Source organism: Lupinus angustifolius, chromosome LG18, assembly GCF_001865875.1.
Source record: "Lupinus angustifolius cultivar Tanjil chromosome LG18, LupAngTanjil_v1.0, whole genome shotgun sequence".
NCBI lineage: Eukaryota > Viridiplantae > Streptophyta > Magnoliopsida > Fabales > Fabaceae > Lupinus > Lupinus angustifolius.
The window spans coordinates 6,867,754-6,931,883 of record NC_032026.1 but is presented as its reverse complement, the minus strand read 5'-3'; the positions used below and the strand labels follow the sequence as shown (position 1 = coordinate 6,931,883).

At 33.2% G+C, this 64,130-nt stretch overlaps 4 protein-coding genes across 4 annotated transcripts; 2 read left to right on the top strand and 2 right to left on the bottom strand.

Annotated features, from left to right (window-relative positions):
* LOC109333491 (protein HGH1 homolog) lies at nt 3,384-8,299 on the top strand. The gene is made up of 9 exons (XM_019568995.1): nt 3,384-3,521; nt 3,618-3,740; nt 4,289-4,486; nt 4,923-5,001; nt 5,394-5,539; nt 6,055-6,168; nt 6,718-6,849; nt 7,799-7,912; nt 8,025-8,299. The coding sequence occupies exons 1-9, from the start codon at nt 3,468-3,470 to the stop codon at nt 8,073-8,075; spliced, it is 1,011 nt and encodes a 336-aa protein (XP_019424540.1). The 5' UTR covers nt 3,384-3,467; the 3' UTR covers nt 8,076-8,299.
* On the top strand, nt 13,413-15,617 carry LOC109332669 (putative NAC domain-containing protein 94). The gene is made up of 3 exons (XM_019567684.1): nt 13,413-13,850; nt 13,972-14,276; nt 14,632-15,617. The coding sequence occupies exons 1-3, from the start codon at nt 13,670-13,672 to the stop codon at nt 15,397-15,399; spliced, it is 1,254 nt and encodes a 417-aa protein (XP_019423229.1). The 5' UTR covers nt 13,413-13,669; the 3' UTR covers nt 15,400-15,617.
* LOC109332207 (60S ribosomal protein L34-like) lies at nt 17,770-19,918 on the bottom strand. Its single transcript, XM_019567101.1, has 4 exons — nt 19,771-19,918; nt 19,589-19,668; nt 18,180-18,289; nt 17,770-18,081 (listed from the first exon to the last, which is right to left on the bottom strand). Exons 1-4 carry the CDS (start codon nt 19,847-19,849, stop codon nt 17,988-17,990), a joined length of 363 nt encoding a protein of 120 aa, XP_019422646.1. The 5' UTR covers nt 19,850-19,918; the 3' UTR covers nt 17,770-17,987.
* Nucleotides 24,796-26,152, bottom strand: LOC109332357 (zinc-finger homeodomain protein 11-like). Its single transcript, XM_019567311.1, has one exon. It carries the CDS (start codon nt 25,921-25,923, stop codon nt 24,901-24,903), a length of 1,023 nt encoding a protein of 340 aa, XP_019422856.1. The 5' UTR covers nt 25,924-26,152; the 3' UTR covers nt 24,796-24,900.

Here is a 64,130-nt window from a genome sequence, read left to right as displayed (position 1 = left end):
TTTCTTAAGATCCATTTATACATGACTTTAAAATAAAGTTTACAAAAACTACTTACATACCCATTGCCTCACATTTTCACAGTCTAATTACATCTGGTCCCACCTCATTTTCTGCACATCTACATTCATTCTGCCGCATACCCCATATGTGAAGTTCTGTGTTTCTTAGAGATTCATAGCTGCATTTTTTAAATCAATACATGCAAATACCAAGTTGAAACTCGGCCATCTATTCATCTATCTTGCCCCTCTAAGCTACTGGAACGAAAGGGAAAACACTCAACCGAAAATGATACTACCTCACAGGAAAGTGATGCCATGTACTTTTAATACATAATAAACTCTCATTTACACTGCACTAGTAATCAGGTTATTCATTAAGTTCTCAAAATCAAAGGTGAGACATCATTAAAATCATACAAAGAACCATACCCCAAAAAAGCAACACAGAATGAAATACATCAAACTACATTTACTCATTCCCATAAAAGAAAAACAAAGAAACTTCAAGCTCTAAATGAGAAATGAAAAAGTGGGTATGCCTAAAACTTATAGGGATTAATCAAAAAGCCAATGCAAGACGTTGAAAACCTTAAAAAAATGAAATCTTTTTGCAAGGAACAAAAGCAATCACTGACATGATCAATAAAAATGAATCCTATGATCAATTGGGTAACAGAATCCACAAACACGATTCTGTTGTAGAGCACCTCGCACGAGAAGGAAGATAAATGATTCTACCATTGGTGGAGTTGAATATCACGATCCGCACTTTGATTATTGCAAAGTTTCCTTTTTCCTGTTTTAGTTCGGTTTTCTCAGTTAGTTATTTTTGGTGAGTTTTTGTTTTCTGACACAGAATCGAGAAAGAAACGCAGTGTAAAGCAATGTTTTTTATGGACGGGTAAGTGAGTGTTGTCGATGATTGATTATTCAATCTCTGTATGATATGTGGGGATTATGCGATGTTGCCTTTTCAATTATCAGCTTTCAGTTTTGTTCGAGATGTACCTGTCACATTCTATTAACAACAACAATTGTTTTTCTTACACCTATATGGGAGGTAAGAAGGAGTTATATATAAATGTGATATATATATAAACTATTCACATTTAATCATTTAAAATTTAAGTATAAAATATATGTTGATGGTGCATAAGTTTTCTTATTATATTATTTATTATTTATATTTTAATTATCATTTATTTTTCAATAATAAAATAATATAAATAAATAGTAAATAATATAGTGATTGCGTATAAATTTTTATAAAACAATACATAGATATTATAATCTTAAATTAACATCATTCATTTATACTTGATTATTAAATATAAATGTATGATGTTGTACTCACACCATAAAAATCTCCATGCAAAACTTCTATTCCAAGAGATGGATGAAAAATTTATGTTGTACTCACACCATAAATTACATATTAACTCTCACATGCGATCTTCAGACACATGAATACATCGAATGTGCCACCATTTAATCATAAATATATTTACGATATTTTATTCCCCTGAAGTAAGCCTCTCGCGATTGAACCCACAACCTCATCAATAAATTGTATCTGTTGAGTTGCACGAGACTTGTTTAGATGCAATAGAATATTACATAAGTATTTAAGTTTGTGGGTGACACAGTATATTTGTCAGCTCGAAGGGTTGCATGTCCGGACTGATGTGTTACATTTGTCCCTCATTGATGTTATCAAATTGTGGAAATTAGTATCTACCGCATATGTTATATTAAATTTTCATTGTTAATGCATTGAATTTTCTGTCATGCTTTACATGATTTGTTGTATGCTCACATAATGCACTTCGTGCCTATTGATCCCCATTTTTATTTTTTTGATATGTATTATTTTTGTGTTACATTCTTTAAAAAAATTAATATAAAGAATGTTACATAGAAACTTAATAGAAACCAAATATGTAAGAAAATTAATCAAATATAAAATTGAATAATAAAAGATAAAAATAAAAAATATATATGGAAGAATAATAATGTATTGTGAAAAAGAATAAAATTAAGAGTAAATTACACTGATACCCCCGAGTTTTAGCAAAATTACACAAACCACCTCTCACTTTTCTACACCTACACAAACCCCTAATTTTTATACTTTCATTACACTGACAACCCTTGCATGAGAAATAAGTGTGATTTTTGAACAAAAAATGTTATAAATGCAATTAAATTAAACAAAACATCGTATATTGTGGAGACAAGTCCAAATAATATATGAGTCGATACCTCTTTATTATTTTTGGTTCATTACGATACAGTATAAAAGCAATTTAAACAATATATCTTTAGAATTGTTGATGTATTTTGTAACAAAAAATAATAAAGATACATTGATTTGTATATTTTTGGATGTTTCCTTACAATATACCATGTTTTGTTTAACTTAATTGCATTTATCACTCACATTTTCTGTTTAAAAGATTACACTTATTTCTCATGCAAGGATAGCCAGTGTAATGAAAGTATAAAAATTAGGGGAGGTTTGTGTACGTGTAAAAAAGTGAGGGGTTGTTTATATAACTTTAACTAAAATTCTGGGAGTGTCAGTATAATTAACTCTAAAATTAATGCTTAGAAGTTTAGGATAGTTATTATTGAAGGAGTTACAAAAGAGTAATTTTAGAAAGTGCAAAATTATATCAGACAGTTATTTATAGTTTTGAATATAGTATAAATATGATAATATCTTCTTTCAAATTCATGATATGAACACTCAAATTATATGCAGAGCAATAAGGTTATCTTTCAAATATACATCTCTCAATGAACATGTTCACCATGTTGTTTATAAAAGCAAGATTTGATGATGAATGTGAAGAAAAAAAACATATATGCCAACTTTATATTTTCCTAAAACACTCTTTTATTCTTTCAATCATTTGAAAAAATATTTACTGTTGAACTTTCAAAAAACTTAAGAACTAAACTTTCCTATCTTTAACCTAGTGAATTGTTGTCTTAAAAATATTTATTGTAAAAATCTTCGGGCGTTCACTATTGTACTTGTCATTTCAGTTTTTCTATTTTAAAATGTTTAAATTTAAGAAATTTAATATTAAGAGAAATATAACCTGAAGAAAGTAGTATGTGTACAAATAATAATTATATTTTAAAGACTAAAAATATTCAAGTTTGAAAATGTTTGGTGAGAAAAAATAGTGAAAAATAATATAGGTTGTTAACAATAATTATGAGTGAAGTACCTCCACAGTCGACACAGCCCAAATATAACTTTTTAGGGACTAGTTTGAAATTATCAAAAATTACATGGACAAGAAAAGTAATTTAGCCTAGGCAAAAATAAAACGGGAACGACGTCGTATTATTGCCGAGGTCTACACAAACTAAGAACGTGTTTCCGCGAAGCGCCGAAATCAGGTGGTGATAAAACAACAGGAGAAAGAGAAATTAAGAAGTGAAGAAGAATAATGGCTACGGAGCTTGAAGAACTCGTGGGATTTTTATCTTCTCCGTCTCCACAAGTAACCTTAATTTCTTTGTTACTCACCATACAAAATATATTTCATTATCCTAAAGTTTCAATTTGAATAATTGATCTATGTTTTTGATTTTTACAGATCACAAAAGCAGCGGTTGATATAGTTCGTGGATTAACTGGCTCTGATGATGGTTTGCACGCTTTGGCCAATTATGCAAACACTGTCTTGCCTTCACTCTCCAGACTTTTAACCGCTCCCAAGGTCATATAAATAACCAATTTTATCATATGAAGCACGAATACTTACGGCCCAATTGCGAGTTGAGTTTTCGAACGGAATGAACTAAGAGAGGATGTTTTAGAGACATGAAATACACTCTAAAGCAATTCCTTTTCCTTCAGTAATAAACTCGCAAAGCAGTAATAAGGAAAGGGAAGAGAAGGCTTGAGAGCCATCTTACAAGTGTATTTCATGGTTTCCGAGACTTTTTCTTGCTCCATTATATTAAAAAATTCAGCTTGAAAATGGATCCTATGTAAATAGGGAGACTTTATACATTTCTCAATGCTCCTTGAGTCCTTTTTGTATTCTATAATTTTATATGTTATATAATAGTCGTGTTGTCGTCCCTATATTTGTGAAATTTTGTTGTATTCCTATGTTTGTGATGTATCTTATTGTAATCTTGTGTCATGCAGTGCTTCCAAGTTTGTACATATGTTTCTGCTATGTTTGTATTATTTTCTTATTTTGCGTAGTTATGGAATTTAAAATAGAGGGGTTTATGTGAGTGTGGTGTGCCATTTCAGGAGGTTTCAGAGCCTGCTGCCGAAGCGCTTGTAAATCTTTCACAAAATTCAGATCTTGCGGAGCAGATGGTCCAGATGGGACTGGTTAAATCGGCAATGGATGTTTTGTACAAGCCAGAGAGTGGCATTACTCGTTTGCTTGTCATGCTCTTGGTGAATCTCACTCAACTTGATGCTGGTACTGCGTCCTTGCTTCAGGTGTGTTGCATTATGTTTGTGTTGGGTTTTTTATTTTATATGCAAAAATAATTTGGACCATTTATCAATGCATCCAATTAAATTGGAAAATATTATTTTTCAATGAAATATGTAATAATAAGCATTTATGTTATAATAGAAGTAAAGACCTCTGTATTTGAAGGTCATAGGATCAAATCTTGCTTTCACTGTCCTGTTTCCTCCGAGTGTAAAAATAAAGTACCGGTTGGAGTATAATTTTCCCCAGATAAACTATATATGGCATAAAAGGCATATATGTTATAATGCCTTTGAAAAGGTATAATACACTATGGGTATAAAGTATCTAGAATCAAGATGTGATGATGCTATTAATTGTGTTCGAAAAAAGCATGTTGATTTTTCCTCTTGCTTGTTATATGGACTAGTCAATTGACAATTCTACCCTGGTTGCCAGACTGAAGATGACAAGGTTCATGGATTGTTTGTTATGAAACTTGTGAGATCATTTTGCAGAAATTCCAGTGAAAGTCATGGTGCGTCCTTCTGAACTCAGCATGGATTATTATTTTGCTCATATTATATTGGAGTTTTATGCAATGGTTAATAACTTTCTATGGTTCCTAAGCTGGTCATTCAGATGTTTTCATGACAAAAATTGTTTCTATGTTATTACTTAATCCAAAGACAGTCCACAATCACGCTAGAAGTATTTTTTTAACCCCGTAGACTACTTATTTCAGCCAATTGTAAATGTTGCCATGTAATTGACTTTTGAACATCGAAATAATGTGCTCTATGGTGGAGGCACCTACTGTATTGGAGAGTTTGGGTTGAATGTTATGGTTCAGTTTGGTAGTTAAGCTGTTTGAGAATGTTTGTCCAATAATTATCATGCTGATTCATTAATTTTCCCAACATTTTCCAGATGATCCTTTTGATCATGTTGGTTCAATACTTGTCAACATATCACAGCAGCAGGCAGGCAGGCAGCTTCTACTTGACCCAAAACGGGGTCTCTTAAAGCAGATAATCAGGCAATTTGATTCAAATAGTTCATTGAGAAAGAAAGGGGTATGTGCACTAATTGCACCCGAAATTCTTCCAGTTTCCCAGCATTAGGCAATGTTAAAACTGTTTATTTTTAATTCTAGAGTGGGTAATATAATAATTATGTTATATTTAATTTATCGAATTTTGAAATTACTTTTGAAGTATGTGGTCAAGAAGTTCCGTTTCAGATGTCTTTACTGATGGTCTGATGCTTAGTTAAGCACACATTACAGGCACATGGACTGATGCTGTGTGAACTTGGTATAAGTAAATAAACATTTTCACCCTAGAAATGTATTCTTGAGTATATGATGTGTAACTGATGCTTATTCTTGTTTGGTTCTAGTTGAATTTCCATTTAATGAATTTATGTTAATTATTCTTTGTTTGCTCATACTAGTAATTTTTTGTGTGTGATTATTTTCATCTACTAAAGGCTTAGTCATTAGCCAACACAGGAATTTTCGTTCTCGTCAATTTCTATACTCTGTAACTTTGCTCAGCTAAAAGTTGGTGTGGTATATGATTGCTTGCAGGTCGCTGGAACTATTCGCAACTGTTGTTTTGAAGCTGAGAATCAGCTACAAAATTTGCTTTTGGTATCAGAGTTTCTCTGGCCAGCATTACTTCTTCCAGTAGCTGGCAACAAGGTTACATGCTCTACTTGTTCTGACCTTTAAGCTTTGATCCTCTGTTTATTGAGGAGATAGTTCCTTTCGCCCCATGCAATAGATTTTAACTACTCAAGAAAATTAAGCTAAGAAAAAATCTTCCGGCGTTCTTCTCTGTTACACATCACTATATAGCTGGTCCCAAGTCTGGACAAATGAGGAGGGTTGTTTTAGGCAGTCCATAACCAACATCAAATTTTGTTGAATTTTTATGACATGGACAGGAGAATGAAAGCCAAAACCATTTCCTTCTTCAAAATAGTAATAATTGGAGTTTACTTGATGTCTATCTGTATAAATCATGATTAAATTCTTTATAACTGCTTATTCCCATTTGAACATGTCCTTGTTTATGACGTTAAAATCCTCGTTGTGAAAAGCATACATGACAAAAAATTTAATATAAAATGTTTATTTTTGGTCTTGGAACTTACAGTAATCAGATGATGGACATCTTTTTCAGAATGCAATTTGTATTACTAAAGTTAGTTTCATGTCTCTTGTATTCATATAGTTATTTTTATGCAGATCTACAATGAGCAAGACAGATCGAAAATGCCACTTGAACTTGGGTCTGCACTCTCAATTGAACGTGAACCAGTCAATGATCCGGAGATTCGTATTCAAACATTGGAAGCCATATACTTGATCTCATTGCAGGTAAGTTTGAAGATTTTTCTCCCTTTTCTTAGAATTTGTTTCCTTCTTTTTCTTCGTTACATATTACATCTGGAAACCAAATGTATATTCAAGATATTCAAGCACGTTATCGGCATTGAAACACGATAAACTTCAGTCTGAGTCTTTAGGAAAGTTGGCAGAAAAATTACAGTTTTTGTCTTTTGATATATTCAATTGAGCATCTGTTATGTGCTTAGTGTTCTGTCAAACCTCTTCATATCTTATACATGTCTATTAAAAGAACTTTTATCACTCCTCTATCTTGGGTTGGGATAGATAGTTAGGTGGTCACTTTTTCTTAGCTAGAGAATTCTAAACTGCGGTCTAGCTTGATTACATGGATTTGCCGAGTTTTTATGTAATGATTTAATTAAGCCCAAGGGTTTTGATATGATTGGCTGGAACCTACATCATTATTGATTTGGGTTTGGTTTAGGAATGCAAAACTTAGGATGTGTTTCCTCCTTGGAATGAAGTATTATTGATCTTAATTTGGTGCGCGGTAGGGTTGTTGTCTTGTGATTTAGAGGTCACGGGTGCTTGCAGGGGTAGGTAGGACTGTGAACATCCACCCTCTCCGGATCTCGCCATCTGGATCACCCTTAGTTCTATCAATTCTTTATTTACATGTGGTAAATTTTTGGCTTTTAAGTAAACATGGCTCTGGGTGTACGCGTGTTTAGGTCAGATTGGAAATAATCTGATTATCAGATAATCTTGATGTCCAAATTCCAGCTTAAAATATTCTTTTTTTCACCAAAACAACCATAGAAAATTGCTTATGATGTTTCCAAACACCTTCCTCTTCTGAATATTATCACTTTGGAGCAGCAACAACTATTTTTTCTCAACGATAATCTGAACTAAACACCCTCTTAATGATGACTGCTTCTCACTGCATCATATTTATTGTATCATTGTTTTGCAGGACGCAGGTCGAAGAGCCTTTTGGTCTGTAAATGGACCAAAAATAGTGCAAGTCGGCTATGAAGACGAGGAAGATCCTAAAGTGATGGGAGCATATGAACAACTGGGATCCCTGGTAAACCTCATATGTTCTATGTGTCGTCTTCTTGAATCTCTTCACCATCTGTCTTTCTTTATTATCTACACATGACTGACTCTAACTTTGGCTGTCTCTATTTGTTAATCAGTTGGTTAACAGCAGCGGTACAGAGGAACCATCTAACGAGACCATAAACTAGTTACTTTTCATGCGTCCAACTACCCCACAATATTTTCGGTTGAGGTTAGGACTACCAGTTTTGTGAATGTGTAAACTCTGTGGCTTAGATATGGTCAAAGTTGTTATGCATGCTGTAGAATCAGAGTAGGAGGCATTTGATGAAGCATGGGCACTGAACTTCAGTTTGTACCTCCAATTATTGACATCATTAAAATGGATAAGTTTATCAGTTTTGAACTTTTGGCTAATGCTAAAGCTCATTTAATACTTGTATATCGAATAACTCATTTGGTAATTTTTGTGATAATCAAGCTCTTTCAATGGCTTGCTTATTCAAAGTGTGTTTGGCTTCAAGCTGATAACACAATGGTCATTTATGATGTCTTGTCAGGGCACTTGCCTAAAGATTTCTGCATCAGTCTCATGCTTTAACAACACTAGTGTTTGTTAAGCATGAGTATCATCCTCATGTTCACACTCATGTTTACTTCTGTTTCAATTTTCCTGTTGTACCCTCCCCTCAATTTTAGAATGCTTCCTCACACTCATGTTTTTTAAGCATGAGCATCTTTTTAGTTTCTAAATAGCTTTTATTTTCATTTTCTAAATATTATTCCACCTAAAATGTGACAAAATCCATCTAAGTGGTGGTATTCTTCCCGACCACGTGTACAATAATTTTTAAGATAATGTCCACACCAACAGTTAATGTGGCACCTAAGAGGCTGTTAACTTATTTTCAACCAAAAATCCAAATGAAGGAATGATATAATTTCCTTTCAATCTTTCATTGTTTTATGTGTTGACTTTTTTAGAGGATGAAATAGGTGAGAATAACCATGAAAGTCCTTTCGCACGTATATCTCTAAGCAAATAGATTATTTGGGATTACTGTATCCAGTAACTGGAATCCAACATATGTTTTATACAGAGTTTTTTTTTTGGATTAACTAGCTTTATTAATGCCTATAAAGGGTGGGTTGTCCCAAATATGCTGCTGCTGGTTATTGATTCGTTTCTGAAAATGTATTTGTAGTTCATATTTGTTTTTTTTTTCGAGTTTTAACTTTTTCATCTTATTTCAAATTTTTTGATATTTTAATAACTCAATTTTTTTGGTACATATATTTTAAAAAACTCAATACACATTTATGTTTTATTTTTCAATTATACTCTTATTTATTATTTCATTTTTTCATATCATTTTTTTCAATTCAGTTTTTAATGTACATTAAACGAGGTTAGCTAGTCAAATCATATTTAAATTTTATATCATTTACTAACTTCTTAAGGTGTGTGCATAAGCTTAAAATAATAATAAAATTGGAAAGAAAAAAAATTTGTTTTATAGTCACCTTCTTGAACATGAAGTCCTTCCCCTTTTATCGTTTCGTGTATAAAGGTTGTTATTTGCATCACAAACAAGTACACTGCCACAACTGGTCTTCTCCGATTTCACCACCACATCCTCCTTCATAGACCACCATCACTTTGATGCAGTCACAACCATGTTGATGTGAAGTTGGTGTCGGATTGTAGGAAATATTTTCCTAAATTTGAAATTTGAAAATAAATCTTCTTAAATATCGGACTCCATGCACTAAAATGAAATGTGATTTTTCTGAATTATTGTTGTGTAAAATCAACAAGTAAATTTTATTTGATAACTATATTTATTGTTTCTTAAATTATTACTGAGTTAAATTTCATCACGTTTTAAATTAAATAAGAGTGAATATATTCTTTTATATATATTCAAACTCACTTTACAAAGAGTTTCTATCAATTGAAAAAAGAATTAAGTCATCCTGCCTATTAAGATCCACATTCGGTCTGACTTATTTTAGGTAACAGTTAACATTAAAAAATGTATCACTTTATATATAACTTTTATAATTGGTTTAAAATTACATTTGTATTAGAAATGTAATAATTAAATATTTTTTAATAAATTACATAATATAATACATGACTGATATATTTTGTATGACAGAAGATGCATATGAAAGGCCATATTAGACTTTGTCTAAAGCATGTGTGTGTTATTAGATGGATATATAAAATTATTAATATGAATAATATATCATATAGATAGAGAGTATATATATGATAATTTAAAGAGGCCATATTCAACTTGTCCGCTTTGCTAGGAGTATTTAAAGGGTTATATTAATGAGTGTAATGAGAGTATTGTTTGAAAATATAAAATAAAGAAACTAACATTGCAAAATTAAGTTCAACACATCTCAATATATTAAAATATTATTTTTTAAGATAAAATTTTCGTTTTTTATTAAACAATATTATTAAGATATTTGTTACATTCCCCTCCTTTTTTGGGTACATACACCCCCTCCTTGAAAATGCATAAAACACAAAGAAAGCCCATTTATTGCTTTAATTAATTTCATTTTTTGCATCTTAAGTGAAGCTACAAGTACAACAAAGTTTGTTTAGTCATATAAGTTATCATTAGATCCTTAAATAGATCAAAATGTCAAATGTTTAATTTATGTGAACAACATTTATTATAAGTGACAACCATACATTCCGGAGGAGATTATTTCCTTCACTAAAAAAGGGTGAGGGAATATGAATGATTATACCCACACAAAAAAGTGAAGCTCACTACCATGGGACAAGTCCCTTGTTAGCATTAATTTGTGGTTGTTATTGATAAGATTTAAAATAGAAGACCTAGTAAGGTTATTGATAGGGTTGGTGTGGTTCCCTTAGAAAGAGGTATTGATAGTTTTAAACTTTGGTTACACGTTTGGGTAACAAGCCCTAGGTCAAGGAACAGACAAAAGTGGTTGCAACCGAGGGCTAGATTTTTGGGAGCTTAGCTGAATTTGGAGTCCCAAGTTTTCCATTTGACTCAGTGAACTTGCAATTAATTACTCGTACCACATTTGCCATCCAAGCATTAGACATATTTTACAAAGAAGTGTCAAAAAATGTGAGAAAATCAATGTAGTATTAGAGTGAGTGAGGGACATTGAAGGAAATTTAGAACGTGTCCTAATTCCATTGTTGAAACCTATTTGACTTTACTAAAAGCAAGGAATTTTGAAATCCCATACTTAAGTTGTATTTCCAATGCCCACAAAAATAGAGGATTTTGCCTTTCTCATGTTCTACAGCAAAAAAAGGGTCTTGCAAACAAGAACAAAAAAAAGCGCTAAGTATAACAAATTTCAATGTGCTAAATACACATTTTTCCGTAGGAGACAATTGATTTCAAAATACATACTTTATTTTTTATAGACAAAATGATTTTTTCTCTCCATATTTTATAATTCTTCCGACTAAACTCACTTTCTAATTTCACGTACATCTACATCATTGTTAGTGCATTATAGTTGATAAAAATACAATTAATTACATGCGAAAGAATATTTGGTTCATGTAGTTGTCGATCATGACCTAGTGTCTATGACAATAACAACACATGGCCTAATCAGCATCTACAGAACTGTAGACATCTGTTACAGGACTGTCACACAGATTGAATACTGCATTCACTGCTATAAAGTTGAACACATTTCTCAATATTGTGAGCTACCCTTAATGTATGGCGAGAGCATGCCTAGTATACGACTAAAACATCTAGGGAGAGCAACAAAATGACTCGTCCTAAACAAAACGTGTCAGCCAAATCATAGACACGACATGACTGTCTAACATGAATAAAATAATCTACATCAACATGGGACAAACTTAATATGATGATTTTTCATGATTAAAACATCTTATTGTGGAATATACTACACTCATCATATTCAGTTATTTATACTATTGCATCCTAATATCCTCACTATATATCTTCACTCATATTATTTGAGTGTTAAATTACCTTTTCAAGTACGGATATTCAACATACAGATCAATGTGCTAGACCTACCTCCTCCATACAAAAGAACACTCACAAAATAGAAAGGAAAGCTTACAGAAAGGTCAACATTTAACATCTCTTTAAAAGAAATATTTTTTTTATAAGTAAATTGTATTAAAGAAGTACAAGGAGTGCTAATCCAATACAAATAAAATTAATTTGCGATCTTTTTGGAAAGAAATGTTATAGTTATAAGTTGTAGCTAATTTCATGGTGACAGTAAAGAAATGGTATATTTTGTTTATAGAATATAATAATAACATGTTCCTGTAAGAGTAGAAAGGGGTCCCCTTAACCAAATTAGATTCTGATTACAAGTCCGCTTGTTGGTATCTGAAATTTGACATAATGGTAATAATTATTAAATTGTTCTAACCTGACAAAACCAGTGGAATAGAAGCTCTGGGGAATGGAATAGAAACGGGATTTTCGGATTCTGAGAAGCCTTAAAACCAATAATATAATCCTAAATTGGTCTTATTGGAATTCTTTGTTGAATTATATATTTGAGTTCAGTTTTGGAATCTGGCTCAGTCTCTTGTTTCCATATGATATTTCAAAGTTTCAAACACTATAGTACATAAATACACCATTTAATTTTTCTTGGAACTTTGCTTTGTCTTGGATTTTAGCAGATAAGTCTAAACTTCCACGAGAGTAATATTATTTTAATCTAAAGTTTAAATTATAAACATCAACTAGGGAAAGTTTCTTTACTGAGTCATTCATTTAACTAAATCTAGTAAGATTTGGTTGGGTACCTCTCATACTCCTTTTAATAAAAGTTTCTTTCTTTTTTTATATAAAATAAAACTAATAATAAAAATCTAAGAATAAAAACCAAATTATATATAGTGAATGAGGAAAAGCTCTATGAGATGTGTCACTCTCTTTTGATTTCATGAGATTAATATGTTAGACTGTTAGTGTTGTATTAACAAGTGCATTAGTACAAATAGAGTAAGTCATCAATCTTAAAAATCTAAGTCCAACACTTCTTGAAATATGGAAATTTTCACTTTCCAATACAAAACTACTTCTTTACCTTCTTAAAAAGATAATTAAATATATGATGATAAGTCACACCAAATAAATGTTATTTAAAGATGGTACTTTGCTATGATAAAAATCATAAAATCTATTATCTTCAATTAATCACTTTGATTTCTTCTTTGGCTTTTATTCTCTTTTTAAGAGTACCTACCTTTGCTTCTTGATAGAGATCACTTGTTTTCAATCCTGTCCCGATCCAATGAATAAGTGTTATTTAATTAAAAAGAAATTTGTGGTGAAAACACAAATTAATATTTTTATATTACTTAGACAATGCTGAGTAACTAAGGGACATGAATACACAGTGAGTGATTTTGGGATAGAGTATCTTGTTGGTTTGCTTCCTCTCTGTATGAACCAAACCATCCTCGCAAAACACATATAGTCCACTTTAAAAATTCACTTAGTCACCAGAAAAGGTGGCTGAAGCTTCGGAAGCAGATCCCTTCTTGGGAACCATATAATGCCTTCAAATTAAGTCTAACTTCACTCTCATTTTTCTCTTCTTTGTCTTTCAAATCTTTTAGGGTTCTTTTTGAAAGCAACTTCCACTTTCTTGTTCCTAGGTTTTAGTTTTTACTAATTTTGTTTAACATCTTGACGAGACACAACAAGGGTCTCTACCTCTTTCTTATACTGAAGAAAATAGCTAGGTAGGTTAAGATATGGAAGAGAGAAATGATAATGAGAAATATGATGAAGTTATGCTACCAGGGTTTAGGTTTCATCCAACTGATGAGGAGCTTGTTGGGTTTTACCTCAAGAGAAAGATTCAGCAATGGCCTATGTCTATTGAGCTAATCAAGCAGCTTGATATCTATAAATATGACCCATGGGATCTTCCAAGTAAGATACACAACTCTCTTGGTTAATGTATAAGCTCTCTATATAGTTGCATAACATTTAAGTACCTTTTTTGGGTTGTATCTAACAAGTTATTTACATATGCTTCCCATAATGTATGTAGAGTTGGCCTCAAATGGAGAGAAAGAGTGGTATTTCTACTGTCCCAGAGATAGGAAATACAGGAACAGTGCAAGACCTAATAGGGTAACAGGAGCTGGATTTTGGAAAGCTACAGGGACAGACAGACCTATATACTCTTCAGAGGGTTCTAAGTGTATTGGCCTCAAAAAATCTCTTGTGTTCTATAAAGGTAGAGCTGCCAAAGGGGTCAAAACTGATTGGATGATGCATGAGTTCAGGCTACCTTCTCTCACAGACTCATCATATCCCCCAAAGAAGTATATAGACAAGACCATTGCTGCAAATGTTAGTAATATTGTTACCATTTTAGGGTTTTTGATGTTGTTGTTATATATCATTTAAGTGTTTAAGGCTGTAATAATAACTTACAAACAATAACTTTTTAGTAAATCTCATAGTTTATGAGGAAAAAAATCAGAAATATTTTTTATTCAACAGGATGATTTAGGTTTGTGTTTAAAATCCAATATAAAAAAGACAGTTCGGTGCACGAGGTTCCCAATGTTATAAAATATGTAATTGTAGAAAAGTTTTTGATTGATATACTTATGTCTAATGACACTTTTCAAAGAGTATAAGTTTCTATATTAGTTGTTGAAATAATGCAGCTAAATTTATTAACTTGCTTTTGAACTTGCAGGAATCCTGGGCAATCTGCAGGATATTCAAGAAAACCAATGCTACAGCTCAAAGAGCTCTCTCTCACTCTTGGGTCTCTCCCTTACGTGAAACAATGAACTCTGATATGCTAACCAATGATCCAAACAGCACCCATTTTTGCTCAATAACCATGCCATTGACAAAGCAAACTAGCTTTTCCAGCCACTTTTCTAACATTAATCACAGTGACACACATCACTTAACCACTTCTAGTAGCACTTTCAGTCCTTTAGATTTTGCATCTTATAACAAATCCATTATTAGTCCATTGCTTCAAAGACCCTTCGATCAATTACCCATTTCAAATGGAGACCTTAGCAATGGCTTAATGTTCTCAACTCCTCTTGAAACATCTACAACAAGTTCTAAATCTACAATGGATGTTTCTTCCTTGCTGTTTAATATGTCATCTTCTGTGCCAGGAGATTTTAGCTTAACTTCTGAGGGAATAACTACAAACTTTGGTTTGTTGCAAGAGAATAATAATGGCTACCCAATATCATTACTACGTGAGATGCAAGGGACCATTGACAACCAAAACAACAACGTATTAGTGAAAATTCCTAATATAAATGTGCCTCATGTTGATGAGCAAGAGTTGGAGAAAGTAAGATCCATTGGATTTCCACACAGTATGCCTAATTTCAATGTTGGTGATGCATGGAAGTCAAATCTGCTTTGGGATTCTTCTTCTTGTCCTTGTGATCATGTATCATCTAGTTATTCCACTACTAAGTGTTATACTTAGTCCAATTGTTTATGCAGATTAGAAGCCATTTTGTTTAAAGCTTCTAATGGGTAGGGGCTAGATGGAATCTGACTATTTTTTACGTAGATTTCTGTTCAGTTTACATTAGCATGTAGAATCTTTGTTAGGAGTTAGGACTTTGAACTCTTCATGATTCAATATAACATGTGAACTAAAATGTTTGTGGAATATAGTTTTGGAAGCAACCTTAAGTTTCAAAACAAGTTTTTTTAACCCCCAACTGAAAAGCAAGTATTTTAATAGACTAATAGTGGTCGGTCACAGTACAAGTAATAACATATTGTGATCAGAAATTTTCCAACATTATAAGAAAATAAAAGTAAGTTTCATACAATAATATTTTATTTATTAATGATTGACTTATGAGTAATATATATTATTTTTTATCAATTTCTTGTGGATATAGGAGAATATATTATATTACTATTCTTGTTTGAAGTGGAAGATGTAATGTAATTTGTGTACAGATTACAGGATGTCATTTTTTGCCCAAAAGTCTAAAACGATAATTTGTAAATTCAAAGAGTTCAATCTATCCGCATCATTAGATGGGCCAAACTGGAGACTACATTAGTCCGCTTAATGTTATGTGTGTGCGGTGTGGTGGGTTTTCCCCCACTTTATTTATAGCCAAAAAATATTATATTTTTTCTTTTAAGGGGAAGGAGAGCATAGTTGTGGGGGTTTGAATTGAAGAGTTCATACTTAATGACTTGCAAATAGGGGTGTAAGGGGTTATAGTGGGGGTGTGATTACAGTTTAAACCAAAAAATTGATTGAGTGGAACCAAACAAATTCAATTTTGTTTGGTTTCTTAGTTTGGTTTAGTTATTTTTTTAAGGAACTATTTATATTTGATTTAATTCATGATTTTAGAAATTTAGAAATTGTTAAGACCGAACCAAAGCATATATTAAAAAATATTAGAGAATTTTTCAAGATTATGATGATTTGCAACATATTTTTTAACTTTTATAGTATTAGATTTGAAACTAATATACCATATATTATATATGTTAATAATTGTGAATTGTAATTTATATATTTTACTAATTAATATATGCTATATGTAACCAAATTGTTATATATGTTAGTAATAATAGTATATATGTTATTAATAGTAGTGTATTTTCTTTTATAGATAAATATTTATTGTAATATATTTTAAACTTTGCAAATTTAAAAAAAAAAACATTTATGATGGCTGAGTTAGATTCTTGTAGTAAAATTTATGGTTAATTAAGGTATATTGAAACATATCTTTATGTTCGGTTCAGTTATTGAATTGCATCAAAAAATCAGTGTTATTAATACCGTACCGATCATAAATCGGGTTAGAACACTAGTATATTGGTATAGCGGTTTAACTGGTGGTTCATTAATTAAACTACACACTGGTGAAATTTGATATACAAATGAATATAAATAAAAAACCAATAATTTTTTTATTTTCATTAAAAATTTAATGTTAAATAAAAATCAGCCGGTGTGACTGGTGCGGTTCAATTGAAAACTAGTTCGTATGACCAATTTTGACAGGTTTTTACCTGTATGATTGCATGATCGATACAATTTTTGTACCATACTTTTGTTGAACCGATTCACCGGTTCACCGTTTGTACCGGCCAACACGAACCGGTTTTTATAACACTGCCAAAATCCAAACTTTTACGCCCTAGCTGTTGAGAGGACCACGTTGCATTTTTTATGCATACTAATGGCGTACATTGCCCTTTATTGATAGATTATCTTATCCATTGATCACATTATACATTTTTTAAAACAAATTTAAAATATTGAGTATATAATTGATGTAATATTGCCACTGCAAATATACTCACATTTTATCCTAGACAATCTTTTTTCTATTCATATTCAGGATGTTGAACACAGTTATAGGGATGCAAATCTATAATCTACATAAAACAGGATCTGTTATCATTGGAATATACATAAATTGTTTTTAAGTGGAATATTCATATTTTTTATACATCGGTTTGAAAAAACGTCAAGGCTACCACCTGCCAATAATTAAAAAAAAAATAGATTTAATGTGAAAGCAAAAAAAAATTCCACAACAAGATGAGTACATTGCCGACAATAATAATAGCTTTAAAAATCGAAAGAATATCTTATGAACCTTGTTACTTTTGTACTAGTTGGAATGTGGCCTAGTACGTTTTATTTGTTTAGAATTTGGGTCGTTTCACTATATTGTTCAGCCCAAAAACTCTGGAAATCGCATAAACTTGGCTTAGAACAGAACCGTTCTGGGTCTATTAAACCAAAGTGTAGATCGTAGATAACGTTGAAGATTGCAAAAAACATGACTAAGAAAATAAACTGAGAAAACATAAACCAATAATCCATGAAGGAAAGAAATGCATCAAAACTGTATCATAATGGAATTGTCGACAAAGTTAAGAATCATACTGGAAAGAGTTTCAAACTCACCAAATAGCACAAAATTAACATCTGAACAGCTCTAATAATAAGCTTCATGATTTACTAGAATCAAACAAACCTAAAATCCCTCCAAAAAGATCTTTTATCTCTTTTCCCCAACCTTAGGCTTTTGAAGCTTGCTTTTCTTTAGCCTTTTGGATCTTCAAGACCTTTTTGACAATCTTCTGCTCTTCAACAAGGAAGGCCCGAATAATCCTACAGAACAAGACAAAATTAAGCTTGTTACAACAATTCACAGAATGAAAATTGTAGAAATAAAACACCAGATAAAAAAGAAGTTGGGTGGAACAAACCTTTCTCTGACAGCACCTCCAGACAAAACTCCCCCATATGCACGATTCACAGTCCTCCGGTTTCTTGACAGCCTAGATCTCTTGTATTCTGCAGGCCTTAAATGTGGAATCTGAAAATGTGAAGCATTAATCAACAATGTAGCCTTGTAACTTGAGACATTAAAATTTGTCAACGGTCATAAATTAAGACTAAGCAAAGCAAAAGTAACAACTGGAACAAAGCATCTCATGCAGTTTATAAATATATAAACAGAACAATCACTGAGACAAGTAATTCAGGATATGAAGATATCTGCATAAAGCCATAACTGAAACAGAAATCCACTCAATGCAGACAAATTATGCAGAGATAAAAAATTGAAAACCTAATTATAAAAATAATAAGCACAAATTTGACAAGCAAGCAGACTCTTATAAGCATGTTTACTGTCCATATATTCTTAATTCACTCAAATGAGAATAAGATAGCTTGCAGAAGGTGGAATAAGATTCCACAAAACATATTTAATCAAGCCTCAGGAAGTTTGCAGCCGAAGGTCAAAGTTTAATCAAGATAGCTTGTACCAACTTGATTTTTATGGGTTCCAAAGTTTCCCGGGACATATTTCTACAAAGCAACTAAATCATTAAGAATTATCAGAATTTCATTCTACCCTCAATCCACCCAACATTACAGTAATTGTTTCCCCCTTTCAACAAGAACATACAATACTAGTTTATTAACCCAAGTATTAGTAACTAAAAGAAGGTTCGCAAAGCCCATATAATATATCCTAATAGGAGTTTGTCAAATTACACTCATACATATAGATAATGATAACTGATTTGCACAATTTTAATAGCATCTCATTCCAAAAAAAATGTGAGGATCAGTTATCGTTACATGCTCAATAGCCTAAAAGCATCTAACAAGCTTTGGACAGAAACAAAATCTCTAGTCGTTTAATCAACAACTTATTTGCATCTTTCATTTATCATCCCATTTAACAAATTGAGAAACATAAACAATGCCTTTCATAATGTAAGAGTGCAACTTGAAGAACTCAATACAACTCCTAACAATAGCACTACTTTATAACCATCATCCCAGTTTAATCACAGCACTACTTGAAAAATAATAATAGAAGTTATCAAATAGATATTCAGGAACCACTGAATTCCTAAAATCTCTATTGGAAAAATTAATATTATTATTTTAATCAACATAAGAGTTTTGTAAGAATCAAGTATGGATCTGGTATATAATCTAAACAAATAAAAAAAAGGCACCAACAAGTAGCTAAAAAATTGCACCAATATAAAAAATACAGAATCATGAACAACAAAATATGTAAAATTAATTCCCAAAAAACAAGTATTTTGCTCTTTATATTAGTTTAAAAAATGCGAAATGAGAAGAAAAGACATACACCCTGGATTCTCTTTCCAGTAACAGGGCATTTGGGACCACTAGCCCTCTTCTTAGTGGTTTGGTAAACGAGTTTCCCACCTGCATTTTCGATTCGATTCGATTAAAACCTTTACCGTACAAAACGACGTGTCGGGATGAGTAATAAACGACGATGTGTTAAGTGTGAAGAGTGATTATTACCTGGGGTTTTCACAATCCTGTGCTGGTTGGATTTCGTGGCGTAGCTGTGACGCTTCCGGTAGGTAAGACGCTGCACCATTTTCAAATCTCAATCCCTCTCTCTCTCTCTCTCTCTCTCTCTCTCTGGCTGAGAACGGCGATGTATAAAAGAAGAGGGTTTCTGAAACCTAGATCTAAGGGCTGTAATGACATCATCGTGGATGATGTTTAGGTTAATCGGACGGATCAAACTACGACACGTGAGAGTCAGAAAATAATTTTATTTTACGACTAATACATTGCTATTTAAATTTAAGTAATTATATTTAACAAAGAAAATTAAATAATTATAGAACTAAAATTTGGTGTTTTTTTTCCTATAGTTGACCTTAGGCATTGTGAGGGATCAATACACTCATTCTAGACTAAGAAAGAAAATTGGGAAAACAATGTTGACTACTTATAAATGAAAAAAATTGAAACCTGTAAATGTAACAAATGGATAAATTTGAATTGAGTCTTATTGAACGTCATATCTTTTATCCCAAAATGTACTACTCTATGTGTCATTTATTTGCAATTGATTGAAAAAAATATTTTTAAATTAAAAAATTAATAATTAAATATATTTTTTAACAATAATGAATAGTAACATATAAAGTAATACAAGTTTTGAAATAGAAGATGTTTTATGATTATTGAATTACTTGATAAAATATATCCATGCCATGACAACCCTATTAAAATCAACTCGAGAAAATGTAAGTAGATTATATAAGGGTATTTGGTGTACTATAATTTGTGCTACTTCATGTGTTATGTATTTCTAATTAGTCAGAAAAAAAATATTTAAATTACAATTTAATTATTAAATATTTTTCTGATCAACCACACGTTATAACACATAAAATAGTATAAATTATGGGATAACAGATGTGCTCCCATATAAAGGTTACCGAACTTACTAGGAGTAATAAGTTGAAATTAGCTAGTCATCAAAGTGTGGATGAAATGTGTGCTCCAAGTGTGGATGAAATGTGTACTCCAATTGTTTCTCTTCCAATGAACTAACCTAAATAGAAGGGAATATTTTTTATACATGAATGGCAAATGGGATAAGTAGTGGAATATTGATTACACCACTTGAGAGTATGAAAGGAAGAAAATTATACTATATCCATAATGATTTTGAGTTGACAATAAGTTTTACAGTCAAAATATAGAGAGAAAAAATTATGTACAATTTTTGTGTGTATTGATCTTTAAATTAATGTTGTAAAATTCGAGCATAACGTTAAACTAATAGTTTTTATATTAAGTTTAATTGGTTTGTACATTTAAATTGTTCGATCACATCGAATGGTTTTTTATATAATTAATAATTTTTATCTATAAATATATAATTATATCGGAACAATATTTCTTTATCTTTTTTAGATCAGAGTAAAACAAAAGATTAACGTAATGTTTTATTTATAAAAAAATTAAGTCAACCGTCCGGTTTACTTCCCACGTTATTCCGATTTAACTGAGTTTAACACGATCTGACCAAAAAATTTCCAGTTTAAAGATGTCTAACTCTTATTGGTTAAGACTGTAAATCAGAGTCGTTTCCAAGTCCAGTTCTCACAAAACTTCTTTAAACTATAGATCTAGATCCGATAGAGTATGAAGGTATTAGTGTTACATTTGCTCCTACTAAAGTGATCCTCGCTAGTTTTATAGATTAATTATACCTAAAAGTTATTTTATATATTATGTATTTATTTATAAATGAGAAACTCACATGATATCTTCTTCTTCTTACATATCCTATGAACACTAGGAAATTGAGAATTTTAGAAAAATATTTGTTAGTAGGACATATTTTATTTATTTTTTAGAATAAGAGTGGTGTACATGATAACCATTCAAATAATGAGATCTAAAAAATCGAGTAATCATAATTATTCCGACATAATTAATGTGGTTATTATTTTTAATTTTTTTATATTTTTTAAATTTAATTGAGAAATGTTTAAATTTACTTTATTTTTGTTGACCATTAGAGAAATATTTTTTATTATTATTGCATTTCTTAAAAAGATTTATATGTGTTTCGTTTTTATAAGTGATGTATCTTGAGTGTTGGGTTTATTCCAGGTTCACTGTACCAATGGAAATTTTTTGGGTTTATTTAAGTGTGAAGTCCCATATTGGATATGTGGGGAGGAGTGAAAAAGTTCATAAGAAGGAAAGACCCATGAAATTAATGTCTTAAGATTTTGGTTCAAGACGTGTTGTTTCATTTGTGACTCTTCAGTCTTAAGGCTCCCCGATTACAGTCTGGTCCAACATCGAGGAAAAAGACAATTGGAGGAGAAAATTGTCATCCTCCAACTCGTCATTTAGTATGCTAAAGAAGTTATTTTATTATAACAAAATAATTCCATTTGGTGTGTAATTGACTATACTTACCAATAAAAAGTTAATTTAGTAGTGTAAAATAATTTTTTCCAATGTATTAACTTTGAGAAATACAAAAGTTAGATTGTCTAATATATCTCAAAATGGATTTGATTTAGAGAAAAAAGTATACATTTTTAAGGTATCATTTATCATTGATCATTAATAATTATTAATTTTTTATAAAAAGTAATTAAAATGAATGATAATAATATAATAATTGTGTATAAATCTTTACATTAACAATAATAAATATTACACTCATTAACTTATGGTTAAAAGTACCAAAATAGTAAACACCTTAATAGAGTGAGATCCTAGAACGATCAAAAGGTTAAGAGTTCGATTCCTGAGAATGACACTTGTTGAGTGTGTTAATCATGCACTGCACTCTGAAAGTGATTAGTTTCCTATCAAAAGATAAAAGAATACTCTTGTTAGTACAAAAAAAACACCTTAATGAAAAAAGGAAGGGGGATAATTTAATACATAAGATTTTATCTTCAAAATCATAATTATCTAAAACATGTGAAAATTATGTCAATCTTATTTTATTATTAGTTTTTTTTGTTAAACCATGTTGCTAGTCAAATAATCAATTTTTAATCTGAATCTATGAATTTGAATATTAAGTTACAATTTCTTATATACGAAAATGACAATTTTGTCCTTATTTTTTTTAAATGTTATATGCGTACACCGCTTATATCATTTCCATGGGTAAATTTCTTTGTTGTAAAATTGTGGATCAAGTAGTCTTATTTGGGCCGAGGCTGGTGCCGTTTCTTCATTGAGGTGGGCAGCAGAATTTTCATATAATCCGAAGAACAAAGCAGATCAAAGATCTGGTCCCAAAAACAAGAATAACAATGAATAAGATGGAAACTGAAAAAAGAAAAAGTAAAGTATAGACTAGGACCACTAATATAGCAACAAAGTCATAAAGAGGGCATTAATTCCTCCATGGTCCATTATTTGTGAAGGTTATACTATTTTAGTTCAATCCTAAAGAAAAACTAATGGAGCCTGCTACTACCCTTTTGAAAAAAGGGAACAAAACTTGGAAACAGAGAAAACCATGTTGCAGCTTGAAAGGCATGAGTACAATTTTTTTCTTTAAAAAAGCAAATCAAACTTACAATTGAACTCATCAGTTATTTAATTAAGCACTATGTGATTTGGTTGATTATGTATGATTGTGGTTTTCACTTCGAAAATTAATAAAAATAAATAAAAGAACAAAAACTAGCCGCAGCATTCGACCAACCCAATATGGAAAGGTTCCATATTTAGAATGCACCACAACCTGCATTAGTTTTCATTAATTTATAGGAGTTCTTTATATGAAAATGCTGCTTGCTTCCCTTCTAAATATAGAGAGACAAAAGACTATGGTAATTGAATAATGATATTGAATAATAACAGATAAACACCACATAGAGATAAGTCACATTTCTAAGGTTATCTTCTATTTCCAGAATAGTATCTTGCTTGTTCATTTGTAATTACTAAAAGTATACTGGCAAGGTTTTCAAGCAATAAACTCTAATAGGAAGAAGATAAGAGCGACCAAATAGGCAAATAACATTAGCCATGGATCAATGTCCATTAATGTTGTTTATGGAAAACTTATCTAGTATCACACATCACTATAAGCAATTCATACCCAAATATGATAATTCGTAAAATAAATTAATAGGAAAATTAAATTTAGAGGTATACTCATGCAATGTATGACCAAACAGACAATAAAAACCGAACCGATGAGTATCCACCCAAACCGAACCCAAATTTAACGGGGAAAACCCGATGTGATTGGGTTCGGGTTTTACCCCGGGTTTAAATTTCGGGTTCGTGTTTGGTATAGCAAAGACCCTAACCCGAAGTAAGGTAATTCAATTTAAAATTGAAATTTGTATCATTTGCCAATTGCTTTTAATTTCTAATTTTACTTTACATACTATTGGATCTTCAAACATAACAGAAATGAAATAATACAAGAGAAAATAGAAATGTTAGAGAAAAATTACACGAAAATAATATCATATTTTTCTTAATACTTTATCATTTTCGAGTTTTTTTCCGAATTCGGGGATGATATTTTTATTTTCAACCCCATTGAGTTCGGGTTCAAATTTTGAATTTCAGGTTTGGGTATGTGCAAACCCGACCTCGACCCACGCGTTGCCATTCCTAAACGCATCAGTAGTATTATCTCCAAGATTAAAAAAACTTAAAGAAGTGGTAGATACACATAAATGAATAAGGACAAATGCAGATTGAGAGATTGCACCTCAGAATTGATAAAGCTCATTGTGTTGAACAAACAAGCATGGACATTTTAGGAAGTACATGTTTCAAAATCAGATGAATAATTAATATTAACATAACAGGTTGAAACAAATATATACAAAAATCACTCAATTTGTCTAAGTGATGCTAATTCGAGAGAGGTAGCTAGATTATCAGAAAGATCAAAAATTTAAAAGTTTGATTTTTTATAACGACATTGATTAGAAGTGGTAGCTAATGAAAAAAATACTTTTGGTATTATAAAAAATAATTCAAAATAAATATCAACTTGATTTTCCTATAGCAATAAAAGACTACATAAAAAAAGATGGCAATGAATAAAAACGATCACCGACAATGGCCAAAATACTACTATCACCATCTATTTAAGTTTCATGAAATTAAAGATGAAAATTACGATGATGATGCATTAAAAGAAACATGAACATCAACACAGTTATCTTCATTTCTCTGAATATCATTGTTGCTGCTGCTATTAATGTTGAACGAGTTGTTAATGCCATCACCATCGCCATCTTCACTGCCACCATTATTGTTTCCAATTTGACGAATACCATTTTCTGATTTCTTCCTTGAAGTGTTCTTATTGTTGTGCATCCAAACTTTGAAGACCCCTCTAGGGACACCAATCTCATTACAAAACTCTTGAACAGATCCACTATCACCTTTCTGCATTCTCCAACCCAATTTCTCAGAGAAGCCATACATCTTCTCTTTCTGCTCCTGGTTGAACTTGGTCCTGTACCTCTTCTTACAGCCCAGGTTAATTGTCTCAGTCTTAAGCACCAATGAAGAAGAATGAAAGTTTCTGTTTTGATGGTCAATAGAATAAGCATTATTGTTGTTGTTGTTGCCAAATGCTAAGAGCATGTGGGGTGCTGGGTATGAAGGTGGCAAGTGAGAGAGTGGTGGTGGTGATGATGGTGTTGATGAAATGGGGCTATAACTGTGGCTTGGGCTAGAACTGAGGCTTGGGCTAGTGCTTGGGGTCATGGCACGGTGGGGGATAAGTTGTGGTAGTGGTTGCTGTAGTGGTGGAACGGTGGGTGTGACGGAAGAAGGGGTGGTGGAGTAGAAGCAAGTGAGGAAAGTGGGAGTGTTGGGTGGTGGTTCTCGAGGGTCATGGCGGTGGAAGTTACGGTGGCAGCCACATGCAGCGCATTTAAGAGAGCGGGGGTCAGTGGGGTTGGTGGAGGATGAAGGCATGAATTCGCCGCAGCCGTCTAGTGCATGGCCGCCTATGCTGGCAGCATGGTTTTTAAGACATGCTTTGTAGGAAACCACCGTGGATGACGGCGGAGGGACGATGGTGGTGGTGGTGGAGTGGGGTTTGAGTGCGGCGTTGATAAAAGATAAGGACTTGGGTTTGGTGGGTGGGGTTTGAGTATCTGTGCCTATGGTTTGGGACAAGTCCATTTTTTTCTTCTCAAGTGGGATTAGGGTTTTTGGAACAAGGTTAAAGAAATATTTAGAAGATGAGGTTGTAGTTAAAAATGGGGAAGGAATCAAAATTAAACAAAGAAAAAAAAAGAGGTAGATAGAAAATGGTTTGGAATAAGAAAGAGAGTGATGATAATTATGCAACTAGAGGAGGTGATGATGATAATGATGACAAGTGATGACAAAATCTGAGGTTTAAATGGGTTTTGTGAGGAGAAAAGAGATACAGAGAGTTCCCAAAATCTCAACCATTAACCACAAATCCATAATAAATAAGATAAAACAAATAGAGAATTACAAAAATATTCTTTATGGGGAAAATATAATAAAGTTGCAAACCAGTTTAAATGTCAATGATTTCTCGATTATAAGAGATTAGGAAAATGATAGTGTATGCTATTTTTTTAAAACCTTTTTGTCACATGTATGTAATAAAGAGAGTGATAATGTGTTTTAGGAAGTATGATTTTCATAGTTTATCTTATTTGTTGTAACTTTTAGCATTAATATTCAAGTGATATTCTCTTATATATATAATATTATTTTATTTCAGAATATGAAATATTTCGAATTCAATATCAATTAACACTCGTATCAATATTCCATCTCAATTGAATGTAGTAATGGAATAAATAAAGGAAAATCAGTATAATTTTTTTATAAAATAATTAAAAATACCAATATACAGATTACATCCCTATTATAGTTACATATTTTTATTTGTTTTATAAACAGTTGCAGATATATTTATTCATATATTTTTATTTTATTAAATAATACTCTAAATTCACTATATTTTCAAATAATTTAGATTAGATATTTTCTTTAACAATAACATGTGTTAGTTGGTGACAATAAATTAGTCTGAAAATATTGGGCAAGAATATATTGGATGAGGTCACTGATTCACACAAGATGCAGTGTCTCCTGCAGATGAGTCTTAAAGGACAATGCCCAGGTGGTGCTAACTTATTGCATGTACCCTAAGGACATTTCAGTCCCAGCTGGGTCCAGCTCACTCCACTGCAAAATGCAAACACACCAATTCTGGGTTTCTCAATCTCTCCTATCATAAATATACTAGTAGGAGACCCGTGCGTTCGCACGGGTAATAATATATATTGCACGAATTTAATTAAAAATTGATTACATAATTTGTTAAATAAAACGTTATTGAGAATTACCTAGTAAGACATTTGTAGTAATCCATTTTTAATGTTAAGATAGTGAGAGAATGAAATGATTTTGAACTTGTAATGTTAAAAAAAGGAAATGTGTTAGGAAAAGTTGAATGAATTTAGATGGAAAATAAGATAATATTTGTTAACTTGAGAATGTGACTAAATATCTTATTGTTGATGTAAAGTTGTTGTTCAGTGAGATGAAATCGAATCTATTATTAAAAAAAATGTAATAATTCGAAAAAATATTTCAAACATAATGTAAAATAATTAATATAATACATGTTACAAATTTTGGAAAACTTCTTTATAAACGACATGAGCATCAGACATATCAACTTCATCTGAACTCAAGTATTTTTTTCATCCCCGTAAGTATACATTAGAATAGTTATTAGGGGAGGGATCCACTTACTCAAAGAGTAATTTTTTTAAACTTACTCCTCATCCTATCTATCACTTCTAGGTATATCTAATGGTTTGACTTTGAATTAGTGAGTATATTTAAACCATTATATGTCCATATTATTAATGGATACTTTTGGAGTAAGTGGATCTCCACCTCTTTGTAGAATACCTAATACATATTTTGCAAAACTTATTTATAGACCATATTTGTTGTTGTATTTAGTGGTTTACCATCATGTCAGGTACAAATATATTCAATTTTTTGTTGCTTTGAACTCTTGAAACAACCACATGACCATAACTCAAAATTGGTTTAAGTAAATACAACTTCACACTTTCTAATGATTGACCTTGAGATTCATTGATTGTCATAGTGTATAACACAATTATAAGGAATCGTCTTCTGAATAGTATAAAACGTCATAGAAATTAGGATGTTGACATTGATAACTGATGAATATAAATGATATTTCAATGTTTTTTATAGATATGATTTGTGCCTCAAGTACATGGTTCGTCATCTTAGTAACCACCAATCTTTTAAAATTGATTACCATGATATAAATTTTAACTCATTCATCTATAAATTGATAATATAGTTATTATGACAGAGGAAGTTAAATATATTGTAAAACAAATAAGAAGGTCATACTAATCATTATGTTATTGTTTCGTACTTATTCAACTTCAAAGAACATTTAACGTATTGAAATGTATGTTATGATATGTATGTTATGATGTTTGTTATGAAATTTATTAGAAAAGTGATATGATAGAATATTAGAGTTGATTATTTAGATTTATTAAATACTGATATTATAAGAACAATTCTCATTGTGAGATGATGATCCTTATGTAGTCATCATCATTTTAGGATTTATTTATTTTCTTTAAATAGTGTTTATCAATAAATGAAATATGAATATTTTCTTCTAGTATTATTTCTTTCTTTAAAAGTAGAATAATTGGAGTCCAATTCAAGAATTTGTTCCCTATCAAACACATTGTAGGTTATAGCATAAGGATAATGAATATACACTGAATTTAATAGCAAGTTCAGGAACAACATTTCAAATCCTAAAAGTTGAACCGTTTATATTCCGAATTAGAATACTGTTGCATTTGATATGTGAGTGTAGTCTTTCAAAAAGGCAAATGTTTTCAACATTAAAGTTTAGTTAGCTATTTACAAAATTTGACTTATTGAACATACAATAGATAATATACAATACACACATTGTATATATACTTATTGTGGTTGATTAATATTAAGATCAACCATATCAATTCAAAATCTAAACACCATAATTGTAAGACCATACTGCAAATGTTTATAAAAAGTATATATAATGAGTTATTCACATATACAATTGTATAATATATATACAATAGGTCATACACAATACATAAATTGCATATACAATTGTTTATTGAATTTTATGAGATAAAATCAACATCAACAACGCAATTATTTAAAATATAAGTGTAACACCATAATAGAAAAATGTATCTGACTAACATTTCATCTACCAAAATATATAACAGACAACAAATACTAAAACTTTTTATAATTTTTATCGCAACATTATAACTTAGTATTTCACTAATAAAAAGGAATTTAAAATTTCAGAGATACGCATCTTGGGAAAATATTATATAGTCGGAAACATTACCGGAATCTCAAAATACCAAACGACTTTGGTTGTCTTTTGATAGCTTGTACTGGTTTTATGCTTCCTAAATGCAAATATAGAACTTAAATATGGAGTTCAAGAGAAGAGAGTTCATTTAAACATTTATTATTACCTTACAGTCCATCAATATTATTTACAGATGTTCTGGTTTAGGTGTTAATTGCACATACCAAATTTTATTAACTCTAACAGCAAGCTTCAAGAGGTATTTTGAATCACAAAATGTATACTCATGCAGGATAATTCTATTAACATTATGTATGTTAATTCTTTTAAGATTAATATATACTCACAAAATTGAAGAAAAAACATTAAGTTAACAAAATAATGGTATTACAGTAAAATTAAGCTACCATGTGGAAAAAAATTAATATGAGTAATATATGCTAATAAAATTGAAGTCAAACTACCAAATAATATGACTAATATCCGCTTATATTAAGCCCATTTTTTCAGAGGTGAGCTAATAATTAAACTGACCACATAATATAAACACCTTTTTATTTATTTTTGATGATATGACTTTTTGGATAAAACTCAAACATATCAAGTAAATGTGGGGGACATGCAACTAAAATGAATAGGAAAATATAATTATAACTCATATTTCAAACGTTATTAATAATGTAGAGATGGTTTCCAGCTTGCAGAATCTCATATTAAAAAATGGAAAACCAAACGGTGATACACCTCCAATGACAAACTTAAACCAAATAAAAGCAAAAGTACCACATTTTAAGAAGACCCATTTTAGTATTAACATGTAATAGTCAAGATATGCTGACAAAAGTATTATTAGTTACAACACAATGACAGAATTGTACAAATAATATTGAATATAATAGTAAAGAGTTATACACATTGGGTTAATACTATTTTCATCCCACTAATATTGAAGGCAATATTAAATAGTCAACTTCATAAATCTTAGGCTCCACGAAAATTCCACATCCCCTCACTGAAACTCACAACTCAGTAAAAAAAGGTAGGCAAAATGATTTTATAATCGACGAAGAAATAAAAATGCAATATCATATATATCAAATATATATCACAAAGAAAACTTGCAGATGCAACAAATAATGTTGTATATCAGTAGTGAAGTCAACAGTGTCATAAGAATATTAAAGGCTTCATTTTAGAGTTAACAATGTCATAAAAATCTTTACTTTACCAAAAAAATACATAAATGTAAATTGCAAACCCTCAAAAAATATAAAAGGCTGTATTTTTTATGAAAACAATTAAAAAATGTAAACTTAAACCCCAAAGAAAGTAGTAAAGATCCTATTTTAGATGAGTAGAAAACTGAAAGTCGTTTCTGAAATGGTTGTTAAGAAAATAATAATAATAAATGCCTCATTTTAAACAAAAATAATAGCAAAAAATGTAAAGTGAAACACAAAGAAGGAGAAATGCAGTATTTTTTCCAGAAAATATATAAATGTAAACTCCAAACTCCTAAACCGTAGAAAAAACAATTTTTTTATGAAAAAATTACAAAAAATGTAAACTTGAAACCCAGGGAAAGCGGAAACAAACATTAGCAATAGTAAAGTAAAAAAATCAACTCATACACATGATATAAAAACTGGATAATGTATAGTAAAGTGTATTAAGAGACTTACAAAATGATATTTGGGGTCCAAGAATGGCTACCACCACCAAGTGATCCATATAAAGATGAGGTCAAAGAAAAGTTCCTAAGATGAGGAGGTTCATCTTGTTGGAGGTGATGGATATTATTAGATTCCATAATGATAAATTTATTATAAGGTTTTAAAAGGGAAAGGAAAAGGGATTTGAAAATCTCCTCATCCTCTTGACCTCTTCTTAATCACTTTTCCTTTAAATCAACAACATCCTTGTACTTCAACTTGATTAGCCTTCACTCTTTTCTCCATTTCCATTTATTTAATCACTTTTAAAGACTTGCTAGGTTTGCCAAACCAAGTCATGTAAGGGATCTTTTCAGGAAAACCAAAAAACAAACAAAAAAGTTTTCTCTCTTTCCTTTCTTAAAACTCCCATGGCTTCCTCTTCTTGGAAAAACAAAATAGAGTGAGTAAGACCAAGAAGTTTGAAGTAAGGTGTAATGAGTAAAAAAAATGTTACCTTGTTAGTAAGAAATATCAAGTCTTTGGATGAAAAAAAAAATTGAGGAAGAAGAAGGAATGATGAAGAAAGAAGTAGGAAAAAATAGAGGAGAAGATAGAGAGAAATGAAGTGATTAAATATGGGTGTACCGTAAGAAAATGGGAATTTTGAAATGGTTGGAGTGAAGTAGAGATTCTACATTGAGATAAAAGAGAGAGAGAAAAACAAAAGATTATAAAATTTGAAAAAAAACAAAAGTTTCTTTGCAAGCATTATTTCCCGTCCATCAAACATTAAAAAATATTATACATAAAAAACAAAAGATTCTTTGCACCAACCATTAATTCACCTCCAGGAAGCATTAAAAAATAATATACATTTAGTAATAAAGAATTGGCAAAGCAAAACTGAAGTGAATTGGCAAAGTAAATGTAAAGACAGAAATGCCCATTTATAATCCAAGTGTCAGTAATGTAAGATGTCTATAATGGTAATAACGCCAGCCCCTTGTATTCTTATATAGATAGTCGATAAATATAAATGCTATAAAATCTAAGTAGTTCATTAAACCTGAAGATGTCATATACAGGTTATAACTGGTTAGATTGGACAATATTATAATATCATATATAATTATATATATACTCATATATTATATAATTAATTAAAATATGTGAATAAGATATTTATCAATATCATGTTTTACATAATATATATACATAAATTAAAATAAAAGTGCATCAACTAACTTTAAGTCTTACATAATTATAATTATAAATCAAAATACAATTATCTCATATAGAGATTAAACATTCTAATTTATCCAAGTATCATTTTCTTCATTAGATCCTAAATTGACATTGTTGGTTAGAGATGTATTTTGAGTGTAACCATCTACATCTTGAGGAAAAGAGTCCAAATTAAGCTCTCCATCAATAGTAATATTTCGTCTTTCAACCATACCTACAAATTAGAATATACATTAGATTATTTTGCATAATAATTAGAAAATTGTTGCACATTATAATATGTTCAAAATAAACCTTTATCATCATTTGTTAAATCAAGTATTGGATTTGATAAATCATAATAGAACATTTTTTCTATTTCATCATAATCAATCAATGAAGCTTCTTCTAAAACTCAATATTCTCCATACTCTCATAGTAAATGGGATCAAGTGTTATTCTTTTATTAATCGCCTTATAATTAGAACAAATATGATATATCAATACAAAATAAAGTTAAGTAACAAACATTAAAAATTAAGTTAAAAACAAACCTATCTTTTAAGCCCAAGTTATAGTGTACATAGACTAAATCATTCAATCTTTTATGCTCTAATTTATTCCTATTCTTTGTGTATATTCTTTCAAATACACTCCAATTTCTTTCACAAGCAGAAGAAAATGTCGTTTGACTCAAAATATTAATAGCTAATTGGAATACCATAGGAGCACTAAATCCAAATTGAGACTACCATTGATCTAAAAAGCATCACAAAATTAGTACTTTAGTAGGCCATTAAAGTGTTACAATCTTACACAATATTTCAATAAATTGACAAATTAAAATCTTACTTGATTGCAAATGTTTAACTGTTTCAATTGCCATTGTGTTGCAAAAACTCCCAACTTTATAATGACAAATGCAAATTTGTTTGAAAAACTCAATCTTGCTTGTGGTAACCATGCTAACAAAAACCATTATTATACACAAACTTTGTTATATCAGAGGCAATCATAGCTAAGGTACTCACATGCTCCATTTTACCAATGTCTCCTAGAATCAAATTTAAATAATGTGCAGTACAAGGAGACCAAAATATAAATGGAAACTTCTCACTTAACATAGCCCTTGCGGCTTTATAATTTGCAGCATTGTTGGTAACCAAGTGTACAACATTGGTTACTCCAACAAACTCAACGAACTCAATAAACAAATTACAAAGTGTTCCAGCATCTTTAACAACATTAGATGCATCAACATATCTCACAAAACTTATTCCTTTTTGAGAATAGACAAGAAAATTGATAAGCTACCTATTTCTTTGGTCCTGTCAACCATCAACCATGATGGTATAACCAATTACTTTCTAAAAATTCCTAAAATTCTCAACTAATAACTCAACCTCTTTCTTCAGTTCATGCAAAAAATTAGATCTAATGGCACAATAACTAGGACCAATTGCGGCAATTGCATCTATCATGGGTTGATAATAAACTAAATTTGAACAGTTGAATGGGATACAACATTCATAAAAGAATCGAGGAACTGTCAAATCAGTCTTATGAATATCATCCTTACCTGAAAAGCCCATTCTGATTGAGGGTTGAGCTCTTGGCTTACTTCTTGGAGCAAAGCCTAAAGTGTTTGTCTTACCCTTGGCTTTAGTTGGTATTAGTGGATTCAAATTTCCTTCATGTTGTATAACATTTTCCTCATCTAAATCTTTTTCCCTTCGAATTTGATTAGTTCATCGTTTTCTACTGCCACTAACTTGATTGAAGTGTTCCTTTAATCAATGTTTAACTTCAAAAAGGACTGAAAGACAAGGTAGAACATCTTCCTTTTCTCTAGCAAGATGTTGTTTAATTCGATGTATTTCTCCATCCTTGTAACACTTCGAACAATACAAACATTTTATACTTTTCTTTCCATCAACATCTTGCACTAATTGGCAATGGTCCCATGTTGAGTGATATTTTGCTCTAACAGATTGAGTAGTAGGAGTTACTACTTGAGTTGTATTTGGAGAGCTTGTAGATGATGTCATATATGAAATAATAAACATTTACCAAATTAACGTAAACAATATTAGTACGAAGAGATGAATAAAATATTAATACAATGTAAAAAGTGATTACTTTATTAAACAATACATAGAAGTTAGAATAACAGTTACTACTACAAAAGATTAGTGCAAATTAAATTGACAACTCCTTTCAACCTCGTGCATAAAAATTCAATTGAACTTGACTAAATGAACAATGAAATAAAACAAACATTAGATAGATTGAAAATTATTGATGGGTGGGTGCTTTTGATATGATTCTTACATGATTTTTATTGAACATAGCTCACAAGAAGCACTTGACCGAAAGAAAACCACACATGACCGGGGAAATCATACCTTGACCGAGGGAAATGCAAACATGACCGAAGCAGGCAACGCACAAGACCGATGCACAAGAAGCATATATGACCGAGACACGCACAAGGCTCTCATGCATCATATGCATCACATTGGCGCCTATGGCGCATACGGGTTAAACATTGACCGAGACAAATGTGACACATACAAGCCAATCCTAACCATGAAGCACAAGGACAAGGCCATGGGCTATGACACACCAAAACTGATCATGGTGTAGAAAATCAAAGCTATGGGCCATGGTGCACCAAACCTGACCGTGGTGCAGAAAAACAAGGCCATGGGCCATAACGCATCAGAATCATCTCTGGTGCATATCAACAGGACCATGAGTCATAAAATTCCAAAATTCTAATTCCTTTTGTTTCTCCTCTTTTGTTAGTTAAAGTAGTTAAGTTAGTTAGGAATCATTCTTCTTATTGGTTGATACTTACTCTTTAAGCAACCAATCAAGAAAATAGAAATGCATTACACTAAATTCCGCAATATGGTATCAGAGCATTCATTCTGAATGCTCTGCCTCTTCTCAATAGACCAAGAATTCTGGTCATTCCTCTCCTCCAATGCCTTCATATCAGAAGCCTCTTTCTTCTCTAACAACAACAACGCAATGGCAGAAGGCCGAAGTCAAGACACTGAAATACAAGCTATTAGCAACACCAATCATATGCAAAGAAATCCTTACTATCTGCACCCTAGAGAGAGCCCAGGGGAAGTCTTGGTTACACCTCCAATGGATGGGAGCAACTACCACACTTGGAGCATATCAATGAAGAGGGCATTTTGCTCCAAGAACAAATACAAGTTTATTGATGGAACCATATCATCATAGGGTCCAAAAGATCCTAATTTTGACATGTGGGAACGATGCAATACTATGGTGATCTCTTGGATCACAAGATGTCTATCACCTCAGATATCACAAAGCACCATTTATATAGACAATGCACAAGAATTGTGGGAGGACCTGAAACAAAGATACTCAAAGGGCGATTATTTTAGAATGTCAGATGTATTACAAGAGCTTCATTCAATTAAGCAAGGTGATAGAGGAATATCAGGCTACCATACTCACTTAGACCTATTGCATCGTGTATGTGTGAGATCAAATGTAGATGTGGTTTGCTTGGCTCAATAAATGATCAACGTGAGACAAAATATGTGATTTGTTTTTTGAAGGGCTTAAATGATGATTTTAGCACCGCAAGAGTACAAATTCTAATGATGGAGCCACTCCCTTCGATGAATAAAGCATTCTCGCTAGTCCTTCAACAAGAAAGGCAACTTCTTGGCTCAACTTATTTGAATCTTAAGATTCTATTCAATGTAGTTAGCAACAAACCACAAGTGACTCAGGAGAATCAGGCACAATCATGGAGGCCAAGAAACACCTTTGGAAGATCAAACCCTGCATCAAACAGAGGCAGGGGCAATGCAAGGTCATATGGAGGCACTAAAGCAAACATAGTCAAAATGTGCTCATTCTATGGTAGAGAGAGGCACACAGTTGAAACATGCTACTTCAAGCATGGTTTTCCACCAAACATGCAACAAAATAGGACCAAGCCACCCACAACATCAATCAACACTACCACAAAGGATGAAGGGAATGAGCAGGAAAAAGGCACCATGAGCTTCAACTTCGGGCCCAAGCAATATGCACAATTAGCTTCTCTATTCAAAAGCATAGAAGCTAGAAACTCTTAGCACAATGTGAATCAATTGAGCATAAACTCAATGCCAGCTAGTGACTCAAACTCAGAACCTGTGAATCAGAAACGGGAAATCACAGGTAAATTTTCAACTTGGATTCTTGACACATGGACCATTGATCATGTTTTCCCCAACCTGATGGAATTTGATGTTTTTCAATCCATCAAGCCTATTGTGATCAATCTGCCAAATGGTGCAACCACCTTGGTAAAATTTTCTGGGACCATTTGTCTGTCAAATTCTCTTATATTGCATAATGTGCTGTACATACTAGATTTCAAGTTCAATCTCATTTCAGTGTACAAACTAACCAACTCTATGCATTATACACTAACCTTTGATGACTCGAAATGTTCTATTCAGGATATGACTACCTCGATGATGATTGGACATGCTGGGTTAAAAATAATATATATGTTCTTAGAAAAGATTTTGAGAAATGCATAGCTAATAAGCACAATGTCAATATCATATGAAAGCTGACAATTTTGACTTGTGGCACTATAGATTAGGCCATCCTTCGCATGATGTATTGAATTTTGTTTGTAAGATTTATGACTATGTTAAATTTGATTCATCAAAGATTTGTGATTTTGCCATCTAGGAAAACAAGATAAGTTACCTTTTCCTAATAACATGAATAAGAGCATGCATACTTTTGACATTGTTCATATTGATATATGGGGCCCTTTGGCCATTTCTTGCATACATAGGCACACATATTTTCTAAGTATTGTTGATGATTATTCTAGGCATACCTGGTTATTTTTGATGAAATCTAAGGCTAAGTTTAGAGGGCTAGTACAGGACTTTGTTAAAATGGTCAGAACTTAATTCCTTAAGCAAATAAAGATTGTTAGGATCGATAATAGAGTTGAATTCAAAATGCCTGCCTTCTTTAAGAAACATGGCATGATCCACCAAACCACGTGTGTCGAAACTCCCCAACAGACTGTTGTTGAGAGGAAGCATAAACATATAATGAATGTAACAAGAACCATCCTTTTCCAATCTAGGCTCCCTAAGAGCTTCTGGTGCTATGTTGTCCTACATGCTAGCTACTTAATATATAGGTTGCCTAGTCATGTCTTAGATAACAAAACTCCATATGAGCTTCTCTATGACAAGCAGCCAAACCTACTTGAGACCAAGGTGTTTGGGTGTCTGTGCTATGCCTCCGCCCTAGTCCAACAAAGGACTAAACTTGACTCTAGGGCCAATAAGTGTATCTTTCTTAGCCACAGGCCTAGAATAAAGGGATATGTCCTATTTGATCTACAAACTAGAGAGACCTTTACCTCTAGACATGTTATATTCTATGAGTACTTGTTTCCATATAAAAGCACAGAAATCAATGCCAATCCTGACCCTAGCAACACTAGCAATGATTTCTGCTTCCTAGATGATTAACATGTTATACCTAGACCCACATCCACTGATCAAAATGAGACTAGTGCTAGCCACTCAGAGGCCATACCTGAGCAAACTCCCTTACACCACACTGCACCTAAGATTGGCACCACTAACCTAGATCAAAATGCCTCAACCATACAAAGCCCAAGAAGGTCAAATCGCCCCAAGAATCCACCTACTTATCTTAAGGATTTCCATTGTCACATATTCAACACAAATAACTCTGTTGTCAGATGTTCTATCATATCATTCCATACCCCCTACACACTTAGGCAACATTTTGTCCATCAGTGTTCACAATGAGCCAAAACACTATAATCAAGCAATCACCTCACATCATTGGATAGAAGCAATGCAGAAGGAGCTAAATGCTCTTGAGGTGAGCAAAACTTGGAGCCTAGTTTACCTACCCCTTAATAAGAAAGCCAATGGCTGCAAATGGGTATACAAAATCAAATATAAGTTAGATGGGTCCATAGAGAGGTATAAGGCTAGGTTAGTAGCAAATTGATTCAACCAAACATAGGGCATATACTACTTCGACACATTTTCCCGAGTTGTAAAACTCACCACAGTGAGGCTTCTTCTTGCCATAGCCTCATCACATGATTGGATTATTCACCAACTGGATGTGAATAATACATTCCTTCATGGTGACCTTAATGAGGATGTTTATATGGCTATACCTCAAGGAGTTGTTACCAGCCAACCCAACAAAGTTTGCAAGTTACATAAGTCCCTACATGGACTAAAACAAGCAGGGAGACAATGGTTTACCAAGCTGTCTCAGTTCTTATTATCCCTGGGATATATCCAATCACGTCATGACCATTCTCTATTCACTAAGAAGTCTGGATCCTTTTTACTGCTCTCCTAATCTATGTAGATGATCTAATACTATCTGTCAACAATAAGAGTAAGATTGAGAAGATCAAACATTATCTTGATATACAATTCAAAATTAAAGAACTAGGCACCTTGAAATACTTTCTTGGCTTAGAAGTTGTTAGGATAAAGAATGGTATAACCCTGTGCCAAAGGAAGTATGCTTGAGATATCTTATGTGACACTGGGTTCCTTGCATCAAAACTTGTTCCTACACTTGTAGTTAAAACCACCAAGCTTTGTCAAAATGACTCACCTCCTTATTCTGACCCTGCCTGTTATAGGAGATTACTGGGCAGGTTATTATATCTAACTAACACAAGGCCTGATATAAGTTTTGAAGTTCAACAACTAAGCCAATTTATGGGTAACCACACTATTAATTATCAGAAGGCCTTAACTAGAGTTCTCATATATATAAAGGGAAATCCTGGCCAAGGATTGTTCTATCCTATTTCTTCTCCTTTGCAGATCAAAGCATTTAATGATTCAAACTAGGAGCTTTTGTGGATTCAAGAAAATCAATCAGTGGCTGCTGTGCCTTCCTTGGTGACTCAGAGATATCTTGGAAGTCCAAAAAGCAAACAACAGTGGAAAAATCTTCATCAGAGGTAGAGTACAGTGCATTAGGTGCTTCTTCCTGTGAGATAACGTGGCTCACCTACCTCCTCATAAACTTCCAGGTGACCTTCACTCAACCAGCATTGCTCTACTGCGATAATGACTCAGCCATACACATTGCAGCAAATTTTGTCTTTCATGACCGAGGGAAATCATACCTTGATTGAGGGAAATTAACACAAGTCACAACAATTAACACAACCTACAGATCTTGATTCAACAAACTCTTACCAATCAAATTAAGATGATTTCAAAAACATAAAAGTAGACAAAAACTAGTTCACATCACAAGGATACATTGTTCAATGACCCTTGAATCATATGTTTAAGAAGAAATACTAACAACATCCTTTCATATAAATACTTTCAACACACACTTTTATAATGATTCACGTATGACATTGTCAAGTATGATTTCAAGATAGGATCATCCGAGTATTAGATGTGAATATAAAAATTAAAAAGTATTAAAAATGCGTAAAATAATGTATTATATTGAACTTTTCTCTGTCTTTCAGTACTACTCCCATGAATAGACTATCAATTTTTCATAACATAAAAGATGGAACAATTAAGTAGCATCAAGTTGAAAAACATGAATATGAAATAAAAGAGTTCTCTTCAATCCGTCTTTTATGTGAATATGAAATAAAAGACACTATAGTAAAAAAAACCTGCTGGAAATTAAGAGATAGACGACGACCGTGAAGGAAGATGATGGTGACGATGACGGCAAGGCTAACAGAGGTTCTCTTCAATCCAGATGGGTGGCGGCTAAGTTTGCTTTTTACTGCTGCAATAAGAATTGCAAAGTGAGTTAACTGTGCGGTCATGTTTTTTACTATAATGCCCTTTTTAATTTCTTTTAGCCGACCGATTTAACTAATTGGGTTATTCCAGTTTTACCCGGTCTAACCCGGTTGGACCGGTTTTTCCACGGCTTGGAAAGGCTTCCTAGTTTTCTGGGTGTACGAGACCGTCTATGCAAGCGGGTGACGGTTGGACAGGTCAGATCATCCAATCCAATCTGCTCCCAATAACCTTGATTAATACCCCACTTTGATGCTCCTTCCTAACACAACGCTGTATTAGATCCGCAATTAACAATGATCATTCAACCGTGCTTTCTAGAATAATGATGTTGAAAATGAGAGGAAAGATAATCAACAATGCACATTAAAGCAAGCGTTGTTACATTAAATAGGCAGATATAACATCAATAACGTAGGCGTGAACGAGTATTGTTGAATTAGCGTTGCCTTGAATGAGTGTTGACAACACTCCTTTAAATAAGCACTGTTAATTTAATCAATTCAACAACACAAGATTGAGAGAGTGCTGTTGAATATGACATAGTAACAATACTTTATTAAATAAGCGATGTTGGTAGGATACAATGTTTAAGCATCAAAAGTAGCTTAAAGGAACGATGTTGAAGATGTCATATCAACAATGTTTTCTTGAATATAACATCTTCAACATCGTTTTCTTAATGTGCGTTGTTGATTGGATACAATGTTCTCTCATTTATGTGTCTCTTTGTTTCTATACATATTCTTTGTTTGGTTGCTTCGTGATGTGGGTTGCACATCTTTCAAGGACGGAGGTATTCATTCTCTTTCCATTTGAATTTATATATGTTGTGGTTCACACTAATGTTTCCAAGTCGTGTAAGATATTTATTGTTTTCTTCTTAACCAAACATGGTAATAGGCTTAATTGTTTCTTTGTATCTTTTATATTCAGTGATTTGTATTTATTTAATTAGTCATTATCTCATTTTATAATTAGTCATGACACACAAAGAGAAGAATATAGGAGGAAGAAAAACAAAAAACTGAAAAGAGAGCAATACAAGACACAAAGAAAAAAGAAAGTTTTGTTGAAGTTAAAAAAAGTAGAAAAAGGTCACTATTCACTACCTGTCCCCGCACAAAGGTTAGCTTTTGCATTTTTATGGTTTAGCTATTTAATTATGCACTCTTAGAATGCTTTTCCATTTTCCGAATTAATAGTTACAAGTCGTTTTCCATTTACAGTTTGGACACCACCAAATGTGTTAGCTCTCAGATTTAGTTGTCTCCTTCATTTTTGCAGCATTTCTTAGAAGACCGAACTTTGTAGAATATCTTAATTCTATTATGTACTTATGATTTCTTTGGCTCATGGACACTTTGAAAAATGAACAATTATTTATGTTAATTTCTTTTTTTTTGTCTTTTGGATAGTTGTGCAAACTCCATGAACATTGTTAATTTTCATTTTTATTTTGAGCCTTGAATATTGTATTTTGACCACATATGTATCTTTTTAATTGTGGTAATTTTGTAATTTTTACTTTTGGCCGCATATAACTGTTGTTTAGAATATATGTATTGTTGATAATTGTATAGGCAGGTAATCAACATCACATGCTCTATAACAAGTGTTGTTATATTAATCATATACAACAATGTCCATCTAGACAACACTGTTATATATGATTAATACAATAAAGCTAATGTATAACAATGCTCAGTAGAGGAAGTGATGTTGTATATGTATGATATATAACAGTGTTTGTATAAGCGTTGTTAAAGCATGTAGTATTCTATTGCGCTCAAATACATAGCGCTTGAAAGCACTGTTATATATCTAAAATGTACGCAATTGAAAGTACAACTCCAAGCGTAGTGCAAGTACACAAGTTTGGCCGAATATATATTTTTGTACTATCAAGGTATATCCTTTCATTCTATTTGTCAGAAACTAATCTCTTTTGGAGTGTGTGACTGACAATTTCAACAAGTATCGTTCATATGAATTAAACACTTATTTTGGTCATAATCCAATGAAATTTTACACGACTAGACAAATATCCTGTTAGTAGTTTGCCTCAATATTAATGCTCAATAAAAATTCTTCTACAGTTGTTTCCGTCTTCAGGTGAATTTCCAAACCGAATATTTTTTGGTTACTTAAGTATAATTTTCTGAAACATCAATTATTCAATTATGTTATTCATGTTAGACAGGATGAAATTAGGGTAGTATATTTTTTAGTTTTAATTACTATATTTACTAGTCTTATTTTCTTGTCATGTAATGGGGAGAGGCGGAAATCCTTGGACTCGATTTAATTATTTGACATTTTTATAATTTAAAAAATAACACTAACTTTCTTTAAAATTAAATTTGTGTCATCATTACGTTCATCCTTTTAAGGTTACTTTTTTTTTGTTTTTATACAAAAATAAAATGAAAAAAATGCATATATTAAGTGTATATGAGTTGAGTTTTATAGACTGTCACTGCATTATTCACTATTCATATTTAGTTATCATTATTTGTTAATAAAAAATTATCTAAATGAATAATGAATGATGTAATAATTATTATAAATTTTTATACTCTAAATGTTATAAAAAAAATCCGATTATTCGTACATTTATATCTGCAAAAACATAATACTCCAAAATCGTCCCAAATGTTTTTGTCAATACCTTTGATATTTATATAATCACCACACTTGTGTAACATTTTTATCAATCTTTTTGCGGCAGCAATAGACGACCAAACTATATATTTTGCAATTGTCAGCTTTTGTCATAGCTCTTTTGGTTTAAAAAACTTTTAAATAAAATATTATGTCTTCCATTTGGTTTGTTTTCAAAGTCATGCTAATTAATAACCAAAATAATCAAAAAAGAATATCATGCTTCAAATATTTAGTTGGATTGGATGTAGAGCTTAAAGTTGTTCGTTGTGGTTTGCTGAAGATGCATATTGCTTAATTAACAATTATTGTGGACCTTGCCGTTCCATATGGTTTTGCTACACAATTGGAGCAACTTCAATAATATACTATATATATATAGAGACCTGTTACGTAAATAATTGGTCTGAAACAGAAATATTAATTTGATGAAGCATATATGTTGCTGAAAACTTAAAATATTATATGTCAAGAGAGAGAGCAATTGCACCAATGAGATGGAAGGATTCTTGGCAATCATAGAGGTGGGTATGGGCTGGCCCAGCCAGGCTATGTATTAAAAATTATTTTAAAAACTGGAAATCTTAAAAATAAAAATAAAAATAAATTAAAATTCTGAAAATAAATAGACAATATCTTTTACCAAGTAGTATGCTGATATATCTAATACGTCGTATTTAGAGACAAATACATTTATAATTTTTAATATTATCATCTAAAATTAAATTCTAATTAGAATTAAAATTTTAATATATTATCAAGATTTTATTATTTGTCTCTATAAATATACATACAAGTGTTTATGTTAAATAAGTTACACATAAAATCCTAGCCGGTGCACGTCATAAATCAAACAAGTTGACGAGTGAGCCTTGAGCTATCAAACTAACTTGCCCAATCCTTCAGCACACACACACACGCACACACACGCACACGCACACACACGCACACGCCCACACACGCACACGCCCACACACACACGCACGCACACGCACGCACACGCACACACACGCACGTGCGCGTGTGCACGCACGCACACGCCGCACGCACGCACCCACGCACGCACGCACGCACGCACGCACGCACCCACGCACGCACGCACGCACGCACGCACGCACCCACGCACGCACGCACGCACGCACGCACGCACCCACGCACGCACGCACGCACGCACGCACGCACCCACGCACGCACGCACGCACGCACGCACGCACCCACGCACGCACGCACGCACGCACGCACGCACCCACGCACGCACGCACGCACGCACGCACGCACCCACGCACGCACGCACGCACGCACGCACGCACCCACGCACGCACGCACGCACGCACGCACGCACCCACGCACGCACGCACGCACGCACGCACGCACCCACGCACGCACGCACGCACGCACGCACGCACCCACGCACGCACGCACGCACGCACGCACGCACCCACGCACGCACGCACGCACGCACGCACGCACCCACGCACGCACGCACGCACGCACGCACGCACCCACGCACGCACGCACGCACGCACGCACGCACCCACGCACGCACGCACGCACGCACGCACGCACCCACGCACGCACGCACGCACGCACGCACGCACCCACGCACGCACGCACGCACGCACGCACGCACCCACGCACGCACGCACGCACGCACGCACGCACCCACGCACGCACGCACGCACGCACGCACGCACCCACGCACGCACGCACGCACGCACGCACGCACCCACGCACGCACGCACGCACGCACGCACGCACCCACGCACGCACGCACGCACGCACGCACGCACCCACGCACGCACGCACGCACGCACGCACGCACCCACGCACGCACGCACGCACGCACGCACGCACCCACGCACGCACGCACGCACGCACGCACGCACCCACGCACGCACGCACGCACGCACGCACGCACCCACGCACGCACGCACGCACGCACGCACGCACCCACGCACGCACGCACGCACGCACGCACGCACCCACGCACGCACGCACGCACGCACGCACGCACCCACGCACGCACGCACGCACGCACGCACGCACCCACGCACGCACGCACGCACGCACGCACGCACCCACGCACGCACGCACGCACGCACGCACGCACCCACGCACGCACGCACGCACGCACGCACGCACCCACGCACGCACGCACGCACGCACGCACGCACCCACGCACGCACGCACGCACGCACGCACGCACCCACGCACGCACGCACGCACGCACGCACGCACCCACGCACGCACGCACGCACGCACGCACGCACCCACGCACGCACGCACGCACGCACGCACGCACCCACGCACGCACGCACGCACGCACGCACGCACCCACGCACGCACGCACGCACGCACGCACGCACCCACGCACGCACGCACGCACGCACGCACGCACCCACGCACGCACGCACGCACGCACGCACGCACCCACGCACGCACGCACGCACGCACGCACGCACGCACACGCACGCACACACACACAATGAAATAGGCATAAGATGGAATAACTTTGTTTGGACATGTTCCCTTACAACATGATACTCAATGTCTATATGCTTTGTTTTCTCATATAAGACTGAATTTGTAGTAACGTGTCTTGTGGATTCATTATCACAATACAACAAAGCTAGTTGGATGAAAGTAATCTGAAAATTGTTGAGCAAGTAGGTGAGCCACTGGATCTCACAAGAGGTTGATGCCAAAGCCCTATACTCTGTTTCTGATAAGGATCTTGCCACTGAGGTCTGCTTATTTGATTTCCAAGAAACAAGAAAATCTCCAAGGAACACACTATAGCCACTGATTGACTTTCCTGAATCTACACAGGCTGCCCAATCTAAATCACTGAATGCTTTAATCTACAAAGAAGATGAAACGAGGTAGAACAATCCTTGTCCAAGATTGCCCTTTATATATCTCAACACTCTAGTGAGTGCTTTATAATGAGTAACAATTGGTTATGCCATAAATTGGCTCAATTATTGGACAACAAAGCCTATGTCAGGCCTAATGTTGGTCAAGTAAAGCAACCTTCCTACTAATCTTCTATAGCAAGCAGGGTCATTGTGATCAGGTGCATTATCTTGGCATAGTTTGGAAGTCTTGACTATAAGTGTGAGAACAAGTTTAGAGACTAGAAACCCTGTGTCAGATAGGATGTCCAGGGCATATTTCCTCTAGCATAAAGTAATAACACTCTTGTCCTAGCAACTTCTAAGCCTAAGAAGTATCTTAACACACCAAGGTCTTTGATTTTGAATTGATAATGAAGACAACTCTTGACATGATCAATTCCTGCTTTGCCATTTCTAGCCAAAACCAAGTCATGATGGGATTGGATGTACCCTAATGAAAGAAGACATTGTGATAATTTGGTAAACCACTGTCTCCTTGTTTGTTTAACAACCATATATGGATTTATGTAATTTGCGCACTTTCTTTGACTCACTACAAATCATTCCTTGACGAATTGTCATGTAAACTTCCTCACAAACATCTTAATATAGAAAGACATTATTCACATCAAGTTGATGAATAATCCAACCTTGAGATGAAGATATGGCAAAGAGTAGTCTCACTATTGTGAGTTTCACAAAAAAAGCAAAAGTGTCAAAATAGTCTATTTCCTCTACTTGATTGTATCCCTTTGCTACAAGTCTAGCTTTATACCTCTCAATGTAATATTTGACTTGTATTTTATCTTATAAACTCATTTACACCCTATAGCTTTTTTATCATCTGGTAAATCAACAATACTCCAGGTTTTGTTTAATTCTAAGGCATTGAGTTCATTCTACATTGTTGTTATCCAATGCTGAGAAGTAATGGTCTAGTTGTAGTGTTTTGGCTCATTTTGAGTGGTGATGGACAAGGTGTAGTTAAGGTGTGTGGGCTGGATGGACTGGTAAGAGAGCACAACAGAGAGAGGGTGGATGGTTTTGTCATAGTTGGTATTGATGAGATCATAATGAAAGTATTTTAAGTAAGTAGGTGGTCCTTTAATGCAACCTGATCTCCTAAGACTATGCAAGGTAGAGTTTGTAGGCCCATCATTAGGTTGTTTTGCCTCTAATTCTATAGAATCATATATGTTCTCAACAGGGGCACTGAGAGGATGAGAGTCATGAGACGCTTCTAGGAAGTCAAGACTATTTTCAAGATTGTGGGTATTCACTCCATTTTGACTTAAACATTCTTATAAGGGAACATATATTCATAAAAGATAACATGTCTTGAGAGAAATATTTCTCTAGTCCTAAGGTCAAAAAGAACATAGCCCTTTGTTCCCTTCTTATGGCCAAGAAAGATGCACTTCTTGGCCCTGTGATCAAGCTTGGTCCTATGATTAGTCAAGGTGGATGCAAAGCATAGACATCCAAAAACTTCAGTCCTAAGCATGTTGGGCCTTTTTTCATATAAGAGCTTAAATAGTGTCTTATGTTTTAAGACACGACTAGGCAATCTATTGATTAGATATGCAACATGTTGAACTGCATAGCTCCAAAAGGTTTTCTACATCTTGGATTAGAAGAGAAGGATTATGGTTATGTTTAATAGGTGTTTGTGCTTCCTTTTCACAACAGAATTCTGTTGTGGAGTCTCAACATAGGAAGTTTGGTGAATCATGTCATGGTCCTTAAAAAAATTAGGAATGTCAAATTTTATCCCATTGTCAGTCCTAATGGTCTTTATATGTGTATTAAATTGTGTCTTAACCATCTTGACAAAATCCATTATTAGTTCTCTAGCCTTAGCCTTAGATTTCATTAGGAATAACCAAACGTGTCTTGAATGATCATCTATGATAGTAAGGAAATACATGTGTCCATGGATAGAGGAATTACCTAAAGGCCACCATATATCCATATGCACAATGTCAAAAACATGTATACTTTTATTCATATTGTTGGGAATAGGTAACTTGGTTTATTTTCCTAAGTGACAAAAATCACAAGCAATCTTATTCATATCATAATTGACATAAGCATAGTCTTTGCAAACATAATTCGATACATCATAAGATGGTAGGCCTAATTTATAGTGCCATAAATCAAAAGAATCGTAAGTGCATATAGTGTTCACAGTATGTTATTTAGGTATGTTATTTTCAACTGTTTCTTTAAGAACATATAGACTATTCCTAACTTCAGCATGCCCAATTTTCTTCAAGGAAGCCATATCTTGGATGGAACATTTAGAACCATAAAAAGTTAGAGTGAAATGCATTGTGAATGAAGATAAGATTGAACTTAAAGTTAGGAATATAAAGAACATTGTGCAAGATTAGTCAATCTGTCAGGGTTATGGTTCCTCTAAATTAGTTGTCTTAAATCTATGGAGCCATTTGGAAAACTTATAGTGATTGGTCTTATGACATGAAAGGTATCAAACTTACTTAGATTAGGGCACACATGGTCAGTGATTTATTACATATTACTTCTTGATTTTGATTTGTTGAATATGCAGTGCTTTTACTTGTTGGGTTGGGATCAATGCTGAGTTGATTAATGTTGTGAATTTCAGAGTTAGTAGCAACATAAAAGTTATGCAGAAAAATATCAAGTAAATTTAAAGAGATAAGGGAGAAGAGAGTACTCAGAGAGTTTTATATTGGTTCACCTTCTTTTCCACCGAAAGTTACATCTAGTACTCTTATAGCACAAGAGATTTATTCACTAGATATTAAGAGTAGTAATTATAAATTCTCACCCCGAGACTTCCTTGTACCTTACTCACTCTCTAATACTTATGTAACTCTTTGGAAAACAACATTTCCATGTGACAATATCCCTTTTCTTATCACACCCTTGTGATAGAAAGCATTTCGTCAAATTGAATGAAGAAAACTTTAACAATGGCAAGGATTGCCTTTACAAGATTTGAACACTAGGATCTCTTGAAACCACACTTAAGGCAACTTCATAAAATTTAATCTGAAAGTTAAGGACAAGTTGCAGAAAGTGCAGAAAAAGTGTTTCAGAAAAAATTCACATTGTGTATGTGAGTTGTGTGTTTGAATTATGAGTTTTAATGCCTTTAAATAGACTTTCCAATCAGCCATAACACCTCTATGAAAAAGTATGAGTTGATTGGAATGAAATCATTTCATTTGGGTGAAAGTTGTTCAGTTTGAATATGAAAATCTGGTGTAACAACTCTGAGTAATCGATTACAACATTGGGGTAATCGATTACTCAAACATTTTGTTCAATTGAGTAATCGATTACCACATTGTGTAATCGGTTACTCTCATATATTGTAACCGTGTAATCGGTTACTCAAAGGGAGTAATCGATTACCTTGTTCAATTTTTGTTGGGTAACTCGTTTCTCACTCATATAACCTATTACTTAGTTCTGGTAACTTATTACTTAGTCAGAGTAACATGTTAATTAGATCCAGTAACCTGTTACACAGTATTTTGAATTTTTTTTTCATTTATACTTCTAGTTTTCAATTTTCTTTTAAAATAGTTTTGAACATTATTACTAATGGTATATTATAAAGTATAAGGATATAAGTACCTATAGACTTACACTCTAAATTCCTTGAAGCTTTATCTTCATTGTCTTCATAAGCATTCTTCCTTTTCTTCTTTATATGATGTTGGTGTCTTCATCAAAACCGTGTCAAGGTCAGGAGCAAGATCTTCTTCACAATATCCCCATTTTTTATGATGACAAACCAATATCTTCTTGACAGTGTAGTTTTCTAAGAGTAACATACTTTGTGATGTTTTGACATGACTTGAGTATGCTCCCCTTATTTTGTATGCCCCCCCCTTAGATTTGGAGTTATGTGTTAGAAATAATTTTAAACAGAAAATACACTCTCCCAACTTTTCTCCCCTTTTGACTTCATCAAAAAAATCAAGAGTCCAACACACACGATATGTATATAACAAACTAAAATGTAATCATAGCATAGCATAAATATAGCCATAGCAGACACGATGTTCATACATTGTTCATACAACTAGAAAAAGAAACCTAGACATCAATCATTCTAAGACTCAGGCTCAGTACTATCATCATCAAGATCCTTATTGTTGACCTTATAAGATAGACATTGAAGTTCAACATGGACTTGTTGATTCTGAGCATCAAGATCATCCATCCGATTAGAGATGTACCCTCGAAGTGAGAATAATTTGTCCATGATCATCTGGTTGGTAGGCATGGCATCAGATGAAGATGACTCAACATGAAATTCAAAAGCTTGAGGTTCAGGAGGGTTAACTGAGACATTCGCAGTTGGATCAACAGGTGCATCATGTTTATCACTTTGATGCTTATATATTCCATCAATTTGGTCTTCAAAGAAACCCATTTTGTGGATCACATCCACATTAATCTTATTGTCGCGTGCATCGAGTGTGATTTTGGACTCACCAACAGTAGATACACCAAAATGCTCAAGTATGTTGGTGATGATGATTGCATAAGGCAAGGGGCTGTGAGTTTCTCGCACATACCACATTTGTCTAATTACTGTCAAAGCATAATTGATTTGAAGGTTATTTTTAAGAGCATACATCAATTGTAGTTGCATGTCATTAATTTGAGAATGATTTGAAAATTTTGGAACTATGACATAGCTAAGAAAGTAGTGAAGCAAACGATCTTCGAGATTGAGATTTCCTACAATAAGGATATCTCTACTCTTTACAGTTTCACCTAAGTCATGTTGCTTACACATTTAGATTTCCCGTTTAGTGAATCTACACATAGAGTAGTAGAACTCTTTTCTATAATAATTATCTCATTCACATACAAGACCAAAATATTTTATGCTACCTTGATAGGGTATATTACAACATATTGAACTGAAAGTCTTTACATCTAAAATAATTGCTTTTCCTTTCGTTGAGGATGTTAAACGATTTTTCCTCAAGTTCAAATTGTAGTAAAAATACTCTAATAAGTTTGGGGTAGTAGGCATTTTATTCCTCACAAAAATCAAAAAGATTTTGTTGCCTAAGTAGAGTAGGGAAATGGAAATCATCAAACTCAAAGTTACTTATCTTGCCATACTTAGCAGCAAAGATTGGTCGTCCAAGAAAATGCTTCGAGAAGACTTTGCATTTTTCATCATTGACGAGAAGTCATGCCAAATCGAGAGGATTAACCTCATAAGATGAAGTGCCTTGCTTCTTTTGAGAAATATTGGTACGTTGCTTCTTAATTTTGATGATGAAGCCATGGATTGAAGTTTTGAAAAAAATAAGGTTTTGAGTGTTTGAGAGATTTGTGGATTTTTTATTTATTTTAGCCACTAAACATGAAATTTATGGAATATAAGTGTTTAGAATTGAAAATATGATATGAAATGACTCAAAAATCACTCAAATCAGATCAAAGATGAAGTTTTTAGAGGCAAAATAGGGTAAACATGAAATAAGGGTTTGAGGAAGAAGATGAAATGTCTGAAAAATGGAGAAGAACACTTAATCATTGGTTTGAGAAATTGGTTACTCAAGGTGAGTAATTGGTCACTCAGCATAAAAATTCCCAAAATTCAAATAGCCAGTTTAGGTAATCGATTACACAAATGGGTAATCGATTACTAAAGGTTTCTGCCATATTCAGTAATCAATTATTCTCTAGAGTAGTCGGTTACTGACCCCAGAATTTCGAATCTTTAGGCATACTGATGCGTGATAATCGTTTATTGACCCTATGTAATCGATTACATACCCCAAAATTGAAAATTTTAAACAAAACTAAGCAATTTTAAGTACAAGTAGGCATAAGATATAGACAATGAAACAAACATATAATTGTGTATAAGCATTTAAGACAACTAAACTTCATCATGCTTGCCTAATTCTCGTCTAATTTTATAAAAAGGTTGTTTTCCCAATGGTTTAGTAAATCTATCTGCTAGTTGGTCATGAGTATCAACAAATTCTAAAGTGACATCTTTCATATGGATATGATCCATAAGGAAGTGATGCCTTATATCTATGTGTTTGGTTCTAGAATGTATTACTGGATTCTTTGTGAGATATAGCACTAGTATTGTCATATTTAGGGGAATGCAACCTAAGTCTAAGCCATAATATCGTAATTGTTGTTTAAGCCACAACACTTGGGCAAAACAACTACATGCTGCTATGTATTCCGCTTCAGAAGTACTTAGGACAACACAAGCTTGTTTCTTGCATGACCATGAAACCAATGCATTTCCTGATATATGACAAGTACCACTTGTGTTTCTCTCTCTCAGTTTTGCATCTAGCAAAATCTGAATATGAATATCCTACCAAATCACATATAGTTCCTTTTGGATACCATTATCTAACGTCAGTTGTGCCTTTTAGATATTTCATGATTATTTTAGAGCTATTAAATGTGATTCTTTTGGTTTTGATTGATACCATGCACACAAACAAACACTAAACATTATATCAGGTCTATTGGCAGTTAGATAAAGTAGAGAACCAATCATACCTCAATACTTTGATATGTCAATGCATTTTTCAGCTTCATCTGTATCGATGTATGTACCAGAACCCAGAGGAGTGGCAATTGGCTTGCAATCATCCATTTCAAATATTTTCACTAAGTCTTTGTAGTATTTGGTTTGACTTACAAAAATACCGTCTCGAGTTATTTGATTTTCAATCCAAGGAAGTAATTTAACTTCCCTATCATGGACATTTAAAACTCCTCTTCCATCATTTTGCCAAAATCACTACACAAAATCTCATTAGTAGAACCAAAAATAATATCATATGCATATATTTGAACAAGAAGAATATGATGATTTATTTTATTAATAAAAAGGATAGTACCGACCTTTCCATTGGTGAAGTCTTTTTCAAGTAGAAAGTTTATTAGACGATCGTACCAAGCACATGGAGCTTGCTTTAAGCCATATAGAGCTTTCTTTAGTTTATATACATGAGAAAGATGTTTGTAATCTTCAAAACCTGGAGGTTGTTCGACATAAACTTCTTCTTGTATATAACCATTAAGAAATGCACTATTTATGTCCATTTGATATAATTGAAAATTTAGAGAGCAAACATATGCAAGTAATAACCGAATAACTTCAAGTCTAGCAATATGAGCGAAGGTTTCATCAAAATCTATTCCTTCTTCCTGATTGTATCCTTGTGCTACTAGTCTAGCTTTATTTCTAAGAATAATTCCATTTTCATCTGATTTATTACGGAATATCCAACGAGTTCCTATAATATGCCTATTATTTGGTCTAGGAACAAATTCCTAAACTTCACTTCTCTCAAAGTGGTTTAACTCTTCCTACATTGCAAGAATCCAATGTTCATCCTCGATTGCATCATCAATCTAGGAAGGTTCTATTTGAGAAATGAAGGACATGTTTAAACAAGCATCATTTAGCTTTAAACGGCTAGTGACACCCTTACTTATATCGCCGATGATGTTTTCAATAGGATGATCTCGATGAGTTCTCCATTCTTTTGGTAAATTAGAATGAATATGCTCTTCTTGAGAAGATAGAGTATCATCCATTTTCAAATGCTCACTGTTGATTGTTGTGTTGGTAAAAGACTCTTCTTTTAAAAGGGATCTTGGCAAGTCCTCTTCATCAAGAGTTAACCCATACTTTATTATAGGATTGGTTTCATCAAAAGACACATAAGCGGATTCTTCCATGGCTAAAGTTCTTTTGTTGAAAATTCTGTAAGCTTTACTCGTAAGAGAGTAGTCTAGGAAGAGTCCTTCATCGACTTTTGCATCAAACTTGCTTAAGTTGTCTTTACCATTATTTAAAACAAACCATTTATAGCCAAATACATGCAAATGAGAAATGTTTGGTTTTCTACCTTTAAAGAGTTCATAGGGGGTTTTCTTGAGAATTGGTCTTATAAGAACTCTGTTTAAAACATAACATGATGTACTAATTGCATCAGCCTAAAAGTATTTAGGGAGATTAGTTTCATTCAATATTGTACGAGCAAGTTCTTCTAAGGATCAATTCTTTCTCTCTACAATACCATTTTGTTGTGGTGTTCTAGGAGCAGAAAAATTGTGATTGATACCAAGATCATCACAATATTCTTCAAAAGAAGTGTTTCCAAGTATATCTTGAATAATTGTATACTATAACAAGAGCATAGTAGTTACCACCATAACTTTTGGTCCTTGAGGGGCCAAATAAATCCATGTGTAGTAACTACAATGGACTATCGGAAAAAACCATATGTTGAGGTTTGAAAGAAGTTTTTTTTTGTTTACCCATTTGACAAGCACTACATAATTTGTCTTTAACAAACTTAATTTTGGGTAAACTAACAACTAATTCCTTCTTAACCGGTTTATTCAACTGATCCATATGAATATGAGCAATTCACCTATGCCAAAATCATGCATCATAATTATTAGTAGCAACAGAGTCTATGTCAATCATATATATATATATATATATATATATATATATATTATTTATCCTCTTATCAATTAGTTTAGAGTTTTTAGAATCCTAATTTTTGATGATGCACTTATCAGGGTAAAATGCCACATGGAATCTTTTGTCACATAGTTGACTTATGCTCAACGGGTTGTGCTTGAGTCTTTCAACATACAATATCCTTCTTTAGTTGTTGAAGGTGACTTACCGATTCTACCAACTGCAAGTATTTTTCCTTTGTTGTTGTCACCATATGTAACATAGTCTTTGTCCCTTCGATTAAGGACAAAGAACCATAGATTGCAAACGACTCTCAAATTATCCTGTAAAACAAGTTATAGGTATCCAATTTTCCTTGGGTCCTACATGGTTAGCACCTATCTCAACCCATCTATAGTGACCTAAGGGCACACAATATTTTCTAATCATGCAAGTATTTGGTGTATGCCCATGGTTCTTACAATAAGTATGTATATGGTGATGCTTATGTATCCTAGTTTTGTTGTGACTACAATTAAATGCATGAATACTTTGTTTCTGAATGTTTATTTTCTTTGAGACATTTTGTTTCTTAGAAACTTGTCTGTTAGAATAGCCAAGACCTCTTTGGTATGTAGAATGTCTCTGATCTTTACTCATTTTGTTCAAATTTTTGCTATTCTTGTTTAATTTATTAAGTTCAAGACTTAATGTTGAAACTTTATTTTCAAGAGTAATGCAGTTTTGACTTGAAGAAGATGATGGTTTATTTATGAATACTTGTAACTCGGTTTTTTTGTTTTAAAAACAATTTACTGAGTTTGACATATTCATCATATAAGTCACTAAATGCAAGTTGTAATTCAGAAAAAGAAAATAGTTTAGTTTCATTTACCTCTTCATCATCAGAGTGATGAGATGCCATTAGTGAGAGATGAGCTTGTTCTTCATTTTCTGGTTCAGAGACGGAACTGATATCATTATTTTCCCAAGCTATGTATGTTCTTCGTCCAGTCCTCATTTCATTTTCCCTTTGAAGTAATTCTTTTTCAGGTTTGGACATTCCATCTTCATGAGACCGGGCTTACCACATTCAAAACATGTAAAGTTTTAGTTTGAAGTAGAGGCGTCATTATTCTTGGTGAATTTCTTCATTTGTCCAGTTTTAGCGCCTTTTTTCCTTTTAAGGAACTTTCTGAATTTCTTTACCAAAAGACTTATGTCTTCCATCTCTTCCTTTTTTGATTCATCTTCTGATGACTCATATCTATCTGCCTTTGCTTTGAGATAGATATTTTCTTCTTCGTTTCTTGCTGTTCATGTCGGTCAAGTTGGTTGAGTTCCAATTCGTATCCTGCAATTTACCAAATAAACCAGCCAATAACATTTTTGATAAACTTTTCTTTTCAGAAATGGCTGTTACTTTTGGTTGCCATGTTCAGGTGAGTGATCTAAGAACTTTTAAGTTCAAGTCACTATTTAATAATATTTTTCCAAGTGCAATAAGATGGTTTGTAAGGTGGGTAAATCTCTTTTGGAGATCTAATATTTTCTCTCCAGGCTTCATACAGAACATTTCGTATTCATGGGAAATAGTATTGACTTCCTCAGTTCCTTCGTGTATAGTCTCTAGAGTATCTCACATTTCTTTAGCAGATTTGCAATTTGATACTCTAAAGAAATCATCAATGTCAAGTGTTGAAGTGATGATGTTCTTTGCTTTGAGATTGTATTGCACCTTCTTTTTTTCTTCATCATTCCATGAAGATTTTGGCTTTATTTCCCTTACACTATTAACACGGTGAAAGGTTCATACCTCAGTCACATTCCAAATATCCATATCCTGAGATTCTATAAAGATTCTCATCCTATTTTTCCATAAGTCATAGCATTTTCCAACAAAACTTGGAGGGCGATTGATGTTGGAACCTTCTTCCATAAATGATCTTGAGGTCATCTTAGATACATGATCAGATATGAGAATAATTTACTCAAAATAAGCTATGGTGCCAATTGTAAGACTGAGATGGTAAGTAAGAGGGGGATGAAATAGTTGTCTTAAATCTATGATAGATTCTTCTGCAAATTTAAGAGTTAGTAGCAGCGGAAAAGTTATGCAGAAAAATATCAAGTAAATTTAAGGAGATAAGGGAGAAGAGAGTTTTGTATTGGTCCACCTTCTTGTCCACCGAAGGTTACATCTAGTACTCTTGTAGCACAAGAAATTTCTTCACTAGATATTAAGAGTAGTAATTACAAATTCTCACTCCGAGACTTCCTTGTACCTTTCTCACTCTCTAATACCTATGTCACTCTTTGGAGAACACCCTTTCCAAGTGCCTCTATCCCCTTTCTTATCACATCCTTGTGATAGAAAGTATTTCAACAAATTGAATGAAGAAAACTTTAACAATAGCAAGGATTGCCTTTACAAGATTTAAACACTATGATCTCTTGCATTCTTGTAACTCTTTATACACTTAGTTATAATGCTCGGAAGGTTTAAAAAATCTTTGAAACCACACTTAAAGCAACTTCAGAAAATTTAATATGAAAGTTAAGAACAAGTTGCAGAAAGTGCAGAAAAAGTGTTTCAGAAAAATTCAGATTGCGTATATGAGTTGTGTATTTGAATTATGAGTTTCAATGCCTGTAAATAGGCTTTCCAATCAGTCCTTACACCTCTATGAAAAGGTAGGAGTCGATTGGGAATAAAACCATTTCGTTTGGGGTGAACGATGTTTAGTTTGAATCTGAAAATATGGTGTAACAACTCTCAGTAATCGATTACAATATCGAGGTAATCCACTCCCCACACATTCTGTCCAACTGAGTAATCGATTACCACATTGTGTAATCGGTTACTCTCATATGCTATAATCGTGTAATTGGTTACTCAAAGGGAGTAATCGATTACCATGTTCCGCTTTTGTTGAGTAACTCGTTTCTCACTCATGTAACTTGTTACTTAGTTATGGTAACCTATTACTTAGTCACACTAACGTGTTACTTAGATCCAGTAACATATTACACAGTATTTTGAAAAAAAAATTCATTTATATTTGTAGTTTTCAAATATTTTTTAAAATATTTTTGAGCATTACTACAAATTGTATATTATATAGTATAAGGATATAAGTACCTATAGACTTAGACTCTAAATTCCTTAAAGCTTTATCTTTATTGTCTTCATAAGTATTCTTTCTTTTCTTCTTTATGTGTTATTGGTGTCTTCATCAAAACTGTATCAAGGTCAGAAGCAAGATCTTCTTCACAGATACCACTTGGTTTTGCATACCCTTGCTAGTTCCTTTTCCTCTGGCTAGAGTAGTGCTTCCTCTTCCAAAGCTTAGTTTGGCCTTCCATTGTTGACTTTGTTCCCCTTGTGCTCCTTGTGTTCTGTTGTTAGCAGTGTTGAACAAAACCTTGGGATTCATCATATTCATCCCTACCAATTGTCTTTCTTGATGGATAAGCAAATAAAAGGCTTTGTTTATTTTGATAAGGGGTTTCATCAATAATATTTGTGCTCTTGATATACTGAATTCATCATTCAGACCTTTAAGGAAACAAACTACATACTCTACGTCACGGTGTTCCTTCATTTTGTCAATCATTCCACACCTACACCTGACTATACACAAGCATGATGTCATTGGTCTTAGAGATTCAAGATCTTCCCATAGTGTCTTTAACTCTGTGAAAAATCTTGAAACTCTTGTATCCCCTTGTCTTATTAAATGAAGTTATTGTAACAAATCTAAAATCCGGAAATAGTCCCCCTTTGAGAACTTTTGCCTTAGATCTTGCCATAGCTCTTGTGCATTGTATGTATAGACAATGCTTTGAGAAATCTTAGGGGATAAGCATCTTGTGATCCTTGAGATTAACATATTGTTACATCGTTTCCATATATCAAAGTTTGGATCTGTTGGAGACCTTGCTGTGAGTGAACCATCTATGAATTTGTACTTGTTCTTGGATCGCAGTGTTGTCCTCATTGCCCTGCTCCAAGATTGATAGTTGTTTCCATCTAATGCAGGTGTTACTAAGGTTGATCATGGGTTCTCTCCAGGATGCATATAGTATTGACTCAATGTGTCATATGAATTCGTGATGATTAGTAGGTCACCTTCTTGGCCTTGATCTTCTGCCATTGTTAAGGATGGAAGGTGTAAGAATGAAGAACAATTTGTTCAGAAGAAAATAACAAGAATTTATTTAGATGAGAAAGAACAAGAAAGTTTAGATAGGGTGTGACCAGAATTCTTGGTCTGTTGTGATTTTGCGGCGGAGTTATGCTTCTGGTACCATATTACTTTTGTGAGAAAATAACATCAACTTTTCATTGATCAAAGAAGAATCATACAAAAGCTATTTATATAAACTCATAATAACTAACTAATCCTAACTATCCTAACTGAATAAACTAACTCCCCAAAGGGGAAAGCCCAATAGAGAACTCGCTTGGCCCAATGTGCTAGTCACTAGTTTTAGTGCACCAAGACCCAATCCTTCGGCTAGACTCATGTTCATCTCATGCAACAGGGTTATCAGCACCAATTTTGGCTTGATGCATATGTGATACGGTTAGAACTACTCATGGCTTGTCTTCCTCGGTTAAAACATTATTTCCCCTGATCAAGTCTTCATTTCCCTCGGTCAAGCACTCATCATTGGTTGTCTTCAATATTCTTCAACATTTCTTTTTGTTATGGCTTGACATTTCATTTCGGAGAAGCCATAAAGTAGAATTAGTCTCTTCATTATGCCTCTACTCCTTCTTGAGACACTTGAGTCTTTCCCTTACCTGAGTCTTATTTCATGAGACTATCGTGTTGTAGACTTCACATTATAGATGAAGTAGCCAAATGAGGACAACTTGTATCAGATCTATGTACTAATTTCATGTACGAATATCACTTGTCCTCAAGAATATTTTATTCTCTGTCTCGGACCAATCAGATTTTAACAAGTAATATAAAAATATTACTTTTTTGTTTTTAATAATTTTACTTTTTATTTATGTGGCAACATCTGGTTAGTATGAGACAAGGAATGAGACATCTTTGGTTGTTTCACTTTCTTATTTAGTCATTGGTCACTTATATGATTGAAGCTTTTGACTTCTTCTTGGATGAAAGGTCTTTTGACTCACCATTATTAGGAGATGACCTTGACCTATGATCTTCATTAGACATTAGTTCTTAGTATGGTTTTCTTTAGTAGTTTTAACTCCTGAAATTCCCAAGTTCCCTCAACTTTATTTTCTTTATGGGTTTCCCCATAATTATAAGCATCTTGTGCTTGATCAATTGGTCAACTTCTTCTTCTACTCTGTTCCACCTTGACTAACCGAGCATCCAATGTTGGTCGAGATGGTCTCCTTCCCGACTAGCCGAGAATCAGGCACGTTCAAACAAAGGGCTTAATCAGATGCCTCGCCATTGACCGAATGCATAAGGCCGGCCTAGGGACCACTACCCCCGACATCCCATCTAACATGCTGCCAACAACACATTGTCACACCGCCTACAAATCCCACCTAACCTCCTGCTAACACGACAAGGACATGCCTACGATATGGCTACCAGACCTGCTACAAGCTACAAGTCAACTATGCACATAGTACGACCCTACCAATTCTGCCTGACATGGACAAAGCAGCCCCCGACATACTTAAATGGTTGGCCATGTTGATAATACCGCCAAGGACTACTTCATCCATCCTGCCACTATAAATAGGGGAATCCCCTAAGGAAGTATTCATTTATTATTCTCTCTTATTATTCTTGCTTTCTAACCTTAACTCTCTTATTACTCTTCCTCTCTAACCTTAGCTCTCTATTATCTTTCGTCAATCTCATACTAACTTGATCATCGGAGCACCTTTTCAGGTACCTCCACTAGCGGGTCTAAGCTCAACCCAAATACCTCGAAGAAGACCTCCTGCACGACCTATCAGACTTATCAACAAAAGAACATACTCTTTACCCCTAAGTCACCAAATCTTTATTTAGTTGTTTACTCTGGAAGCTTTCACTAGTTTATATCATGTATAAACTATCATAAATATACTATACCAAGATCTACAACTTCATGGTTTTGACAATGATAAATAAGATATAGCGTATAGTTCTCATGTATGTGATTGAAGGAGAAGTCTTGCTTCTAAATGAACATACTCTTCACGTATTGTTGATTTGTTAATAATACATAGAATATTGGTTTCTCCATCTTAACCCATTTCTTTATAATACATTTGTGATGTATTATTATACTTATTCGTTGGATAAAGTGAGTACCATATCCTTAATTTATAGGGCATGATAATGACGTCATTATTCTATTAGATACATTCCTTCATGGAACATGACTTTCCAAATGGGTAAGTAATTTCACAAAACCCAAATAATTATGTCATTTAATTATTAGACCCAATATCAAATTAATTCCATTTAATTATTCAAATAGAAATATTATCATAATAATAAAAGGATGTCTCTAGCTTCCATAAATTAGTGAACATAATTTAACTATATCTTTATCCATTAAATTATTGTATACTCCTCTTTTTCGTCTTCTTTCTTTCAGTTGAATTGATAGTCTTCAATCTTGTTATTGCAGTCTTCTCAATTTTTATATTTCTCTCCTTTTCCTCAACCTTCGTATTCTTATGGTAGTCTGGTCTTCAATTCCTTATTCTAGCTAGTCTTCTATATTTTGTGGTGATCATTGAGTAATTCTAACATGGAATTGATCCTGATCAAATAACTAATGTTCATTATGTCAATTTTCGGCTAACAAAGATATACAATCAGCCTGTCGATAACATGTGAACCAAATTTAAGTGTCCCATTCAGTGAATTGATAGACAACTTCTATTTAACATGAGTCCGTGGTACACAATTTGATCATGACATGTGCTGATTAATCTCCTCTCTCACCCTATCTACTTCTCTACCACTCTATATATCGTGCATAAATATGTGCTTTGTCTCATGGCTGGTCATAGTCATATGCTACACTACACTCCAAGAAACAGAAAATATGTAGTCCTAACAGTTTCACATTGAGTAGTATAGTAAATATAATGTGATATTAAGTTATGAAATTCTCTCAACTAATTGAGTAATCTTTGGGATTGAATCCTCCTAATATACTTAAGTCCTAATAAGTAATATTTAAACCATGCAATTCTGTCACTTATTGAGATTGACTCTCCTCGGTTGTGATTTCATTTATGATAATGGTTATCCTAAAGTTGTCTAGATAATGCTATTTGGAAAACATCTATTTTCTTTCTCATTTCATTATGTGTCACTTATGTGGATGTCTATATATATATATATAATTATAGAGTAAATTATATTGACATCCCCTGAGTTTTAGTGAAATTACACAAACCATCTTTCACTTTTCTACACCTACACAAACCTCCCCTAGTTTTTATATTTCGTTACACTGACTACCCCTGCATAAGAAATACGTGTAATCTTTTAAACAAAAAATGTGATAATACAATTAAATTAAATAAAACATGATATATTGTGTAGACAAGTCCAAATAATATACAAATCAATATGTCTTTATTATTTTTGGTTACATAATGCATCAACGTTTCTAAAGAAATATTGTTTAAATCACTCTTATAATATAGTGTAACGAACCAAAAATAATAAACAAATATTGACTCATATATTATTTGGACTTGTCTCCACAATATATCATGTTTTGTTTAACTTAATTGCATTTATCACATTTTTTGTTTAAAAGATTACACTTATTTCTTATGCATGGGTGGTGAGTGTAATAAAAGTATAAAAATTAGGGAAGATTTGTGTAGGTAGAAAAAAAATGAGGGGTAGTTTGTGTAATTTTACTAAAACTCAAAGGGTTGTGATTATAATTTACTCATAATTATATATAATTGAAATCAATCAACTAATATAAAATGTCACATTACTATGTATATAAAGTGTCCCAAATATTTTGATTAATAAAGAAAATACAAAAGTTATTTATACATTTAAATTAAGTAATTCTAATTTCTATTTTCTATACCAATAAAAAGAATGTAATAAATAATATATAATTATATAAGAGTAGATATTATCTCAATCAACTACAGGCATTGATAAGACATGTTAAGAATTTGGTTGGATAACTGAAGAGAAAGATATATAGCTAATTGGAAACACATTCACCTAAATATCAGATGAGTTGTAGTTATTTATTATGGTCTGAGGCTGAGAGCACTCCAAGCCATAAAATTAGGCTTTTCATGTTTCTCATGGTGAAGAAATCTTCCATGAATAAAACACTTCTCTACATTTTGTCATCATCAAATAAGCATGCGCAGAGTGACACAAAGTATTAGACGTGGACATTACATTAACATATATCTTATAAATTTTCCTTATTATAAGATGTGTTATAAAATTATACTTTATTTATTCCTCATTTATAAATGAGATATATCAATTTCTTATAATATATATAAAGATTTGCAGGCATACATATTAATACTCATAGCGAATTGAAAATGGAGCATTGGTTAGATGTATAAGTAAGTTGATAGAGAAAAGACTAGACTTGTTGAATGTTGAGCTATATTTGTATTTCTTTTTCATTTTTTAAATGAGCTATACTTGCTATTGAGAGGATTAAATCGAAAATGGGAAAGAAGGAAAGCAACATGGATTTAATGCAATAATAATTCATAATTAAAGTTATGGATAGGGTTATAGAAAAAATGGCAATGGAAACTTCAACCAACATGATTTTTGTACAATAATTGAAGTTGTGGGAAGAGGTGTACATTACCCTTTCAGAATTGTATTGTATCTGACAATTTTGAAATTCACTATAATTACCATATCTATATTGTATCATATTCATAATTCATGTCTCATTTTCTGCAATATATTTTGTTTCCCAGTTGCCACATACTGTGTCAAGTGTTTAAATTGTTAGGTACTCACTAATATAGCCCAAATACAAATAGTTTGTAATCTGAGTTGATTGCATTACAACATTTTTGACTTATGATAACACCTAAAAATCATGGTCTAATATTAGAAAACCGTTATTTTTTTATAGACAACGATTTTCTAATTGTAGTAGTCTAAAGTGTTGCTTTTTGCTCAGACAACAGTTTTTTCACACAAGATAACACCAAACAAAAATATTGTCTTTGCAGTTGAATAGGCAACGGTTTATTTGCTTAGCAAAGACCACATTTGCTAAAACCGTTGCCAATGATAGTTTATAGAATGTTTGTACAACTGTTGTCTATGATAATTTATAGAACACTTGTAAAATTGTTGCCTATGATAATTTAGAAAACACTTATAAAACCATGGTCTTTGATTGCATTAATAAAAAAAATTAAAATTCAATTTACACAATGTAGTATCAATATCAATATATAAAAAATGTCTTAAAAGTAATTAAGATACATAAAGTAATTAATTATTCATTTCATTATTGTAAGTACTTTTAATGCCTAGAGTTATGTTTACAAATAAATTAAATTAACTTTTCACAATAGATCTCAACACACTTTTATTCTAGAGTAAAATTAGATGAAAGTCCATTTATGCCGATGAAATCACGTAAAATGAAAAATGTTTAATAATGCATTAAAAAATTCATTGATTAGAGCAATTTCTCCAAGAAAGAATTATACATAGGTCACTTAGTCATAGGCATACTAACTGACTAAAACAATTAGAACATATGCTATTGAATATTGACTAAGATTCTTGCACAAAAGTATTTCACATGAAAAATGTATTTGCTCCCTTGTATTGACCTGAAAAATAATAGGCAAAAAACATTAGAGGAAATTACATACTTGTACAATTATTCCAAGTATTTGACTTAAGAACCTATTGTTGTTTTCCACCTTTCCAAGTATTTGAGCAACTTTATTTGTGTGCATATAACAATCTATAAACATACAGAAGGTGCAAAACACATTAGGGAATGAGGTTAGATCTACTCGACACTCGCTAATAGTAAGCAATAAAGGAAAATATGCATATATGGAGATGTTGTATAATAGAAGAAAGTGAAGTAACTACATAATTGTACAATTAGTTTTATAACACAGTTAAGTACAAAAAAGCTCACTTTAATCCCAGGAATGTGTGTTCTTAT

Excerpts from the sequence above, each read along its gene's own strand:
- LOC109333491 (XM_019568995.1), top strand. The coding sequence starts at position 3,468 with ATGGCTACGGAGCTTGAAGAACTCGTGGGATTTTTATCTTCTCCGTCT. Across the intron at positions 6,169-6,717 it reads TTCCAGTAGCTGGCAACAAG|ATCTACAATGAGCAAGACAG; the intron begins GTTACATGCTCT and ends ATTTTTATGCAG. Across the intron at positions 6,850-7,798 it reads TATACTTGATCTCATTGCAG|GACGCAGGTCGAAGAGCCTT; the intron begins GTAAGTTTGAAG and ends ATTGTTTTGCAG.
- LOC109332669 (XM_019567684.1), top strand. The coding sequence starts at position 13,670 with ATGGAAGAGAGAAATGATAATGAGAAATATGATGAAGTTATGCTACCA. Across the intron at positions 13,851-13,971 it reads TGACCCATGGGATCTTCCAA|AGTTGGCCTCAAATGGAGAG; the intron begins GTAAGATACACA and ends TAATGTATGTAG. Across the intron at positions 14,277-14,631 it reads ACAAGACCATTGCTGCAAAT|GAATCCTGGGCAATCTGCAG; the intron begins GTTAGTAATATT and ends TTGAACTTGCAG.
- LOC109332207 (XM_019567101.1), bottom strand. The coding sequence starts at position 19,849 with ATGGTGCAGCGTCTTACCTACCGGAAGCGTCACAGCTACGCCACGAAA. Across the intron at positions 19,669-19,770 it reads CAGGATTGTGAAAACCCCAG|GTGGGAAACTCGTTTACCAA; the intron begins GTAATAATCACT and ends TCGAAAATGCAG. Across the intron at positions 18,290-19,588 it reads CTGGAAAGAGAATCCAGGGT|ATTCCACATTTAAGGCCTGC; the intron begins GTATGTCTTTTC and ends TCACATTTTCAG.
- LOC109332357 (XM_019567311.1), bottom strand. The coding sequence starts at position 25,923 with ATGGACTTGTCCCAAACCATAGGCACAGATACTCAAACCCCACCCACC.